Source organism: Scyliorhinus torazame, chromosome 5 (assembly GCF_047496885.1).
Source record: "Scyliorhinus torazame isolate Kashiwa2021f chromosome 5, sScyTor2.1, whole genome shotgun sequence".
In the NCBI taxonomy this organism is placed as follows: Eukaryota; Metazoa; Chordata; class Chondrichthyes; order Carcharhiniformes; family Scyliorhinidae; genus Scyliorhinus; species Scyliorhinus torazame.
Window position 1 is genome coordinate 86,052,063 of NC_092711.1, and position 72,089 is coordinate 86,124,151.

General features: G+C 46.8%; 1 protein-coding gene, 2 long non-coding RNA genes, 1 other non-coding gene and 1 pseudogene across 5 annotated transcripts; 4 read left to right on the forward strand and 1 right to left on the reverse strand.

Moving 5' to 3' along the window:
• The window catches only part of LOC140418782 (sodium/potassium-transporting ATPase subunit beta-1-like), a 1,955-nt pseudogene extending 1,830 nt beyond the window's left edge, over positions 1-125 (forward strand).
• A 2,754-nt stretch (positions 126-2,879) lies between these two features.
• On the forward strand, positions 2,880-57,800 carry LOC140418785 (uncharacterized). The gene is made up of 3 exons (XM_072502406.1): positions 2,880-3,744; positions 4,617-5,750; positions 54,732-57,800. Exons 2-3 carry the CDS (start codon positions 4,726-4,728, stop codon positions 55,372-55,374), a joined length of 1,668 nt encoding a protein of 555 aa, XP_072358507.1. The 5' UTR covers positions 2,880-3,744; positions 4,617-4,725; the 3' UTR covers positions 55,375-57,800.
• LOC140418786 (uncharacterized) lies at positions 10,886-21,219 on the reverse strand. Of its 2 annotated transcripts, none has more exons than XR_011945325.1 (3): positions 21,041-21,219; positions 17,483-17,589; positions 10,886-14,038 (listed from the first exon to the last, which is right to left on the reverse strand). It is a non-coding gene; the product is annotated as an uncharacterized lncRNA (long non-coding RNA). The 2 variants fall into 2 exon arrangements; XR_011945324.1 differs by having other exon boundaries at positions 21,049-21,214.
• trnak-cuu (transfer RNA lysine (anticodon CUU)) lies at positions 19,863-19,935 on the forward strand. Its single transcript has one exon. It is a non-coding gene; the product is annotated as a tRNA-Lys (tRNA).
• On the forward strand, positions 32,777-38,635 carry LOC140418790 (uncharacterized). The gene is made up of 3 exons (XR_011945332.1): positions 32,777-32,845; positions 36,588-36,703; positions 38,388-38,635. It is a non-coding gene; the product is annotated as an uncharacterized lncRNA (long non-coding RNA).
• Positions 57,801-72,089: the final 14,289 nt, after the last annotated feature.

Here is a 72,089-nt window from a genome sequence, read left to right on the forward strand (position 1 = left end):
ATTTTAAACCAATGCAGTAGGATGGTGTTCATGGTGTGCAATGTAACATCTGTAAACTTGTTGGGAGATCAATACTCCACCCCATTTAAAACATCAACAAATAAAACTCATGAACCTAAAAAAAAGAGTTATTGACTCAAGGAGAATATCACAGATGGTGCTTTTAAAATGGGACGTTGTAACTCTGAAAATCAGTGACATCTGAAAGTATTTAACTGTAGCCAATTATAGCATTTGTTAACATCAGCAGATATTGTCAGACCATCAATCCTGGATTTGATTAACAGCAGCACAAAGAGCAAAATCCAATCCCTGCAGGCACTTGACAACTTGCTGATGTCTCAGCTCATATCATGACTGAGTGAATCCCTTCCCACAGAGTCGATGTTGATCTCGGCCCTTTGTGAACCTTCTCCTTAGTGTGACTTCGTTGGTGTCTTAACAGGCTGGATGACTGAGTGAAGGTAGCAAAGTTAAGGAGAAACTATTTCTCCCAAAGGGCTGACTCTGTGGACTTCATTGCCCCAGAGTGCGGTGAATTCTGGGACAGTGAGTAAATTTCAAGAGGAGTTAGACAGATTTTTAATTGTACGAAGTCTTACAACACCAGGTTAAAGTCCAACAGGTTTGTTTCGATGTCACTAGCTTTCGGAGCGCTGCTCCTTCCTCAGGTGAATGAAGAGACCTCTTCATTCACCTGAGGAAGGAGCAGCGCTCCGAAAGCTAGTGACATCGAAACAAACCTGTTGGACTTTAACCTGGTGTTGTAAGACTTCGTACTGTGCTCACCCCAGTCCAACGCCGGCATCTCCACATCATGATTTTTAATTGGTAATGGGTTGAAGGGTTATGGCGAATGGGAAGGATGGTGGACATACGGCCAGGATAAGGTCAGATATGATTGAATGGCGGAGCAGATTCAATTGGCCAAATGGCCTAATTCTGCTCCTATATCTTATGAACTTATCGACACAACCACACCTCACTTCCCTTGGAACAACATGAAGTGTCTACTGCTTTCCAGATCCCTTCCTTTCAACTCACATTTCAATTCGACTGCTTTGCATTATTCTCAACTCCAGAGAGAACAGACTCATCCCACAGAACCTCTCCTCCAAGGACAACTGCCTGATCTCAGGAATCAATCCAGTGAAACGTAGCTCCTCACTGGCAGTGAGCGAATAGAGAGAAGAAAGAGCAGAAAGGGGAAAAGTGATAGGGACACAGATAGGCAGAATATAAGAGTGAAGGAGACTGAGCCAAATATAGAAACAAAGAGAGACAGAATGGGGTAGACATTAAAAGCAGCAGATACATTTCACCATTCCATATGATTGCTAACTTAGATTAACAGACAGAAAGAAGGAAAAAATACTTAGATTTAAACAGTGCCAGCAGAGAGTCAGGAAAAAGAGAGGAGCTGGTGTAGCCACGTAAAATGGCTAACCGGAAAGGCTGCTGGGAAAAGCAGGTAACAAGACAGAAACGGACAGCTGCAGACAGAATAGCATATTCGGCTCTGGGGAAGTTGGCCCAGATCGATACTCAGGGCTATTAACAGCCCATTCACACAGACATCTGCAGTGTAATCAGCTATCCCCAGGAACAATTGCAACATATTAGCAATTGAATACCGGGCCAGACCTGTCGGCGCCTGCAGTGGCCCAAACAAAGGCAGGTCAACGACCACCCACCGATCGGGGAATCGCCTCGCAATTGGACGTATCGACCCCAGTGATTGGGAACAGGTCCAATCACTTGGGACTCAGGGTCAAGGGCCGCCCCGGGAGGCGGGAAGCCCCTGGGCCCTATAAGGTGAGGGGCCAAGTTCAGATCTCTCTCTCTCTCCCTTCTACGCCTGCTCGAGACCTTCGCAAGAACAGCAACCGGCAACTGTAAGTTTGAATCCAGCGATCGCTATCCGGTAAAGACTCCTAGCCATCGACCTGGAGCAGCCTTTTGAATCCCGCAGGCCAGATCCGATTGGATAAGCCATTCGTTTCCCTGACTTGGTGGGCTCTTCCTAAAGTTAAGTATTGGCCAGTAGTGATAGGTTTATTATATAGATAGTAGTATTATTGTGTAAACATTACTTGTTGTATATAATAAATGACCATTGATTTCAATCGTACTAAGCGGTGTGCTGACTTATTAATCATAACTTGAAATTGAACCACGTGGTGGTATCAGAAAGATACCTGGCGACTCGTGAGCAAAGGTGACGTAATCAGAGCTAATAAACTAAGGCTAAAAAGAGCAACACTGGGGAAGAAAGAACAAATGATCTTATGATGGGATTGATAAATGGAGTGATTAAATGACAAAGAGGATGATGGTACAGGGCAATATTGTAATAATGAGAGAAGTAAAAAAACTAATAGACCAAGAAAAGAAACAAAAGAAAGGTCCGATTTAAAATTATAAGAGACGAACCACTATCAACATCTAATATCTGAAAGATTGAATGATGGTCAAGATCGGAAATTGTTGAAATGAATGTGCCTGATCAACAGATGAGTTCTCTGACCTACCATTCAGCTTCATTGGAACAGTGCAGGACATCCAGGGTACAGAGGTCAGACTAGGAGTGGAGCAGAGAATTCAAATGAATGCTCAGAATCACATTCATGGACTGAATGGTGATGTTCCACAAAGCAGTCACAAAATCTGAATTTAGTTTCAGAATAATGCAAAGCAGTCGAATTGAAAAGTGAGTTGAAAGGAAGGGATCTGGAAAACAGTAGACACTTCATGTTGTTCCAAGGGAAGTGAGGTCTGGTTGTGTCGATAAGTTCATAAGATATAGGAGCAGAATTAGGCCATTTGGCCAATCGAATCTGCTCCGCCATTCAATCATGTCTGATCTTATCCTGGCCGTAATTCCACTGTCCTAAACTGTGTGAAGATCACATAGTGAGCAGCAAGTGAACATAACTAAATTGCAAGAAGCACAAGTATGTCCCGCGTCATCTGGAAAGTGTATTTTGGGATTTGAAATCCCTCTCTGGGCTGGAAACTCATGTGTAAATCTCACTGTAAAAAGATTGTTCACCAGTTGAAAGTGGAAAAGAGTTCACTCGGTCATGTCATTTACTGACTTGGCCACACAGTCACACTGGAGAGAGACCATTCAGATACATAATGTGTATGAGAGGGATTTACTCAGTTTCCCTACTCATTAACACTCCAGCTTTAAAGGTTCGAAAGGCTCTGATCCACAATTGCTGAATTCTTAATGGCAAGACAGAGTTTAAATATTCGGTGTATGGGGAAAATTCACTTGTTCACCCCACCTGCTGAGGCGCCAGTGAGTACATATCGAACTATTGGGGTTTATTCTGCAGTTAATTACACTGAGGACAGGACTATGCTTCCTGAGAAATTGGTTGATGCATCAATTAGTTCAATAATTTTACATGTTAACCCTATAACTGCGATCATAATCAGACATGAAATACAATTTTCGTCAAACAATATCACCTTTCAATGGCCGGGGTGGTACCCAGCATTCCTGGCGAAAGAGAATATGTCCTATCATCACAATAGCAGATGTGTGCACATGCGCAGCGGATGTTGGTGAATAGAGCATGCGCCGTGCGTGTTCAGCCTGATCATGCGCAGTTTGGGTGCTGGAGCTGCAGGGACGCGGCGGAGTGGATGCACAGGCTTCAGAAACACCCAGTGGAGGAGGCCTCAAACCCAGAACAAGAAGCTCCCCGTCCCCAATTTGCACCGACCCCGGTGGTAATTGCAGAACCTCTGTAACTGGGGAGATGGGGGTAATTCCAGTGGATCAGAGACCCAGGCCAATGGTCTGGGGACAGGGGCTCAAATCCCACCCTGGAGTTGGGGAAGTTTAAATTAAATTAATAAAGGGGGAGGAATCTGGAACATAAATCCACTTTCAGTAGGAATGACCATTACAGCTATCATCAATTGTAAACTGATGGAAACCTGCTGTCCTTCCCTAGTCTTGCCTACAGGAGATTCAGACTCTCAACAGCCCTCTGACAAGGGTAATAAGGGGTCAGAAACAAATCCAATGAAACCCACATCCCATAAAATAACAAAGGAAAAATTGATGGACTTGGGTTAATGACAGTCATCTTCCTCGGGGGGCAGGACATGTGCAGGGTCATCACTGTCCCTGAGCAGTGGCACAATGGTTAGCACCGCAGTCTCACAGCACTGGGAACACGGGTTTGATTCCGACTTTGGGTGACTGCGGGGAGTTTGCACATTCTCCCCTTGTCTGTGTGTCAGGCTTGCCTCCTGGTGCTCTGGTTTAGTCCCACAGTCCAAAGGTGTGCAGGTTCGGTGGATTGGCATCCCTCAGTTGCCCCTTCATGTCTAAAGGTCCGGTGGTGTTATGGGAATAGCGTGAGGGAGTGGGTCCTGTCGGGTGTTCTTTCGGAGCGTCAATACAGACTCTGGGCTGAATGGCCTCCTGCACTGTAGGGATTCTATGAAATATATATGTAAATGTTCTGAATTGCTATCCTGGACTGACAGCAATGGATTTTGGAACTCCTTTTATAGGGTGTAACACCGCAAACTCAAACCAAAAAAAATATTTGTCTCTGTTGAATTTTTAACCTTCGACATTGTGTTCACAGGATGTTGGAAAAGCAGGAGATGAAGGCAGGAAACTCAAACCAAACATCACATCAGGATCTGACGCGATTGCCTAAATTATTGTAATCTGAATATCATTTAATCTTGAACATGGAAGGAGAAAACAATGGAGAGAAACCGTCCACGTGTTCTGTGTGTGGACGAGGATTCAGCCGATCATCTGGCCTCTTGAGACATAAATGCAAACATGCTGGGGAGAAACCATGGAAATGTGGGGACTGTGGGAAGAGGTTCAGATACCCGTCTGAGCTGAAAACTCATCAACACAATCACAGTGGAGAGACACCGTTCACCTGCTCCGACTGTGGGAAGGGATTCACCACCTCATCCATCTTGCTGACACACCAGCGAGTTCACACTGGGGAGAGACCATTCACCTGCACCAAGTGTGGGAAGGGGTTCATCTGTTCATCCCACCTATTGAAACACCAATGGGTTCACACTGGGGAGAGACCGTTTAGCTGCCAGGAGTGTGGGAAAGGATTTACTACCTCATCCATCCTGCTGACACACCAACGGGTTCACACTGGAGAGAAACCATTCACATGCTCCGAGTGTGGGAAGGGATTCCCTACCTCGTCTAGCCTGCTGAAACACCAGCGAGTTCACACAGGGGAGAGGCCATTCACCTGTTCGGATTGTGGAAAGGGGTTCACTGATTCATCCGACCTGCTGAAACACCAGCGAATTCATAACGGGGAGAGGCCATTCATCTGCTCTGTGTGTGGGAAGGGATTTACTCAGTCAAAGACCCTGCAAAAACACCAGCGAGGTCACACCGGGGAGAGACCGTTCACCTGCTCTGAGTGTGGGCAAGGATTCACTCAGTCATTCATCTTGTTGAAACACCAGCGTGTTCACACTGGGGAGAGGCCATTCATCTGCTCCAGTTGTGGGAAGGGATTTACTGATTCTTCCACCCTGCTGAGACATCAGCGAGTTCACACTGGGGAAAGGCCATTCACTTGCTCCAAGTGTGGGAAAAGATTCACTCAGTCATCCAACCTGCAGAAACACCAGCGAGTTCACACTGGGGAGAGGCCATTCACTTGCTCCAAATGTGGGATGGGATTCACTCCGTCATCTCACCTGCTGAAACACCAGCGGGTTCACCAGTGACTGCAGTGATTGGATTTTGATGTTAATCACATCCAGGACCAAATCTTTTTATTGGCATCTGTTTCTGCTGAGGTTAATAGACCCCAGCACAGTTGTAGGACATGTTATCGATAAAAGTTAAAAAAAACAACTTTGTGTTGAGCAGTTTGGTGAATGTTTTTACTGTCCCTAACACAAATTAATTCCTTTTGAATGCTCTCCCCCTCCCCAGTCTCCTCCATCTTCATCACTAACAACAAGTGTGAGGGGCTCTTGGAGCTTCTTTGTAACTAAAATTGTGACAATCCGATCTGCTGCCTCTGCTGCTTCCCTCCCTCCCACTAGCCCACCGGGACAAACTGACTCTTAATTTCCCCCTTGCCTGAGTCCTGAACACCCATCTTCCTCCATCCAGCCCCCACACACACAGCAGTGAGTTCATACTGCAGAGAGAGGGTTTAAATGCTGAGACTGTGACAGGAGCTGTAAAACCCACATTCACTGATGGTTCACCAGTGCAGTCACTCTGGTTCCACTCTATTCATCTGCTCTCAGTGTAGGAAGAGGTTCAGCCGATTGTCCATCCTGCATCAGCACCAGTGAGTTCACACCGGGGAGAGGTCATTCAGTCCAAAGATGTGTGGGTGAGGTGGATTGGACATGCTAAATTGCCTTAGTGTCCAAAAAGGTTAAGTGGGGTTACTGGGTTAAGTGGGGTTACTGGGTTACGGGGATAGGATGGAGGTGTGGGCTTGGGTAGGGTGCTCTTTCCAAGGGCCGGTGCAGACTCAATTGGCCGAATGGCCTCCTTAGCACTGTAAATTCTATGATTCTATGACCTGCTCCATGTGTGGGGAGGGATTCACTGAGTCATTCAACCTGTTAACACACCAGTGGGTTCATACCGTCGGAAGCTATTTTAAATGTGTTTTAAAATTTCTCTGGAGCTGATGTCCTATCAGCATGTTCACACTGACCATTCAGGATCTCACTGTGGGTTCAGGTGATCATGTGGACTCAGTGTCCGCCAGCACAAGTTAATGAAAAGGATCCAAAGTGACACGAATACAGAAATTACAAAGTTATCTCACATACAATTTATAACAAGTGTGCATAAAATCAGTGCATAAAGGTGTCAGTGTGTAAATGTTGAGAGAGCAAAATATATTATAAAATACAGCATGACATATGCAAATAAAACATATTTGTAAGTAATATGAGTTAAACTGACGAAAGAACTATGAAAACTGATTGGAGAACTTAAATTGTTTAAGTTCACAAACCAAAGGTGGTTACATAGTGTGACAGAAAGTGACTGCTTCTTTCCAGAAACTGCAAGTTAAAGGTTAAACAAATTTAAGACACAAGGCTGAAGGTTTGAAATCTCACAGTTTTCTTCAGTCAAACTGATGTATAACTGTTAATTTTCAATGGCAGGAGAGTTAACGGTTCCAGACCTTTGCTCATCCAACCTTTATGGGATTCACAGCAGTTGCCCTGTAATTAAACCATTAAAGTGTAACTTTGTCCTGGCCTCGGGCCATGGGATGTATTTAACTTGTCCAGTTTGGCAGGAAGAATCGAAAAAACAACATTCTTGTGATCTTATGAGACAAAATCCCATCTTCACACTGAGGATACCCTCCATTGTCCCGTGTGACACTATCACTGTGCTAAATGGGGTAGATTCAGAACACATCTCGATAAAAACAGGGTATCCAAGAGGTGCTGTGGCCATCAGCAGCCTAATATTCAATTACAATCAAACCTCATAGAACATAGAACATTACAGCGCAGTACAGGCCCTTTGGCCCTCGATATTGCGCCGACCTGTGAAATCACTCTAAAGCCCATCTACACTATTCCCTTATCGTCCATATGTCGATCCAATGACCACTTGAATGCCCTTAGTGTTGGAGAGTCCACTACTGTTGCAGGCAGGGCATTCCACACCCTTACTACTCTCTGAGTAAAGAATCTTATCTCTGACATCAGTCCGATATCTATCTCCCCTCAATTTAAAGCTATGTCCCCTTGTGCTAGACATCACCATCTGAGGAAAAAGGCTCTCACTGTCCACCCTAACTAATCCTCTGATCGTCTTGTATGCCTCAATTAAGTCACCTCTTAACCTTCTCTCTAACAAAAACAACATCAAGTTCCTCAGCCTTTCCTTATAAGATCTTCCCTCCATACCAGGCAACATTTTGGTAAATCTCCTCTGCACCCTTTCCAATGCTTCCACATCCTTCCTATAATGCGGCGACCAGAATTGTACGTAAACCTCCAAATGCGGCCGCACCAGAGTTTTGTACAGCTGCAACATGACCTCATGGCTCTGAAACTCAATCCCTCGACTAATAAAAGCTAACACACCGTACACCTTCTTAACAACCCTCTCAACCTGGGTGGAAACTTTCAGGGATCTAAGTACATGGACAGCGAGATCTCTCTGCTCATCCACACTACCAAGAATCTTACCATTAGTCCAGTACTCTGTCTTCCTGTTATTCCTTCCAAAATGAATCACCTCACACTTTTCTGCATTAAACTCCATTTGCCACCTCTCAGCCAGCGCTGCAGCTTATCTATGTCTCTCTGTAACTTCTAACATCCTTCCGCACTGTCCACAACTCCACTGACTTTAGTGTCATCTGCAAATTTACTCACCAATCCTTCTACGCCCTCCTCCAGGTCATTTATAAAAATGACAAACAGCAGTGGCCCCAAAACAGATCCTTGTGGTACACTACTAGTAACTGGACTCCAGTCTGAACATTTCCCATCAACCTTGTCTTCCAGCTAGCCAATTTCTGATCCAAACTGCTAAATCACCCTGAATCCCATGCCTCTGTATTTTCTGCAGTAGCCTACCGTGGGGAACCTTATCAAACGCTTTACTGAAATCCATATACACCACATCAACTGCTTTACCCTCATCCACCTGTTTGATCACCTTCTCAAAGAACTCAATAAGGTTTGTGAGGCACAACCTACCCTTCACAAAATCGTGTTGACTATCTCTAATCAAATTATTCCTTTCCAGATGATTATACATCCTATCTCTTATAAACCTTTCCAAGACTTCACCCACAACAGAAGTAAGGCTCACTGGTCAATAGTTACCAGGGTTGTCTCTACACCCCTTCTTGAACAAGAGGACAACATTTGCTATAGGCCGGCATAATCCCTCACTCTACTGCTGGGAACACACAAAGCAAGTGTGGAGTACAAGGAAAGTAGAAAGAAACTTAAGCAAGGAGTCTGGAGGGCTAAAAGGGGTCACAAAAAGTCATTGGCCAGCAGGATTAAGGAAAATCCCAAGTCTTCTTAATTTTAATAATCTTCATTGTCACAAGTAGGCTTATATTAACACTGCAATGAAGTTACTGTGAAAAGCCTCTAGCCGCCACATTCCAGTGCCTGAGGGAGAATTCAGAGTGTCCAAATTACATAACATCATGCCTTTAGGGACTTGTGGGAGGAAACCGGAGCATCCGGAGGAAACCCACGCAGACACAGGGAGAAATTGCAGACTCTCCAGAGTGTCCCAAGCCCAGAATCGAACCTGGGACCCTGGCGCTGTGAAGCCATAGTGCTAACCACTATGCTACCGTGCTGCCCATATATAAAGAGCAAGGGGTTAGCCAGGGAGAAGGTTGACCCACTCCAGGACAGGGGAGGGAATCTATGTGTGGAGCCAGAGGAAATGGACAAGGTATTAAATGAGTACTTTGCATCAGTGCTCACCAAAGAGAAGAACTTGGTGGATGATGAGTCTGGGGAAGGATGTGTAAATAGTTTGCATCATGCTAAGATTAAAAAGGAGGTACTGGGGGTCTTGAAAAATATGATGGTCGACACATCCCCAGGACCTAATGGGATATATCCCAGAATACTGTGAGGCAAGGGAGGAAATTGCTGGGGCCTTGAGATAAATCTTTGTATCCTTACTAGCTACAGGGGAGGTCCAGAGGATTGGAGAATAGCCAATGTTGTTCCTTTGTTTAAGATGGGTAGCAAAGATAATCCATGTAATTACAGGCCGGTGAGCCTTACATCAGTGGTAGGGAAATTATTGGAGGGGATTCTTTGAGACACAATTTACTCCCACTTGGAAATAAGTGGACATATTAGTGAGAGGCAACATGGTTTTGTGAAGCGGAGGTCGTGTCTCACGAACTTAGTGAGTTTTCGAGGAAGTGACAAAGATGATTGATGAGGGTAGGGCAGTGGATGTTGTCTACATGGACCTCAGTAAGGGCTTTTACAAGGTAGGTCCCTCATGGCAGACTGGTACAGAAGATGAAGTTACACAGGATCAGAGTTGAGCTGACAAGATGGATACAGAAATGGCCGGTACAGCAATTGAACCCGTGCTGCTGGCCTTGTTCTACATTACAGACCAGCTGTCTAACCCACTGAGCTAAACCTGCCCTAATCTTTTATTGTCACAAGTATGATGTTATTGTGAAAAGCCCCTCGTCGCCAGAGTCCGGCGCCTTTTCGGGTAAGTCGGTACTGGAATTGAACCCACGCTGCTGCTGGCCTTGTTCTGCATTACAAACCTGCTGTCTAGTCCACTGAGCTAGACCAGCTCATAAACCCTGGTGTCCTGGCAAATATTTATCTCTCAATCAACATTGCCAAAATCCGATCATCTGCTCATTGCCACATTGCGGTGTGTGGCAACTTGCTTTGTTGAAATTGGCTGCTGCATTTCCGACATCAGTGATCACACTTCAGAAGCTCTTTGGGACATGTTGTGGTAATGAAAGGCACTACAGAACTGAAAGTTTTAAATTGAAGATTAATGCTTTCTGATCCTAAATTTATTTCAGCGATCCCCAACTTCCCATTTAATAAATTTGCTTTGGTTTGGACAAGAATTGTTTTTTTTTAATTTAGAGTACCCAATTCATTTTTTCCAATTAAGGGGCAATTTAGCGTGGCCAATCCACCTACGCTGCACAACTTTGGGTTGTGGGGGTGAAACCCACGCAAACACGGGGTGAATGTGCAAACGCCACATGGACAGTGACCCAGAGCCGGGATCGAACCTGGGACCTCAGCACCGTGAGGCAGTGCTAACCACTGTGCCGCCTTTGGAGAAGAATTTTAACCAATTAAAGAAAAGGCAGAATTCTCTGGATCGTCAATTAAAAGTTTATTAAAAGAAAAAGTTTACTGAACAACTTGAAGACAGTAACGTTCGCAACTTCAAGGCGGTGATCAGTCTGTAGAAGCGTAACCCTCCCTGGGTTCATCTTTGACAGTAATTTCCTTGGAACTCGGCCTCGAGTCTTCAGTACTTGGCCAGCAAGGAAGACCTTCGGAACATCGACCTTTATCCCCAAAGTGACCATTACCTCATGTCAGAGTTGGGCCTGTTGTAACATGACCATTGGTCAATTGGGCACTAGTTTAATTTACTTGAATCTCCAATTCCTGACACCACCTTAGACAGGAATACAATTGAACTGTTTCATACAGTTCCTTTATCTGATTCTGTACAATTCCTTTTTCATTCAGTTTCAAATGTTGAGGCTAATCAGGGCTGGAAGGAGACACCAATAGTTGTGGGGGTGAAACCCACGCAGACATGGGGAGAATGACAGAGACCCAGGGCCGGGATTCGAACCCGGGTCCTCAGTGCCGTAGTCCCAGTGCTAACCACTGCGTCGCTGTGCTGCCTGCCCTGGGTGTAATTGAGAACAGAAACAATAACAGCAGAATCCAATCCCTGTAATCAGTTGTGAACTTGTTGGTGTCTTAGAAAGTGCAATGAATTACAAAATCCCTTTGCACATTGAGGGCAGGTGAATGGCCTCTCCCCAGGATGAACTCCCTGGTGTGACTGCAGACGGCATACCCGAGTGAATCACACAAATCGTCATAAACGGGTGTGAGATAATTGGGATTATGGAGACACGGCTGCAGGGTGACCAGGGATAGGAACTGAATATATTCAGTATTTAGGAAGGACAGACAAAAAGGAAGAGCAGTGGAGTGGCAGTGCTGGTTCAAGAGGAAATTAATCATGGCGCTGAGGTCCCAGGTTCGATCCCAGCTCTGGGTCACTGTCCGTGTGGAGTTTGCACATCCTCCCCATGTTTGCGTGGGCTTCGCCCCCACAACCCAAAGATGTGCAGGGTAGGTGGATTGGCCACGCTAAACTGCCTCTTAATTCAGAAAAAAATGAATTGGGTACTCTAAATTAAAACAAAAAATGAATTAGGAGAAGGGAATGTGCAACAAAACCTGGGTATCCTCGTACACCAGTAACTGAAGGTAAGCAGGCAGCTACAGCAGGTGGTAAAGGAGGCAAATGGTATGCTAGCCTTCATTGCGAGCGGATTAGAGTACAGAAGCGGGGATAGATAGTTTTTTGAAGAATAAAGGGATTAAGGGTTATGGTGTTCGGGCCGGAAAGTGGAGCTGAGTCCACAAAAGACCAGCCATGATCTCATTGAATGGCGGAGCAGGCTCGAGGGGCCAGATGGCCTACTCCTGCTCCTAGTTCTTATGTTCTTATATCTTGCTGTCATTATACAGGGCCTTGGCGAGGCCATACCTGGAATATTGTGTGCAGTTTTGATTTCTGTATCTGAGGAAGGATGTTCTTGCTCTAGAGGGAGTGCAGCAAAGGTTTTCCAAGCCGATTCCTGGGATGGTGGGACTGACATATGAGAGCTGAATCAGTTAGGTTTATTATATTCATTGGAGTTCAGAAGAATGAGGGGGGATCTCATAGAAACCTATAAAATTCTAATAGGACTTGACAGGGTAGATGTGGGAAAGACTTTCCCGATGGTGGGAATGTACGGAACCAGAGGTCGCAGTCTGAGGATACGGTGTTGATCATTTAGACAGAGATAAGGAGTAATTTCTTCAACCAGAGAGTGGTGAGCCTGTGGAATTTCTTACCACAGGAAATAGTTGAGGCCAATACATTCTATGTTTTCAAGAAGCAGTTAGATATAGCATTTAGGGTGTAGGGGATCAAAGGATATGGAGGAGAAAGCGGGATTAGGCTATTGAGTTAGATGATAAGCCATGATCATAATGACTGGCAGAGCAGGTGCTAAGGGCAAAATGGTCTCTTCCTGCTCCTACTTTCTATGTTTCTATGTAATCCCTTCTCACACTAAGAGCAGGTGAATGGCCTCTCCCCAGTGTGAACTCGCTGGTGTGTCTGCAGTCTGGATAACCGAGTGAATCCTTTCCCACAGAGGGAGCAGGTGAATGGCTTCTCCCCAGTGTGAACTCGCTGATGTTTCCGCAGGGTGGATGCATCAATGAATCCCTTCCCACACTGAGAGCAGGTGAATGGCCTCTCCCCAGTGTGAACTCGCTGGTGTGTCTGCAGGCTGGATAACCAAATGAATCCCTTGCCACACTGAGAGCAGGTGAATGGTCTCTCCCCAGTGTGAATCCGCTGATGTTTCCGCAGGGCGGATGAATCACTGAACCCCTTCCCACACTGAGAGCAGGTGAATGGTCTCTCCCCGGTGTGAATTCGCTGATGTGTCTGCAGATTGAATAACCCTGTGAATCCCTTCCCACATTGAGGGCAGGTGAACGGCCTCTCCCCAGTGTGAACTCGCTGATGTGACTGCAGATTGGATAACCCTGTGAATCCCTTCCCACACTGAGGGCAGGTGAATGGCCTCTCCCCAGTATGAGCTTGCTGGTGTCTCTGCAGACTGGATAACCAAGTGAATCCCTTCTCACACTGAGAGCAGGTGAATGGTGTCTCTCCAGTGTGAATTCGCTCGTGCTTCCGTAGGGTGGATAACTGAGTGAATCCCTTCTCACACTCAGAGCAGATGAATGGCCTCTCCCCAGTGTGATTGCGTTGATGAATCTCCAGCTCAGATGGGAATCTGTATTCTTTCCCACAGTCCCCACATTTCCACGGTTTCTCCATGTTTTGGGTCTCCTCGTGTCTCTCCAGATTGGAAAATCAGTGGAAGCCTTGTCTCCACACAGAACTTTGTGCACGGTCTCTCCTCACTGTGAATGGTGTGATGTTGTTTCACGCTGTGTATCTGGTTGAAGCTCTTTCCACAATCAGTTCACTGGAACACTCTCACTCGGGTGTGTGTTGTGTGCGTCTGGGTGCTTTTCCAGTCACACTCACGTTAAAAATCTTTTGAAGCCGACAGATTGGATGAACATTTCTCCTTCTCGCCGATGATATTCAGAGCCCGATGATATTCAGGTCAGAAGGAATCGAGTGAGTTTGTCACATCGAGGTGTGATGTTTGAGATTTCTGTCTATAATTCCTCCTCTTCCAATAACCTTTAAAAATGATTTACAAAAGTCATCAGTGAGCACAGGATAGAAATTCAGAACAGACAATTCTCGTTCCTATGGAACTTGATTTTCTCTCTCGTTCTCCAAAAGCTGTAAATCTCCATCCCACACACTGTCCCTCCATTCTGACTCTGCTGTATCTAATATTCACCCTCCCAATTCTCCTGAAGGTGCTGACTCATGTTGACTGACAGATCCAAGCTCAGCTCACTGCTTCCTCACCAGAACGCAGAGATTAGAATGGGAGCAAGAGTAGGCCATTCGGCCCACCGAATCTGCTCAACCATTCAATGCGATCCTTGGCCGATCTACTTCAGCACCATTTTCCCACACGATCCCCATATCCCTCGATATCTTCAGTATCTAGAAACCCGTCAATATTTGTCTTGAACATACCAGATGACTGAGGCTCCACATTCCTGTGGGGTAGAGAATTTCAAAGCTTCACCACATCCTTGAGTGAAGAGATCTCTCATCTCAGCTTTCTCTCTATTTTCCTCCCTGTTCCCCATAACCCTTAACTCCATTGTCAATAGAATATCTGTCAAACTTGTGCTTCAATATATTCAATGACCCCCAGATACAACTGGTCCCTGTGGAAGAGAAATCCAAAGACTAACAACCCTCTGAAGGAAGAGATGACTGGAAATCTATAACGTAGCTACAGTCTGATATTACAACACGAGATATAATTAAACATTTACTTTATTACAGAACCGTAAATAATATATCTAATTTGTACCATGTAACAACACTAGACATATCTCTGTCCATTATTCATTTAATTGCCCTGAAATGTCAGTCATCTCCTGGGGAATCCACCCCTTTCATTGTGAACGTTAGGAAAGAGACAATCCTTTTTTGAAATAAATTGAGTAACCAATTATTGTTTTTCCAATTATGGTGCAATTTTGCATGGCCAATCTACCTACCCTGCACATCTTTGGGTTGTGGGGGTGAGACCCACGCAGACATGGGGCGAATGTGCGAACTCCACAAGGACAGTGACCCGAGGCCTAGATCAAAGCCGGGTCCTCGGTGCTGTGAGGCAGCAGTGCTAACCACTGTGCCACCAGAAACCATTCTTTTAGTCAGACAAATAAATGTACCAACCTGTTAAGGAGATGGGTGGGAGGAGTTGGATACACTTTGTGGAGCCGTGAACCTTCATGTATTTTTTTCCCCAATTAAGTGTCAATCTAACCTCGGCTAACCACTGAGCCACCGTGCCTGCCCCTAATGATGACTTTTATAAACTCCTTTTACAGGGTATTACAAGGGGAGGATTTACAGATGGAAACTCAAATCGAACTTCACTTCAAGATTTAACAGAGTTGGGTAGCACGGTGACCTAGTGGTTCGCACAGCTACCTCACGGGGCAGGTCCCCGGTTCGATCCCGGCTCTGGGTCACTGTCCGTGTGGAGTTTGCACATTCTCCCCGTGTCTGCGTGAGTTTCGCCCCCACAACCCAAAAATGTGCAGAGTCGGTGGAATGGCCCTTAATTGGAAAAAATAAATTGGGCACTCTAAATTTTAAAAAATTGTTTTTGTAAAGGTTTAACAGAGTCACTCCATTCATCAGGACCTGAATATCATTGGCCTGTGAATGTGGAAGAAGAAATGTTTGTCTGCTCTGTCTGAAGGAAAAGGTTTTCAAGATTAGCGTGACTGAAAAAAAACCGATACACACTCGACTCGAGTGAGTGTTCCAGTGAACTGACTGTGGAAAGAGCTTTAACCAGTTACACAGTCTGAAAAAACATCACACCATTCACAGTGGGGAGAGATCATACACATGCTCTCTGTGGGGACAGACATAAACTGATTGTCAAATTTGAAGAGGGACCAGGACACCAGCAGCATCCTGAAACCATGGAAATGTGGGGACTGTGGGAAGGCATTCAGATCCCCATGAGAGCTGGAGATTCATCACCGTAGTCACACCGGCGACAGAGCACTCACCTGTTCTGAGTGTGGGAAGGGATTCACTCAGTTATCCGAGTGAGGATTTTCCAGGATTTGGGAGCCGAGCTAGTGAGGAAGCGAGCGGCCTTTAATAAAGGTTCAGCTGCTCCATGTAAGAAAGGAGTTTGATTCGGGGTGGTATACCCGGCAAAGCTGCGGGTTACAAATTAGTCCAAAGACTTCCATTTCGAGACACCAGAGGAGGCGAACATGGTAAAGCATGGACTGGGGTCCAATTATCTCTGTTGGACAAGATCTATGTTTCCTGTGGGGTGGGATGGGTGTTGTATCCTCTGTATAGTTTTGATATTTTCTGATAAAATCTGTTTTTCTGTTTGGGGTGAAGGGAGATTTTCTTTATGAAGCACAATGTAGACATATAGGGGGTGGGGAGGGAGATGGGTTAGCTATCTGAGGACTAAAGAACTGTTTTTGTTTTACTCTGAGAGTGTATGGGTGCATATATGGCGCCCACCTTGGGGGTTCTTGGCCTGCACATTTTGAAGATTTACTGGATAGTCCCTCATGGCTGATTGTGTGATTGGGGGGGGGGAACCCCTGATTCAGCTGGTCATCTCGAACGTAAGGGGATTGAGTGGACCAGTGAAGAGGTGGAGGGCTTTCGCTCACCTAAAGAATCAAAATGTTGGTGTGGTGTTCTTGCAGGAGACTCACTTGCGGGTTAGAGATCAGACCAGACTGTGGAGGGGTGAGCCAAGTGTTTCACTCGGGCTTTGACAAAGGGTTCGAGGTGCTGCAATTCTTTTTTAAAATAAATTTAGAATACCCAATTCATTTTTTCAAATTAAGGGGCAATTTAGCATGGCCAATTCACCTACCCTGCACATCTTTGGGTTGTGGGGGTGAAACTCATGCAAACACGGGGAGAATGTGCAAACCCCACACAGGCAGTGACCCAGGGCCGGGATCGAACCTGGGACCTCGGCGCCGTGATGCAGCAGTGCTACCCAGGGCATCACTGTGCTTCCCGTCAGGTGCTGCAATTCTAATCGATAAACAGGTCCCTCTTTTGGTCACTAACATCATTGTGGACACTAATGGGAGATATGTGGTGGTCACTATGTCGTTGGGTGCTGGTGAATGGCAAGCCCCTAACTGGGACGGTGTGTCATTTGAAAAAAAATTGTTGGGATCCATCCCAGACCTGGATACACAACAATTGATTCTTGGAGCAAACATCAATTGCATACTGGATCCTAAAATGGACTGGTCCAAGCCCATTCAACTGCTACAAAAACAGGAAAAAGGAATGAAACCGGACAGATCACAGGGCAGTGACCCGGGCACCGGAAATGACAACGGTGAACCCAGCAAAAGATAAAGAAAAGCTGTTCATTAGCAGATTGTAAAAGGATTATGGGGCACAGATTTAAGATTGGGTACAAGATCTACATGGGAGATGTTACACAGTGAGTGATAATGATCTGAATTCAATGCTTACACACAAAGGTCGATAATCTCCAGGTCCTGATAAATCGTATGTTGCTGTCAGAATTTGAAGTGAGGATTGGTTGTAAGTTTCTGGTCTGCGAATCCCTTTCTAAGTCTCTGTGAAAGAAGTTTACAAAGGCATCACTGTCAGTCCAGAAATACAATTCAGGAAAGATAAATATTTCTCCCGGTTTGTATTTGCTGTGTGTAAATCCTCCCCGACTAGCCCCCTTTAAAGGAGTTTCCAAAATTAATCACTGTCAGTCCAGGACAGAAATTCACAACATTCTCCACTCCTGTTCCCTGGTCCAGGATGACCGCTGATGCGCCCCCTCTGCACACAGTCCCTCTTGTCATCAGCAGTCCCTTGATTTGAGGGTGTTGTCTACTCAGGGTTGGGAGTTTCTGCCCTGGGTCTCCATGTGGCTGAACAGAGCCGCAGAGCTTTGGACACATGGGACAGGATGTCCAATGAATCTTGTATTTACAGTGCAGAAGGAGGCCATTCGGCCCATCGAGTCTGCACCGGTCCTTGGAAAGAGCACCCCATTTCAAGCCACACTTCCAATCGATCCCCTCAACCCAGTAACCCCACCCAAACCCTTTTGACACGAAGGTCAATTTAGCATGGCCACTCCACCTAACCTGCACACTTTGGACTGTGGGAGGAAACCGGAGCACCCGGAGGAAACCCACGCAGACAGCGAAATCTGGAGCAGGATTGGCTTCCTTTTCTTTCCATCGCTGCCACCGCTTTGCCCCATCAATAAGACATTGAGACTCAAGGACTCATCCAGTTTAATGGACAAGTTGTCTCCATTCTGAACAATGGGGAACAAGCTCCTCCCACTCATTGAAACATCGCCCCTACAAAGATGACAAACGCGCATGCGCCCTGATGCACATCCAATAAAGATGACGGCCATTAACCCGAGCCGAACATGAGGAGCTGCAGCTCCGCTCGGTACAAACTGGGTACCGGAAACTCTTTTCCTTTTTTAAAAAAAAACTTTTTATTGGCATTTCTCATATTTATAAACAACCGTGAACTCTCTTCCGAAGTTTGCGGCTTACAACAGCTTTACACGATGTTTCCGCCCACCCCCACGATCTCTCGCTCCCTCCATATTGTTAATCGCCTCTCACGATTTCGGATCTGAAGACACAGCCCTTCTGCATCTCCATTACCCACACTGCGCATGCTTCAATCACAGCGGGCCCCACCCCTCATTCATTCCGATTGGTTGGAGGACTAGCCGCTCTCGGTCGGTCCTCCAATCCTGCCCCTCCACCTCCTATTGGTCTGGAGCTGCCGTCAATCACCCAGGCATTATGACGGTTACAGATGGTGAGAGCGGCCACAGGCTCAGACTGTGCGCTGATTGTCCAATAATAACAGTGAGAGTCTCAGTAGGACAATTAGACAATAATAGTGGAGATGGGGCCCAGAGGATAAACAGCAAAGGATTCACTCACTTTGAGTGTAACAAACACTGTCTGTTCCAATAATAAGAGTCAGGCTGCAGTGTGTGAGTGAACACATCATTGGATCCAATGTAGAATCATAGAATCCCCCCAGTGCAGAAGGAGGCCATTCGGCCCATCGAGTCCATAGCAACCCTCTGAAAGAGCACCCTACCTTGGCAAATTCCCCACCCTTTCCCCGTAACACCTCCCAGGGACAATTTAGCACAGCCAATCCACCTAATCTGCACATTCTTGGACTGTGGGAGGAAACCAGAGCACCCGGAAAGGAAATCTACGCAGACGCAGGAAAACTCCGCAGAGACAGTGACCCAAGGTCGGAATTAATCATAGAATCTACAGTGCAGAAGGAGACCATTCGGCCCATTAAGTCTGTACCTGCGTTACCTGATCTGGCCAACTCACTGAAATGTGGTTAATTCTGAATTGCCCAGCAAGCCACTCAGTTTAAGGACAATTAGGAATGGGCAACCAAGCTGGTTTGCCCGTGACACTCACATCCCATAAAAAAGAGAAAATAAAAGGGCTGTTGCCTGTGCCGGTTTCAAAGCAATCAGTACTGGCCCTTCACTCCTGGTTTACATCATTGATTTGAAAGTAAATGTAGGAACATGAATAAGAAGTTTACATGTGACACAAAAATGATTAAACATTGGTGATAGTGAGGAAGAAAGCTGGAGGGAAAACAAGGCAAAGGATTACATGATAAATGGCAGGACAGGACTAGTTAGGCCAGAGCTAGATTCCTGTACAGGAAGATTGCACTAGAGAAAGTACAGAGGGGATTTACGAACATCAGCCAGAAATTGACAATGTTTGCTCTGAGGAAAGTTTGGATAAACTGGGGCTGTTTTCTTTGCAACAGAAAGGACTGAGGGGAGACCAAAATGAAATTGTGAAAAGCAGCCTGGCTAGCTCAGTCGGCAGAGCATGGGAGTCTTAATCCCAGGACCGTGGGTTCAAGACCCACGTTGGGCGCTTCAGCTTCTGTAATCTGAGAACATAGAGCTGGACTGTTTTATGGGCGGCACGGTAGCACAGTGGTTAGCACTGCTGCTTCACAGCACCAGGGTCCCAGGGTTCAATTCCCACTTGGGACACTGTCTGCGTAGAGTCAACAGGTTCTCCCAGTGTCTGTATGGGTTTCCTCCCACATGTCCCGAAAGACATGCTTGTTAGGTGAATTGGACATTCCGAATTCTCCCTCTGCGTACCCGAATAGGTGCCTGAATGTGATTACGGGGATTTTCACAGTAACTTCATTGCAGTGTTAATGTAAGCCTACTTGTGACAATAGTAAAGATTATTCTAAATGTATAAAATTCTGGCGTTTCATGGTGGCACAGTGGTTGTGCGCCTGCGTGTTGGGGACACGGATTCGATCCTGGCCCTGGGTCACAGTCTGTAAGGAGTTTGCACATTCTCCCGTTTTCTGTGTGGGTTTCACCCCCACAACCCAAATATGTGCACGTTAGATGGCTTGGCAAAATTAAATTGCCCCTTAATTGGAGAAAAATATAAATTTATATATTTTTTAAATTCAGAGGGATTTAAATAGATTGGAAAGGAGGGTCCTATTCCCTTTGGTTGAGGGATACATATAAAAGGGGGCAGAGATTTAGGGAAGGACTAGGAGGTTTAGAGGGTGGTGAGGATCTGTGACATGCTGCCTGAAATGATGGCAGAAACCCTCATAACATTTAAAAAGTATTCAGATAGACATTCGAATTGATGTAACTTAAAAAGCTACAGACCACAATCTGGAAATTGGGATTCGGCTGAATACCTACTTTGTAGCCACGATGAGCTGAATGAAATGCAACAGAAACAACAAACTTTAACAAAATCCCGGATAGTAACTCTCACTACGAACAAGGTCAGCAGTTTGCCCAGTTTAACTGCCAAGTATGCTAATGCGGTAATTTTGAAATGTATCTGCATACATAAGAGTACAACAGCAAATTATTTAACTTCCCCAATGTGATCGGTGTAATTAGTCTCAAATTTAACCCGGAATGGTCATTTACATTTTCCCAGTCACTCTGATATCTGAAATCTTTGCCCTCAGACAGAACAGACAAACCATTTTACCGCCCAATGATTTTCAGGTCCTGATAAATCGAGTAACTCAGTCAGAGGATGATGTGATGTTTGGTTTGACGTTCCCATCACTAAATCCTCGTATTTCGAAAGGAGTTTCCAAAGGAATTTCACAAGATTCTCTCTTCCGGCTTCCGGTTCAACGACGGCCGCACATGCGCCCTGCTGCACCTGAGAAAGATGGCGGCCGCGCAGGTGTCCTGCTGCATATCGCCTCCTAAACAGATGACAGCCGTTAACAGAGGCCAATCAGGGAGAAAGACACCGAGGCGGCCGCCCCATTCGGTGCAAACACCGAACTGTATCAAAGGTGCCGGAACCAATTTATCACCCTGAGAAACGTAATGGAATAATGGCGGCTAAGACTACCCGGAATGCCAGGCGCGGATGAATACGCCCTATCTCCATCACAGGAGGCGCAGGCGTCCGATTGTCCCGCCCCCGGAAGTCGCCTCTCTGTACGGAGCATGCGCGGTGCTGCTCCTGGCTGAGCGTAGCCGCAGTGAGACTGAATGCGGCTCCCAGAGGCTGAATGAGAGCCTCCGCGAGCGGGGACAATGGGGAGAACCCAAACCCCCCAATAAGACCCATTGATTTTAGTGTCAGTCTGCAGACAGGAGCTGGAGAACTGAACCCAGGCAGAGGAGGACATAGAACATTACAGCGCAGTACAGGTCCTACGGCCCTCGATGTTGCGCCGACCTGTGAAACCACTCTAAAGCCCATCTATACTATTTGGCTATCTTCCATATGTCGATCCAATGACCATTTGAATGCCCTTAGTGTTCGCGAGTCCAGTACTGTTGCAGGCAGGGCATTCCACACCCTTACTACTCTCTGAGTAAAGAACATCTGTCTTATATCTATCTCCCCTCAATTTAAAGCTATGTCCCCTCGTGCTAGACATCACCATCCGAGGAAAAAGGCTCTCACTGTCCACCCTATCCAATCATCTGATCATCTTGTATGCCTCAATTAAGTCACCTCTTGACCTTCTCTCTAACGAAAACAGCCTCAAGTCCCTCAGCCTTTCCTCATAAGATCTTCCCTCCATACCAGGCAACATTCTGGTAAATCTCCTCTGCACCCTTTCCAATGCTTCCACATCCTTCCTATAATGCAGCGACCAGAATTGCCCGCAAGACTCCAAATGCGGCCGCACCAGAGTTTTGTACAGCTGCAACATGACCTCATGGCTCCGAAACTCAATCCCTCTACCAATAAACGCTAACACACCGTATGCCTTCTTACCAACCCTCTCAACCTAGGTGGCAACTTTCAGGGATCTATGTACATGGACACCGCGATCTCTCTGCTCATCCACACTGCCAAGAATCTTACCATTAACCCAGTACTCTGTCTTCCTGTTATTCCTTCCAAAATGAATCACCTCACACTTTTCTGCATTAAACTCCATTTCCCACCTCTCAGCCCAGCGCTGCAGCTTATCTATGTCCCTCTGTAACTTGTAACATCCTTCCGCACTGTCCACAACTCCACCGACTTTAGTGTCATCTGCAAATTTACTCACCCATCCTTCTACGCCCTCCTCCAGGTCATTTATAAAAATGACAAACAGCAGTGGCCCCAAAGCAGATCCTTGTGGTACACCACTAGTAACTGGACTCCAGTCTGAACATTTCCCATCAACCACCACTCTTTGACTTCTTCCAGCTAGCCAATTTCTGATCCAAACTGCTAAATCACCCTGAATCCCATGCCTCCGTATTTTCTGCAGTAGCCTACCGTGGGGAACCTTATCAAATGCTTTACTGAAATCCATATACACCACATCAAATGCTTTACCCTCATCCACCTGTTTGGTCACCTTCTCAAAGAACTCAATAAGGTTTGTGAGGCACGACCTACTCTTCACCAAACCGTGTTGACTATCTCTAATCAATTTATTCCTTTCCAGATGATTATACATCCTATCTCTTATAAACCTTTCCAAGATTTTGCCCACAACAGAAGTAAGGCTCACTGGTCTATAATTACCGGGTTTGTCTCTACTCCCCTTCTTGAACAAAGGGACAACATTTGCTATCCTCCAGTCTTCTGGCACTATTCCTGTAGACAAAGATGACTTAAAGATCAAAGCCAAAGGCTCAGCAATCTCCTCCCTAGCTTCCCAGAGAATCCTAGGATAAATCCCATCCGGCCCAGGGGACTTATCTATTTTCACACTTTCCAGAATTGCTAACACCTCCTCCTTATGAACCTCAAGCCCTTCTAGTCGAGTAGCCTGAATCTCAGTATTCTCCTCGACAACATTGTCTTTTTCCTGTGAGAATACCGATGAAAAAATTTAATTTAGCACCTCTCCTATCTCCTCGGACTCCAAGCACAACTTCCCACGACTGGCCTTGACTGGCCCTACTCTTACCCTAGTCATTCGTTTATTCCTGACATATCTATAAAAGGTTTTAGGGTTATCCTTGATCCTACCTGCCAAAGACTTCTCATGTCCCCTCCTGGCTCTTCTTAGCTCTCTCTTTAGGTCCTTTCTAGCTAACTTGTAACTCTCGAGCGCCCTAACTGAACCTTCATGTCTCATCTTTACATAAGCCTCCTTCTTCCTCTTGACAAGTGTTTTGACTGAGTTAGTAAACCATGGTTCCCTTGCTCGACCACTTCCTCCCTGCCTGACAGGTACATACTTATCAAGGACACGCAGTAGCTGTTCCTTGAACAAGCTCCACATTTCCATTGTGCCCATCCCCTGAGAGTTTTCCTCTCCATCCGATGCATCCTAAGTCATGCCTCATTGCATCATAATTGCCTTTCCCCCAGATATAACTCTTGCCCTGCAGTATATACCTATCCCTTTCCATCACTAAAGTAAACGTAATCGAATTGTGGTCACTATCACCAAAGTGCTCATCTACCTCCAAATCTAACACCTGTCCTGGTTCATTACCCAGTACCAAATCCAATATGGCCTCACCTCTCGTTGGCCTATCTACATACTGTGTCAGGAAACCCTCCTGCACACATTGGACAAAAACGGACCCATCTAATGTACTCGAACTATAGCGTTTCCAGTCAATATTTGGAAAGTTAAAGTCCCCCATAACAACTACCCTGTTGCTTTCGCTCCTATCGAGAATCATCTTTGCAATCCTTTCCTCTACATCTCTGGAACTTTTCGGAGGCCTAGAGAAAACCCCTAACAGGGTAACCTCTCCTTTCCTGTTTCTAACCTCAGCCCATACTACCTCAGTAGACGAGTCCTCATCAAACGTCCTTTCTGCCACCGTAATACTGTCCTTGACTAACAGTGCCACCCCTCCACCTCTGTTACCACCTTCCCTGAGCTTACTGAAATATCTAAACCCCGGCACCTGCAACAACCATTCCTGTCCCTGCTCTATCCATGTCTCCGAAATGGCCACAACATCGAAGTCCCAGGTACCAACCCATGCTGCAAGTTCACCCACCTTATGCCGGATACTCCTGGCATTGAAGAAGACACACTTTAAACCACCTTCCTGCCTGCCGGTACACTCCTGCAACTTTGAAACCTTACTCATGACCTCACTACTCTCAACCCCCTGTATACTGGAGCTACAATTCAGGTTCCCAAGCCCCTGCTGAACTAGTTGAAACCCTCCCGAAGGGCATTAGCAAATCCCCCCCCCCCAGGATATTGGTACCCCTCTGGTCCAGGTGTAGACCATCCCATTTGTAGAGGTCCTACCGACCCCAGAATGAGCCCCAATTATCCAGAAATCTGAAACCCTCCATCCTGCACCATCCCTGTAGCCACGTGTTCAACTCCTCTCTCCCCCTATTCCTCGTCTCGCTATCAAGTGGCACGGGTAACAACCCAGAGATAATAACTCTGTTTGTCCTAGATCTAAGTTTCCACCCTAGCTCCCTGAATTCCTGCCTTACATCCCCATCCCTTTTCCTACCTATGTCGTTGGTACCTATGTGGACCACGAATTGGGGCTGCTCCCCCTCCCCCTTAAGGATCCCGAAAACACGATCCGAGACATCACGCACCCTGGCACCTGGGAGGCAACACACCAACCGCGAGTCTCTCTCGTTCCCACTGAATCCCCTATCTATCCCCCTAACTATGGAGTCTCCAATGACTAATGCTCTACTCCTCTCCCCCCTTCCCTTCTGAGCAACAGAGACAGACTCTGTGCCAGAGACCTGTACCCCATGGCTTACCCCTGGTAAGTCCCCCCCCCCACCAACAGTATCCAAAGCGGTATACTTGTTACTAAGGGGAACGACCACAGGGGTTCCCTGTACTGACTGCTTCCTCCCAGCCCCTTTCACCATCACCCATCTATCTTTATTCTTCGGAGTAACTACATCCCTGAAGCTTCTATCGATGATGACCTCTGCCTCCAGAATGATCCGAAGTTCATCAAGCTCGATCTCCATATCTCTAACGCGGTTCCTGAGGAGCTGGAGATGGGTGCACTTCCCACAGATGAAATCAGCACGGACACTGTCGGCGTCCCTCACCTCAAACATTCTGCAGGAGGAACATTGTACTACCTTCACTGTCATCCCCTCCAGAAAAAAAAAAGAAAAAGAATGAAAGAGCTTACTTCTTATTCACTCCCCTTCTCAGCAGGCACTCACTCAGCAACCTCTGCGCCCCGCACGATAACACCTGAGGGAAAATAAAAGAAAAACTACTTACCAGTCACCAGCCAATCCTTTACCTGCAGGATGTGACGTCACGGTTCAACTGCTTTCTACTTCTACCTCGACTAGAGGTAGAAGTCTTGATCTTTACAGCGGTTGCTTTTTTTTTTGTTAGAAAAGAGGGTAGGGAGGGAAACACTGAAGAAGTCTTTCAGGTTTAAGTGTCACTTGACAACAACTCCTCCACAGATCACCTTCAAGTTAGGGTGAGGGAGGCAGAAAACTGGGAGTGGAGGAAATAAATGGTGCAGATGGTGAGATGGGTTTGGATTTCAGCCCAGGGAGGAGGGAGAGTGTGTGGGACGGGGATTTACAGCTTTGGGGGAACAAGAGAGGGAAAAATGTTCCAGATAAACTAGAATTGTCTGTTCAGAATTTCTACCCTGGATTGACAGTGATGACTTTTGTAAACTCCTTTTACAGGATATTCGAAGTGGAGGATTGGCCGACAGAAAATTCAAACCAAACATCACATCGAAATCTGACAGTCACTCAATTCATTAAGAGCTCAATATCTTCAGTCTTTGAATTTGGAAGGAGAAGTGTGACTGCAAAAGCACCGAGACCCACCCCCAATGAGAGTTTTCCAGTCCGCTGACTGTGGAGAGAGTTTTAACCAGTTACACAGCCTCAAAAAAAGTATTACATCATTCACTGCAGGGAGAAATTAAACACTTGTTTGTGTGTGGACAAAACTTCAACCGGGAGAGACAGAAAGACCCCTCACCATGGAGAAACTGTGGAAATGTGCGGACTGTGGGAAGGGATTCAGTTACCCATCACAACTGGAAGTTCATCGTCGCAGTCACACTGGGGAGAGACCGTTCATCTGCTCCATTTGTGGGAAGGGATTCACCCATTCATACAAACGTCTGACACACCAGCGAGTTAACACTGAGGAAAGGTCATTCACCTGCCCTGTTTGTGGGAAGGGATTCACCAACTTGTTCATACTGATAAGAGACCATTTATATGTCCTGACTGTGAGAAGAGTTTTAAATGTAAAAACGATCTGCTGACACATCAACGTATTGATACTGGGGAGAGACCGTTCTCCTGCTCCCTGTGTGGGAAAGGATTCATTCAGTCATCCCACCTGCAGACACATCAACTTGTTCACTCTGATAACAAATGTTTTAACTGTCCTGACTGTGAGAAGAGCTTTAAAAGCAAAAAGAATTTACTAACACACCAATCTGCTCACACTGGGGAGAGACCATTCACCTGCTCTGTGTATGGGAAAGAATTCAGCTGTCCACATGCCCTACTGAACCACAAGAGAATTCACACTGGGGAGAGACCATTCACTTGCTCTGACTGTGGGAAAGGATTCATTAATTCATCCAACCTTCTGATACACCAGCAACTTCATACAGGGGATAGACCGTTCACCTGCTCTGAATGTGGGAAGGGATTCACACGTTCATACAACCTTCTGACACATCAGCAGGTTCACAGTGAGGAGAGGCCGTTCACTTGCTCAGTGTGTGGGAAGGGATTCACTCGTTCATCCAACCTATTGAATCACCAGAGAGTTCATACTGGGGAAAGCCCATTCACCTGCTCTGTGTGTGGAAAGGGGTTTACTCACTCATCCCACCTGCTAACACACCAGCGAGTTCACAAGCGACTACAAGGTTTAGATTATACCCTGATTGATGCTGTTAATCATGTCCAGGACTGAATAATGTTCACTCTGACTGTCTTAATCTGCTGATGATGTTTATTATTCTGAATAAATGTGTTTGAAACGTTGTTACAGACTTTTGTCTTTCCCACCTGAGTGCTGAACATCACCTGTCTGGAGCTCAGAAAGGACAATCTGGGGGAGGATCACATGGCAGGAACAAAACTTCAGCCTCGACACAGTCTTTCAGGGTCACACTGAGAGGGACAAATGACACTTTGGTCTTTCTCATCTCTCTTCACTGTCAGCAAAATACCCGTGTGGGTTAACCCTGAGGCGTGTAAGAAATGTGTCCCAATCACTCTCTTCCATATCTCAGGGCTCCTAGACACAGTCCAGAAGCACCTTTACAACTGTGTTTAGAGTCAGGAAGAACAATGGTGAATGCTGGAAACGTGCTGTCAAATCTGAGATTGGTGTAAAACTGGGATGTTCCTGATTGAATGTAAAGCAGCTGGTTTATGTTTCCAGACTGAAAATGTGTTTGTGTGACAGTCACAATGAATTGAATAGAAACCTACTTCAAATAGATTGGTTGAAGTCTGCATTAAAATAGCAGCTGGAGCAGCTCACGGGACCCTGGTAACTGCTGGGACAATTAGACAACAGTTTGATTCCCAGATAAAGAAGGAGCTGCGGCTTGTGTCCAAGGATTCCCAGTTTTCATAGAATCATAGAATTTACAGTGCAGAAGGAGGGCATTCAGCCCATCGAGTCTGCATCGACTCTTGGAAAGAGCACCCGACTTAAGCCCACACCTCTACCCCATCCCCGTAACCCAGCAACCCCAGTGCACCTTTTTGGACACTGAGGGCAATTTAAGGTTAGGCCAATCAACCTAACCTGCACATCTTTGGACTTGTATGCTTCCCACATTCTGCCCTTTTAAATGAGTCTCACTCCTACCAGCCTTTAACAATCATAAACATACCAGAGAAAAGGGCGACGCTGTGCCTGCCCCTTTAACTGGGAGCTGAACAGTGTCAGAGCCCCGACTGTCCCTTTAAGAATGAGTGATGTGTTCAGCTGAAGATTCCTGTTGGCTGTTTTCTGAGTGGTCTCCTTATTCTGATCATTCTCAGTGATCCTCGTGTCATCTCTGTTCTTTCTCAGATTCTCACTTAACCTCTCTCCGCGCTCACACTCACTCATTTCACATACCTCCCACCTCTCTCTATCTTTCTCCATGACACTCACTCCTTTAACCTTTCTATTTCAGAGAGCACCTAAACTTACTTAATTTCTCTCTCTGAAGAAGCACCGAACACACTGAACCTCTCCTCCAACATCTCATTTATGGAGACTCAATCCTTTCTCTCTCTATCTCCCACTTTCTCTCTCTCTGATTGGCCCTGACTAACTTTAAAACTCCTATTTTCTAATAACCCTCTTTGAGGAAAATTTAATTTTGTATAATGTCCCCTCATTTCTCCCAGTAATAATCCTCAGTCCATTTTCCTGTTCAGTGAATATGTTAAAAATCTAAATAACCTCCTATTTTAATGTTTAACATCAGAATGGAGGTGAATGTAATGCTGAGACTGGCAGCAATATGTGTGGGTGTTCTTGATACGGTCAGTGAGTTCACCCTCAAAGGCAGGAAGACTGTTCACGGTGATAACATGAAACTGACGCCTGCTGTTTCATTCTCAGGAAACACAACTTCCTGTTTCTCTGCTGCTGGTTCCAAACCGCACACCTCGCTTCTGAGCAGAAAATAAATCCAGGGACCACAATCTGGTGAGAACATCTGTCAGTGCAGCCTACATCTGTCCACAGAGTCAGGGCAGAGTCACACAGATCACGTTGTGGTGTCATTTACAAATGAGCCGGTTATTTCTGTTCAGAGTCTCCATTCCCGGACAGAAGCGGCTGTGACTGTGAATCAGTCACTGAGTTTCCTCTGCTCTCTGTAGCTGGGAACTGATAACCTGCTCCCTTATATTTTATATCATTCTTTCCGTGTTACTTGTTTCCTCTATTTCTCAGCTTTAATCTCTCGCCACCTCATCGTTCTGTTTTTTAAAATCTCAGTTCTTCTCTCAGTCTTTCTTTCTCCTTTCCTCTATATTTCTCTCCTATTCCTTTGTAATTGAGGTGTTCAAAATCATGAAGTGTTTGTGATAGGTTGAAGGAGGAAAAAGAGGGAGAGAACCAGTAAATGTTGGAAAATCTCAGCAGTTCTGGCAGCATCGGTACTGACAGAAACAGAGTTAACGTTTCAAGTCCTTGTGACTCAGAGCAGGAGAAACAGGGATTGTCCCTCTGAGATCAGGGAAAGTGAAGGAGAGATTTAATAGAGGTGTTTAAAATGAGGAAGGATTTGTGATAGTATCGATGGGGAGAAACTGTTTCCCAAGAGGGTTTGTAACCAGAGGACACAGAGATTTAAGATATTTGACAACAGAACCCAAGGGGGTGATGAGGAGAATTGTTTTTACACAGTGATGTGATGTGATCTGGAATTGACACTGACAGGCTGCTGGAAGCAGATTTACAGTAACTTTCAAAGGGAGTACACTTGTAGAGTGTAAATTGGCAGTGTTATCGTGAATCAGATGAATTCGACAGTTCACTCATAGAATCTCTACAGTGCAAAAGGAGGCCATTCGGCCCATTGAGTTTGCACTATACCGAGGCCCAATCCCCCATCCTATCCCTGTAACCACACCTAACCCACACATTTTTGGACACTGAGGGGAAGCTGATCATGGCCAATCTACCTAAGCTGCAAATCTTTGAATGTTGGTAGGAAACCCATGCAGACACTGGGAGAAAGTGCAAACTCCACACAGACAGTCACCCAAGGCCAGAATTGAACCAGGGTCCATGGTGCTGTGAGGTAGCAATGATGCCCTTTGCGACAGTCTGAATTTTCCTCTCCTGATGTTTTAACATTTGATCTTTTCAATCACAATGTGTCTCAAAGAGAAGATTGAAACTTTGGTTTTAGCTGTCAGATATATTTCCTGTGTGACTGAGTAAATCGAGAACCACTGGAATGATTTCAGTTCCTCGACAGATGCACCTCAGATACCAGGAATCTCTGGAGTTCCCCATGTCCTCATTGCTCTCACCTTGGGTAGAACAGCTCTGAATCAGGTGGAGTCAGTCACATTTGCCTCTGTCATGATGTTTCCATTCCTATTTTATCACACGTCTCCCAGTGACACTGACTATAACACAGAAACATCAAATTATCATTGCTATCTTGCATCTTGTGGACCAGGACCAGTGGCCCTGACTTCAGTTGTAATGAAGTGCTTAGAGAGGTTGATCATGAAGCGCATCACCTCCATACTCCCAGAATGCCTTGATCCACTGCAATTCGCATACCGCTGCAACCGGTCCACATCAGACACCATTACCCTGGCCCTACACTCATCCCTAGAGCATCTCGAAAACAAGGACTCCTACATTAGACTCCTATTTATTGACTACAGCTCCGACTTCAACACCATAATCCCAGCCAAGCTCATATCAAAGCTCCAAAACCTAGGACTTGGCTCCCCACTCTGCAACTGGATCCTCGATTTTATGACCAACAGACCACAATCAGGAAGAATGAACAACAACACCTCCTCCACAATAGTCTTCAACACTGGCGCCCCGCAAGGCTGCATACGTAGCCCCCTACTCTACTCCCTGTACACACACGACTGCGTGGCAAAACTTGGTTCCAACTCCACCTACAAGTTTGCTGACGATACGACCATAGTGGGCCGGATCTCGAATAACGATGAGTCCGAATACAGGAGGGAGATAGAGAACCTAGTGGAGTGGTGTAGCGACAACAATCTCTCCCTCAATGCCAGCAAAACTAAAGAGCTGGTAATTGACTTCAGGAAGCAAAGTCCTGTACACAACCCTGTCAGCATGAACAGGGCCGAGGTGGAGATGGTTAGCAGTTTCAAATTCCTAGGGGCGCACATCTCCAAAAATCTGTCCTGGTCCACCCACGTCGACGCTACCACCAAGAAAGCACAACAGCGCCTATACTTCCTCAGGAAACTAAGGAAATTCGGCATGTCCACATTGACTCTTACCAACTTTTACAGATGCACCATAGAAAGCATCCTATCGGGTTGCATCACAGCCTGGTATGGCAACTGCTCGGCCCAGGACCGCAAGAAACTTCAGAGAGTCGTGAACACCGCCCAGTCCATCACACAAACCTGCCTCCCATCCATTCACTCCATCTACACCTCACGCTGCCTGGGGAAAGCGGGCAGTATAATCAAAGATCCCTCCCACCCGGCTTACTCACTCTTCCAACTTCTTCCATCGGGCAGGAGATACAGAAGTCTGAGAACATGCACAAACAGACACAAAAACAGCTTCTTCCCCACTGTTACCAGACTCCTAAATGACCCTCTAATGGTCTGACTTCATTAGCACTACACCCTGTATGCTTCATCCGATACCAGTGCTTATGTAGTTACATTGTATATGTTGCGTTGCCCTATTATGTATTTTCTTTTATTCCCTTTTCTTCTCATGTACTTAATGATCTGTTGAGCTGCTCGCAGAAAAATACTTTTCCCTGTACCTCGGTACACGTGACAATAAACAAATCCAATCCAATCCAATCCAATCTTGCCCTCCTATTATTGTCTAATGATAACAGTGACAGAGTAACACACACCAGAATTAGAATGACAGGCAGGTTATTGTCTAATAATAACAGCAACAGAGTAACACACACCAGCATTGGAATAAGGCATTCCCGTACCAGCCTCCCCGAACAGGTGCCGGAATGTGGCGACTAGGGGCTTTTCACAGTAACTGCATTTGAAGCCTGCTTGTGACAATAAGCGATTTTCATTTCAGGCAGGTTATTGTCTAATAATAACAGTGACAGAGTTATTATCTGGGACCCTGGATCTGGGAAGCAACAGTGCTACCCACTGTGCTACCATGCTGCCCTAGATTGGCCCAGATAGGGTGATATTTCATAGGGTCGGTGCAGATTCGATGGGCCGAACGGCCTCCTTCTGCACTGTACGGAGTCTTATGATTCTACATTGGATCCAATGATATGTTCACACACACTGTAGTCTGACTTATTACTGGAAAGATACTGTGTTTGTCACTCTCAAGGTGAGTGAATCCTTTGCTGTTTCTCCTCTGGGCCCATCTCCACTATTATTGTCTGATTGTCTCACTGAGACTCTCACTGTTATTATTGGACAATCAGCGAGTCAGACTGAGCCTGTGGCCACTCTCACCATCTGGAACCGTCACAATGCCTGGGTGATTGACGGCAGCTCCGAACCAATAGGAAGAGGCAGGGCGGGACTGGAGGACGACCGGGAACGGCTGGTCCTCCAACCAATAGGAGTGAATGAGGGGCGGGGCCCGCTGTCATTGAAGCATGCGCAGTGTGGGTAATGGCGACGGAGAAGAGCTGTGTCTTCAAATCCGAAATTGGTAAGGGGCGTTGAACAAAATGGAGGGAGCGAGAGATCGCGGGAATGGGCGGAAACATTGTGTAAAGCTGTTATAAACTGCAATCGTCGGAAAAGAGCTTCCGGGACCCAGTTTGTACCGAACGGGGTTGCAGCTTCTCATGTTCTGCTCGGTTTAACGGCCGCCATTTTTATTGGATGTGCATCAGGGCGCATGCGCGTTTGTCATCTTTGTCGGGGGCGATGTTTCAATGAGTGAATGAAATGAAAATCGCTTATTGTCACAAGTAGGCTTCAAATGAAGTTACTGCGAAAAGCCCCTAATCGCCACATTCCGGTACCTGTCCGGGGAGGCTGGTACGGGAATTGAACCGTGCTGCTGGCCTGCCTGGGTCTGCTTTCAAACCAGCGATTTAGCCCTGTGCTAAACCAGCCCCTGGGAGGAGCTTGTTCCCCATTGTTCAGAATGGAGACAGCTTGTCCATCAAACTGAATCTCACTGTCTTATTGATGATGGAAAGAAAAGGAAGCAAATCCTGCTCTCCGGATTTCACTGTTTTATTAGACATTCTGTCCCATGTGTCCAAAGCTCAGTGGCTCTGTTCAGCCACATGAAGACCCAGGGTAGAAATCCACAACCCTGAGTAGACGTCACCCACAAATTGAGGGACTGCTGATGACAACGAGGGTCAGAGTCAGTGTGCAGCGGGGGGCATGAGCGGTCATCCTGGACCAGGGAGCAGGTGGGGAGAATGTAGTGAATTTCTATCCTGGACTGACAGTGATTAATTTTGGAAACTCCTTTTACAGGGCATGAAATAGAACATAGAATTTACAGTGCAGAAGGAGGCCATTCGGCACATCGAGTCTGCACCGGCTCTTGGAAAGAGCACCCTACCCAAGGTCCACACCTCCACCCTCTCCCCAGAACCCAGTAACCCCACCCAACACGAAGGGCAATTTTGGACACTGTGGGCAATTTAGCATGGCCAATCCACCTAACCCGCACATCTTTGGACTGTGGGAGGAAACCGGAGCACCCGGAGGAAACCCACGCACACATGGGTTGAACGTGCAGACTCCGCACAGACAGTGACCCAAGCTGGGAATCGAACCTGGGACCCTAGAGCTGTGAAGCAGTTGTGCTATCCACAATGCTACCGTGCTGTCACATGAAGTAGTGGTAGCATTAGTAGGGGAGGATTTACACACAGCAAATTCAAACCAGGAGAATTTTTTATCTTTCCTGAATTTCATTTCTGGACTGACAGTGATACCTTTGTAAGCTTCTTTCACAGGGGCTTAGAAAAGGATTCGCAGATAGGGAACTCACAACCAATCCTCACATCAAATTCTGAGAGAACCATTCGGGTATCAGGATCTGGAGATTATCGACCTTTTTTCCTTTGTTTGTAAGCATTGAGTTCCATATCATTATCACTCACTGTATAAAATGTCTACTTCCTATCTCGCCTGTTGCTCTTTGTCACAATCTTAAATCTGTGTCACGTAATCCTTTTACAATCTACTGATGGGAACAGTTTTTAAAAACCTTTTGCTGGGTTTGCCGTTGTCATTTCTGGTGCCTGGGTCGATGCCGGGTGTTCTGTCTGGTTTCATTCCTTTTTCATGTTTTTGTTGTGGTTGAATCAGCTTGGACCAGTCCATTTAGGATCCAGAGCACAATTGAAGTCTCCTCCAAGAATCAATTGATCTGTATCCAGGTCTGGGATGGATTCTAACAATTTTTTTTACAAGTGTTTCTCTGAGATCCCCTCATTAAAAAGAAAGATAGAGAAGCAGAATTGGGCCATTCAGCCCATCGAGTTTGCTCTGCCATTCGATCATGGCTGATATGTTTCTCATCCCCATTCATCTTGTATTGTAGCTCTCTTGAAATGAATGCGAACATTGCATTTGCCTTTCTAACTGCCAACTTTCCTTTATTTGTTCTTGGGATGTGGGTGTTGCCTTGGCCCAATGTTACTAATCGTAATCAGTTCACAACGCATAATATATATCAAAAATATCCATTTCTATCCAGGTTTATTACCCAACATGTGTAGCAGCTGAGAATGTGCTCGATCCACATGACAGAAGCTCCTCGCACATGCACAGAGTCCGGCTGTGACTGGAGCATGCGGCGTTCGGGCTGTGATCGGCGCATGCGCAGTTCAGGTTGTCGTTGATGGTGTGAGGAGCGGGAAAGAAACAATTGAGCGACTTTCAGGATTGGAGCCGGTGGTGTCCGGGAGCAGTAGAAGCTGCGGAGTGAGCCGGGAGGCTTCATAAATACCCCGTGGGGGCTTCAACTCCCGAGCAAAATGTTAACGGTCCCGTCTTAAACAGCACCGAACAGAGTGAGAGCTGAGCGGTGACAGGCCGGGTTTACCGGCCGCCATCTTTACAGAGTACAATGCGCCGCAGGGTAGGGGCTGGTTCAGCACAGTGGGCTAAGACAGTTGGCTTGTAATGTAGAACAAGACCAGCAGCACGGGTTCAATTCCCGTTCCAGCCTCCCCGAACAGGCGCCGGAATGTGGTGACTAGGGGCTTTTCACAGTAACTTCATTGATGCCTACTTGTGACAATACGTGATTATTATTATTATGTACTGCGAGTCTGGACCGGATGCCAACTCTCCCGGATTGACTGACTGGAGTCTCCGGGATTTTATTTTAATAATTTGTGGGAGTCACTGGCTGGGCCAACATTTATTGCCCATCCCTAATTTCCCTTAAACCGAGTGGCTTGCTCGGCCATCTCGGAGGGCATTTAAAGAGTCGACCATATTGCTGTGGTTTGGAATCGTGTCGGCCAGGCCAGGTAAGGATGGCATTTTTTTTCCTATTCATTCACAGGATGTGGGTGTCGCTGGCTGGGCCAGCATTCACTGCCCATCCCTAATTGCCCTTGAACTGAGAGCATCTCAGAGAGCATTTTAAGGGTCAACCAGCTGACTGTGGATCTGGAATCACATGTGGGCCAGACCAGGTAAGGATAGAAGATTTCCTTCACTGAAGGACATCAGTGAACGAGATGGGTCTTTGCAACAATCGACAATGGTTTCATAGTCATCAGTAGACTTTCAATGAATTCAAATTTTACCTTCTGTATTGGTGAGATTCATACCTGGGTGTCTGGAAAACCATTGGGACAGTCAAAAATATTTTTGTGACACTGGAACATGATTAGGACAGTAAAAATATTAAATTTTGGTCTCTGGAAAATCATTAGGACAGTAAAAAGGATTTTTAAACATTTCTCTTCAGCGGATATAAAAATATTGAAAATGGGATGAAAGTTGTTTGGCTGACAGTCAATCACTGTCCTTTTTTTAAATAAATTTTGAGTGCCCAATTCATTTTTTCCAATTAAGGGGCAATATAGCATGGCCAATCCACCTAACCTGCACATCTTTGGGTTGTGGGGGTGAAACCCACGCAAACACGGGGAGAACGTGCAAACTCCACACGGACAGTGACCCAGAGCCGGGATCGAACCATGAGACAGCAGTGTGAACCACTGCACCACTGTGCTGCCCAAGTCAAACAGTGTCCTGTAAGGTAATGAGTTCTTTTGCTTCCCAATTGGCCGAGGAAGGCAGTGTGTCACAAGGATGGATTTGTTAACAGATTGAAGGCTGGAGGATGGGGGCAGGTCATGTGATCAAACCTCCAGAAATACATTTAATCAAAGTTGACGAGGAGGGAATGTTGTGAAGTTCTATCCTAAACTGACAGTGAGTTTTCTGTAAATTTACAGAATACTGGAAGTGGAGGTTTAACAGACGGGAAACACAAACCAAACGTCACATCACGATCTGACCGAGTCACTCGATTCACCAGAAACTGAATTTCAGCAGCATCTGGGTGTGGAAGGTAAAAGGTTTGTCTGTTCTGTCTGTGAGGGAAGATTTCAGGTCTCAGTGTGACTGGAAAAGCCCCGAGATTCACAAACCCTGGTGAGACCAAACCTGGAGAACTGTGTTCAGTTCTGGGCAACAAACCTGAGGAAGGATAGAATGTCCTCGGAGGGAGTTTCGCACAGATTTACCGGAGTGATATCTGAACCCCCCAGGGTTAAATTACAAAACTAGATTACACAAAAGAGTCAGAGACATGATGGCACAGAGAATGGCATTCGGTCCATTGAGTCCATGCTAGCTCTCTGGGGCAATCCAGTCGATCCCATTCTCCTGCTCTATCCCTGTATCCTCGCAGGTTTATTTCCCTCAGATGTCTATCCAATTTCCTTTTGAAATCAAATCATTCATTGTGTCTATTTTCAAACTCCCTCATAGGCAGCAAGTTTCAGGTCATTGCCGCTCGCTGTGTAAAAACATACATCTCATATCACCTCATATCTCCTGTACCTTTTACATAAAAACTAGGAACAGGCCACGCGGCCCCCCGAGACTGCTACCCCTGATGACCTTTCACCCCCTTGCTCATCAAGAATCTATCCAGCTCTGTCTTAAAAATATTCAAGGACTCTGCTTCTGCTGCCTTTTAAGGACGTGAGTTCCAAAGTCTTACAGCCCTCAAGAGAATAAAAAATCCTCATCTCCATCTGAAATGGGTGACCCCTTATTTTGAAACAGTGATGCCCTCGTTCTAGATTCTCCCACAAGAGGAAACATCCTGACACATCCACCCTGTCAAGACCCCTCAGCATCTTATATAGTTCAATCCAGGTTTTACCCAAAACTTTAAATCTGTGTCCGGCTGCTTGTATGACCAGTAAATGGAAACAGAGTTTCTTTGTCCACCTGATGGAAATCTGGCATAATCTTGTGTACCTGAATCAAATCTCACCTCAACCTCCTTTGCTGGAGCCATTCTGGTAAATCTCCTCTGCACCTTCTCCAAGAACCTTCACATGCTTCCTGAAGAGTGGTGACCAGAGCTTCATAAAGATTCATAGAATAGAATTAGAGCCATAGAATTCCTACGGTGCAGAAGGGGGCCATTCGGCCCATCAGGTCGGCACTGATTCTCTGAATGGGCACCCTGCCTAGGCCCACAGTCCTACCCTGTCCGTGTAACCCCATAGCCCCACCTAACCTGCACATCCCTGGACACTAAGGGGCAATCTATCATGGCCAAACCACCAAACTTTCACTTCTTTAGACTGTTGGAGGAAACCTGAGCACCGGCTGGAAACCCACGGAGACACGGGGAGAAAGTGCAAACTCCACACAGACAGTCACCAAGGCCAGAATAAAACCCAGGTCCCGAGCGCTGTGAGGCAGCAGTGCTAACCACCGTGCCACCAGAAGTATAGTTTTGGTGTCAGTATTACTGTTTATGAAGCTCAAGGTCGAATTTGCTTCGCCATCTATTCTCTTTAGTATGACTTGTAGATATTCAAAATCCCTCTTCACCTCTTTCTCTCTCCTCCCAAAGAGGTCAGTTGGGTTTTTGTGACAATCCAGCAGTTTTCATGGTCACTTTTCTCCAGTGTCGGCCCCACAAATGACCAGATTCATTCAGCTCAATTTCACAACCTGCCTTTGTGTTTTTCTGGGTTTTCTCTCACTCCCTATTTTCTGTTTTAAATCAGTTTCGCAGGGTGTTCGAAGGGGCGGCTTCAAAGTCCAAAAACTCAAGCCAACCATCACATCAGGATCTGACAGAGTCCTCAATTTATCATATCCTGAATATCAGCGGATTTGGAACATGGACGGAAAAAGCATCGTTCACAGTGGGGAGAAGCCGTACACGTGTTGTGTGAGTGGAGGAGGATTCGCTCGATCATCAGGCCTCACAATCCACAAATCCAGTCACACTGAGGAGAAACCGTGGAAATGTGCGGACTGTGGGAAAGGATTCACTTCCCCATCCCAGCTGGAAATTCATCGACGCAGTCACACTGGGGAGAGACCATTCCCCTGCTCCAAATGTGGGAAGGGATTCACTCAGTCATCCACTCTGTCCGCGCACCAGCGGGTTCACACTGGGGAGAGACCATTCACCTGCTCCAAGTGTGGGAAGGATTCACTAAGTCATCCGCCCTGCTTAGTCACCAGCGAATTCACACTGGGGAGAGGCCATTCACCTGCTCAGAGTGTGGGAAAGGATTTACTATTTCAGCCCACTTGCTGAGACACCAGCGAGTTCACACTGATGAGAGACCGTGTCAATGCCCAGACTGTGGGAAGTGCTTTAAAAGTTCTGGGGATCTGATGAGCCATCAACGTGTTCACACTGACAAGAGACCGTTCAGGTGCTCTCACTGCGGGACTGGGTTCAGATGATCATGTGACCTCATTGTACATCAGCGAATTCACACTGAGGAGAGGCCATTCACCTGCGCCGAGTGTGGGAAGGGATTCACTCAGTCATCCAACTTGTCCACACACCAAGAATTCACACTGGGGAGAGACCTTTCGCCTGCGCCGAGTGTGGGAAAGGATTCACTCAGTCATCCGCTCTGTCCACACACCAGCGAGTTCACACTGGGGAGAGACCATTCACCTGCTCCAAGTGTGGGAAGGGATTCACTCAGTCATTCGCCCTGTCCACACACCAGCGAGTTCACACTGGGGTGAGACCGTTCACCTGCTCAGAGTGTGGGAAGGGATTCACCACTTCACCCAACCTGCTGAGACACCAACGAGGCCACAAGTAACCACAGTGATTGGATTTTGCTGTTCCTCACATTCAGGACTGAACCATATTCATTTGGGTCTCTTTCTGCTGGTAACAATTCCAGCCCATTTACAGGGGCTAATATTCTGGCTTCCGGTAATAAATTGACTTCCGGTGGCATTCGCGAGTGGAGCGCCTGCGATGAGGAGAAGCTCCTGTTGGTCCATGATATCGCGGTCTTTTTCGGGGGGCTCCCCGCTGTTTAAAATAAAATTAAACTTCTCCGGGGTCGGCCCTGCCTCCCTCGCCCAAGCGTCAAAGCTCCGTTTCAGGGAGCCGGAGGGTTGGAAGGGTAAGGGGGGTGGGGGGCGGGGGGGGGGGGGGGGGAGAGAGAGACTGGTCCCGGCGGGTTCGGCGGAGCGGCTGCACGTGGAGGAGGAGCGGGACAACCTGAAAGCCGGACCTGAAAATTTGAAAGGAGCAGCGGGGGCGGAGCCAAACGGAGGCCGAGGCGGCAGGCCCAAAGCCAGGGCGTGATGTAGGTGAGATGTCCCACATCGGATGTCCCGCCTAGAATGTGGTAAGAAGACTGAAGCCCGGTCCCAGGGAAATTCTGGAGGAATACAAAAAACAAGAGAAAGATGTTTTCAAGAAATTTGGTGAAAAAAACATTTTCTCCCTTTTTTTTGAAGGAAGAAAATGTTTTTGTTTTTTCTATTAAAAAAAAAAGAAAGGATTGAAGAAGGTGGAAAAAAAAGGAAAAAATAATAAGCCGTTAAAGGATGCGAAAAGCAGCGTTGAGAAAGGTTGGAAACACGGGCTCGGCATTGAATGAGAAGACGAGCAAAAGTGCTGACAAGATGGCGGATGCCGGACCGCGTGGTGGGTCAGCACTACTTACGGTGGAGAAGATGACCGAGGTGATGGTGGTGGAGCTGGAAAAGCAGTTTGTGAGGCACATGGAGGCGTTGAGGAAGGAAACGGTGGTCGCATTGAAGTCATTGGTGGAGGAGGCAATCGCCCTGGTGAGGATAGCTGTGGCAAAGACACCGGCCGAGGTGAGAGAGCAGGGCGAGATGATGAAGGAAGTGGAGGAGGCCGTGTCGCAGCACATCGACCAGCTCACCTCGATGGGGGACGAGCTGCGGAGGGTAGTGGAGGTCAACAGAGGACTCCGAGCAAAGCTTGAGGACTTGGAGAACCGCTCGAGACGGCACAATCTGAGAATTGTGGGCTTGCCCGAAGGGACAGAGGGTGCAAGGCCAACAGAGTACTTCGCTAAGAAGCTGGCGGAGTTGATGGGGGTGGGTGAGAACCCTCCCGGTACGAGCTGGACCGAGCTCATCGGTCATTAAGGCCGAAGCCCAAAGTGAATGAGCCGCCAAGAGCAGTAATTATCTGCTTCCATAAGTACTGCATGAAGGAGAAGGTGTTAAGCTGGGCGAAGGAGAAGCGCAAGGTGCAGTGGGATGCTGCTGGAGTTCGGATCTACCAGGACTTGACGGTGGAGTTGGCAAAAAGACGAGCGGCGTTCTGGCGAGTGAAAGCGGCACTGTAAAAAAAGGGGGTGCGAAGCTGAGGGTGACGTATGATGCCAAAGACTTTTATTTCGAGACAGCGGAGGCGGCTGAGGCATTCGTGCGGGCAGAAGGCTTGGGACAGACGTGAGGAGCGGAGCTGGAAGAGGGACTGGGCTGTGATTGGGGAGCTGGAAAATGTATCAATGCTATAACTTTCTTTTTACTGACGTGTATTGTAATTTAATTCTCTTCACATTGTTCCAGAGTTCAGGTTATTGGTTGGGTTGATTGGCATTCTGTGTTGCGACGGTTATATCTTAGTTTAGTGAATTGTGTGGGTTGGATTGTTGTTCTTGCTTTTTCTTTCTCTGGGACTGGGTAGGAGGGGACGGTATTTCTTGGCGGGGAGCCACTCGCGCTAGCTAATTAAAGTCAGCTAGTGAACGGAGGTGAGGTGCGAGGAGGGCTGCCGACATTGGAGCCTGGTTAGCAGGTTTCGATGGGCCTACGAGGCAAGCGAAGGGGGGATAGTGGGGCGGGGGGGGGGGGGGGGGGGGGGGGGAGGGGGTTGATGCTGACAGATGTTTTTTCAAGAGGAAATGTTGGGGGGATTTGGGAGGGGGGGAAGGGGTTTGATGTTAATGGATAGGGGCGGGTCAGGCTCAAGGGGCAGGACCCGGTGGTATGATGATGGTGGATAAGCAGGGTGGGGTGGAGTGAGAGACCCCCCAGTTGGGATAGTCATATGGAATGTGAGGGGGTTAGAAGGTCCGGTCAAGAGGTCAAGGGTGCTTGCGCATCTTAAAAGTTTGAAAGCAATGTAAAAGATGTAGCAATGCTGCAGAAGACTCACTTGAGGGTGAAGGAGCAGGTGAGACTTAAAAAGGGCTGGGTTAGTCAGGTGTTTCACTCTGGATTTGATGGAAGGGCTCGAGGGGTAGCGGTGCTGGTCAGCAAAAGAGTACGCTTCCAGATGGAGAAGGTGGTGGCAGATCAGGGGGGTAGAGTTGTGATTGTGACAGGGACACTGGAGAGGAGGTTTGTGGTGCTGTTCAGTGTATATGGCCCCAATTGGGACGATGTGGGATTCGCAAAGAAGGTGCTTGGGGCCATCCCCGACTTGGACACACACAAACTGTTGGTGGGGGGGACTGGAACTTGGTGCAGGAGCCTAGGTTGGACAGGTCACAGCCGCGCTTGCTGGTCCCATCAGGGGGGGTGGGGGGGCAAAGGCGCTGGCTGGGCTAATGGTGGAAATGGGAGGGGTGGACCCTTGGAGGTTTCTGCACCCGAGGGAATGGGAGTACTCGTTTTTCTCAGCAGTCCATAAGGTCTCGCAGATCGACTTTTTCGTGGTGGGAAAGGCTTTGCTAGCTGGGGTAAGGGGTTGGAATACTCGACAATTGCAGTGTCAGATCACGCTCCACATTGGATGAATATGGTACTGGAGAAGGGGGCAGCGCAGAGACCGGGGTGGAAATTAGATGTGGGACTTCTGGGGAACGAAGTGTTCTGTGACAAAATTGAAAAGGTAATTAAGGAATATGTAAGTTTCAACTGTCCGGGTGAGGTGTCGAAGGCAGTTGTCTGGGAGGCTCTAAAGGCGATGGTGAGGGGGGAGGTGATTTTGTTTAAGGCCAGGGTGGACAAAGAGGAGATGTTGGAGCGGCAGAGGGTAATAGATGAGATGTTGGAGGTAGATAGGAGTTATGCCGAAGATGGGGACTAAGCAAAGCTGGAAAAGAGGAAGGAACTACAGGCGAGCTTTGACCAACTATCTACCAGGAAGGTGGTGCGCCAGCTGAGACGAGCAAGGGATGCAGTTTATGAACATATGTTAGCAGGTCAGCTCCGGAGAGAAGCAGCGGCAAGGGAAATAGTTCAAGTGAGGGTTAGGGCGGGGAAGTTGGTGGTAGCTCTGCAACTGATTAACAAGGTTTTTGAGGAATTTTATGAGGGGTTGTCCAGGTCAGAGCCACCTGGGGGAGACCGTGAGATGCAGGAATTTCTAGATGGGTTGGAGTACCCGAGGTTAGGGGAGGGGGACAGGACTACATGAGAGGGAGTGATAGTGGAGCAGGAGATAAAGGATGCGATTGGGAGGATGCAGTCGGGGAAGGTGGCAGGGCCGGATGGGTTTCCGATGGAATATTATAAAAAATTTAAGGATAGGCTGGTACCCCTGATGGTGGGGATGTTTGAAGAGGCGAGAGGGAAGGGGGTGTTGCCACAAAACCTTGTGGCTGGCATCGATTTCACTGTTGCTAAAAAAAGATAAGGATCCGATGGAGTGTGGGTCGTATAGGCTCGTATCGCTTCTGAATGTGGATGCAAAAGTATTGGCGAAGGTACTGGCAGGTAGGCTGGGGGAGTGCCTCTCGAAGGTGGTATGTGAAGATCAGACGGGGCTCGTGATAGGGAAGCAGCTCTTTTCAAACGTTAGAAGTGTATTGAACGTCGTTATGGTACCGGCAGAGGGGAAGGAAACAGAGGTGGTTGTGGCATTGGACGCTGAGAAAGTGTTTGACCAAGTAGAATGGGGGTACTTGATGGCAGTTCTGCACCGATTTGGAATTGGACCAAAATTTGTGGACTGGGTAAAGCTACTATATAAGGAACCGAGGGCGAGTGTCCGCACAAACAACATCAGCTCGAGATACTTTTCTCTCCACCGTGGGACTAGGCAGGGATGTCCTATGTCCCCCCTGCTGTTTGCACTTGCGATTGAGCCGTTGGTCATCACATTAAGAGGTTTGGGGGTACGGAAAGGAATAGTGCGGGGGGTGGGGTGAATAGAGCATAGGGTGTCCTTATATGCCGATGACTTGCTGTTACATGTGTCGGAACCGAGTGTGTCAATAGGGAGAATATTGGAGCTGCTTCGGGGGTTTGGGTCTTTCTCGTGGTCTAAACTAAATCGAGACAAGAGTGAGTATTTTGTGGTGTCTTGGCGGTGGGTGGGGGCCGGTGTGTCGGGGCTGCCATTCCGTAGGGCAGGGACTCACTTTAGATACCTGGGGGTGCAGGTTGCCCGGGAGTGGGGGGGAGGGGGGCTCCGCAGGTACAACATTTCTATTTGGTGGGGAGAGTGAAAGCTGATCTGGCAAGGTGGGATGGTCTCTCTGTCACTGGCGGGTTGGGTACAGCCGGTTAAAATGAACGTATTGCAGCGATTTCTGTTTATTTTCCAATGCCTGCCGATTTTCCTACCAAAGGCTTTTTTCAGAGAGATTGAGGGAAGGATTACTTCATTTATAATGGAGGGAAGGTGGCCAGAGTTAGAAAGGTGCTTCTACAGAGGGGAAGGCAGGCGGGGGGTTTGGGCCTTCCGAACCTGATGTATTACTACTGGGCAGCGAATGTGGAGGAGGTGCGGAGCTGGGTCAGAGGGATTGATTCCCAGTGGGTCAGAATGGAGGAGAGTTTGTGCAGGGGGACGGGATTGAAAGCAATAGCAACAGCGCCGCTCCCGGTAGCTCCGGGAAAATACTCCGGGAGTCCGGTAATAATAGCTTCATTGTAAATCTGGAGGCAGTTTTGCCAACACTTCGGGTTGGGGCACGGTCAAGGGAAATGCCGATTCCGGGGAACCACAGATTTGAGCCAGCGAAGTGGGATGGAAATTTTCAGAAATGGGAGGAGAAGGGGATTAAGACGCTAAAAGATTTGTTTCTTAGGAGTCGGTTTGCAGGATTGAAGGAGCTGGAAGCGAAGTATGGGCTGGAGCAGGGGGAAATGTTTAAATACATGCAGGTTCGAGATTTTGCCAGAAAGGAGATACAGAGCCTCCAGGTGGAGCTGGCCTCCACATTGCTGGAGGAGGTAGTGTCAGCGATGTAAGGAGCTATTTTGGAAGAGGAGAAGGCACCACTGGAAGGGATCAAAGCAAAGTGGGAGGAAGAGTTGGGAGAGGATATGGAGGAGGGGTTCTGGTGTGAGGTGCTCCGGAGAGTGAATGCCTCCACCTCGTGCACGAGGTTGGGGCTGATGCAGCTGAAGGTGGTATACAGAGCACACCTCACAAGGGCGATTCTTTGAAGGAGTAGAAGATGTGTGGGAACGTTGTGGAGGAGATGTGGAGGGGGATCACATTCATATGTTTTGGCCATGTCCAAAGCTAGAGGATTACTGGAAGGAGGTTTTTAGGATAATTTCTAAAATGGTGCACGTGAAACTGGACCCGGGTCCCCGGGAGGCCATATTCGGGGTGACGGACCAGCCAGGGTTGCAAACGGGTGCGGAGGCAGATGTTGTAGCCTTCGCCTTGTTGATCGCCCAAAGGCGGATCCTGATAGGTTGGAGAGCAACCATTCCACCCTGTGCCTTGGCGTGGTGGGGAGACCTGTTGGAATTCTTGACTCTTGAGAAGGTTCAGTTTGAACTGAGGGAAAGGATGGAGGGGTTCTACAATTCATGGGCATTATTCATTATGCACTTTCAAGAACTGGATAACATCGAACATTAGTTGGGGCGGGTTGGGGGGAGGGGGCTGTGTGTTAATGGTGACTATGGGTGATCCCTCATTCCTTTTTGTCATTTGTTTGTGTGAACATGGTTTGGTGGGAGGATGGGATTGTTGTTATTGATATGGGGATTTACATATTTGTTACTGATTATTGTTTATTGGTGGGTGTGAATTTGGGAGAAAATGTGAAAAAGGAGGAGAATAAAAACAAATATGTATAAAAAAAAAAAACAGTGCCAGTTACTGTGAAAACCCCCGAGTCGCCACATTCCGGTGCCTGTTTGGGTACACAGAGGGAGAATTCAGAAAGTCCATATTACCTAACCGCACGTTTCGGGACTTGTGGGAGGAAACCGGAGCACCCGGAGGAAAACCGACGCAGACACAGGGAGAACGTGCAGACTCCACACAGACAGTGACCCAAGCTGGGAATCGAACCTGGGACCCTGGAGCTGTGAAGCAACAGTGCTATCCACTGTGCTACCATGCCGCCCATCCCACCCAGCGACAATGCACTGTTTTATCCAGACCCAAGAGTAGATTCAAGATGTCACGTTCGGCACAAGGATACTAGATATTACAGACTGTAAGATCCACAAACTCTGCCAAGATGGCTGCAACTTAACATGTTATTGTGGATAAACTGTGGGTAATATTCGATTCTGTGACCAATATTTAGTTAAACACGGACCTGAATAAGGAAACTTTGCAGCCACCTGTGAAGTTTAAATGTCTCGTTGTGTCAGGATGAACCAGCATTTCAGGAGCGTGAAATCTCTGGACTGTTGGTCTCCAAGTGCCGTATTGAACACAGGAGAATGAGCTCGAATTGGGGCAGAGATAAGTGTGAGTGAGCATCGTAAACTGCTATTGTATCGGGGTGTTCTGGGTCTGAGTTTTAACCCTGCAGTTAATTGTCAGGGATACAGTATAATAAACCCTGAACAAAGCAAATGTGTGTGTGAGAAGCATCTGAAGCACCAGGAACCTGCTGAACCAGCAGAGCTGAATGTTTTCCAGTGCAGCCACAGAACTGTACTTATTCCAGCTTCCAAGTCCACCTGAGAACCAACCTCCTGGCGATTCATCTACAGAAAGCTTCAGAGCCTCGTGAGAATTATTCGTTTCTAAAAATGCTTCACTCCAACTAAAGGATTAGTTCAAGAAGAAGACAACAGACCTGCAGCGATATAAAGATTACAGTCTACATTCCATTTCCATCATTACAGCTTCAACTTGATCTGTACCTAATTTCTGTGTATGTGTCAGTCAGTGTGAAAGAGATGAGGAGCTGAGATGTTCAAACATCCAGGGAAATAGTGTGATAATAAATAAACTTTATTCCTTTAAAAATCACCAGTCAGTCTGCTGCTGAAATGTATTTTAAATAAAGAAATATCACACTGAGGGTAAGAAAATATCACATAAACATCCTGATAATGAACTGGAAAGGACCACTAAATGTAATCAAACGCTGTATAACCCCCATCAGGTAGCTAGATAGAGGCTGCAGCCTCTCACACTGAATGTCTACGTGATCCATAGGCACCTCCAGGCCACAAACATCAGCTTCAGCCTGGGAGTGGGTGAAACATTTAAAAAACCTGTTGGTGTTTAATTGTTCGCCGGGCACTAGGACCCGGCTGGGAACAGAAACCTTCAGGCCCCGCCCACTAGCTTGAGCATCACCAAGACGCCAGCGCATGCGCCCTGCTTCCCCAAGATGGCGGCTGTGAACCAGGGCCTGGTCCCGGGACAGAGCTGACCGGCGGTGATGTGACCTGAGGATCACCACACCTCAGGCAAGGGGCCAGGTTGGGAAGGCGGTGCCTTCAGGAATAACTGGGAAGGTGATGTTTGGTCAGTTGCTGCAGTCTGTGTAGTGAAGGTGCTGTCACAGTGGTGTGAGGTCAGGAAGTACAGGATTATCACCCAGCAATGATCAATTAAGGGGAATGTAAATTCAGCTCAGGCTGCTTTCAGATTGGAAAGGAGCTAAGGTGTGTCCTCAGAGCTGGTGAATGTTGGGGCTTTGGCACTTTCTCTATAAATTCATTCCCTCCCTCCCTCTACCACCTCTATCTTTAAAGTCGTAGAATTTTACAGCACGGAAAGGGCCCCTTCGGCCAATTCACAATAATCTTTATTATTGTCACAAGAAGGCTTACATTAACACTGCAATGAAGTTACTATTAAAATCCCTGAGTTGCCACACTCCGACACCAGTTCGGATGCACTGAGGAATAATTCAGAATGTCCAATTCACCTAAGAAGCTCGTCTTTCGGTACTTGTGGGAGGAAACCCACGCAGACATGGGCAGAATGTGCAGACTCCGCACAGACAGTGACCCAAGCCAGGAATCGAACCCAGGTCACTGGTGCTGTGAAGCAGCAGTGCTAACCACTATACTACTGTGCCGCCCATAAGATTATTAGATTACTAGGTCTGCATGAATTGTGTCCTAGGATGCTGTGGGAGGCCAGGGAGGAGATTTCAGGGGCTCTGACCCAAACTTTTAATTTCTGGCCACGAGGGGAGTTGCCAGGTGACTTGAGAACAGCTAATGTGGTCCTATTATTTAAGAAAGGTTGTTGAGATAAGCCAGGGAACTGCAGTCCAGTGAGTCTTACATCAGTGGTAGGGAAACTATTGGAGAACGTTCTGATGGACTCTATTTCCACTTGGAGAGGTTTGATCAGGAATAGTCAGCATGACTTTGTCAGAGGGAGGTCATGCCTAACAAATTTGATTGCATTTTTTGAGCATGTGACCAGGTGTGGAGATGGGGGTTGTGCAGTTGATGTAGTTTACATGGATTTCAATAAAGCTTTGGAAAAGATCCCACATGGAAGACTTGCGGATAACTCAAAGATTGGCCAGATGGTTAACAGTGAGGTTGAGTGTCTTGGGTTACAGAAAGATATCGACGGAATGGGCAGAAAAGTGGCAAATGGAACTGGAACCCTAAAAAGTGAGGTGACACACTTTGGAAGGGGTAATGTGACAAGGAAGTATTCAATGAACAGCATGACACTGGGAAGTTCTGAGCAACAAAGGGACCTTGGTGTGTTTGTCCAGAGATCTCTGAACGTGGAAGGGCAGGTTAATAGGTTGGTGAAAAAGACATATGGGACATTACTGTTCGCATTTCTGGTTGCTACATTATAAGAACTAGAACTAGAAGCAGGAGTAGGCCATCTGGCCCCTCGAGCCTGCTCCACCATTCAATGAGATCATGGCTGATCTTTCATGGACTCCGCTCCACTTTCCGGCCCGAACACCATAACCCTTAATCCCTTTATTCTTCAAAAAACTATCTATCTTTATCTTAAAAGCATTTAATGAAGGAGCCTCTACTGCTCCACTGGGTAAGGAATTCCATAGACTCACAACCCTTTGGGTGAAGAAGTTCCTCCTAAACTCAGTCCTAAATCTACTTCCCCTTATTTTGAGGCTATGCCCCCTAGTTCTGCTTTCACCCGCCAGTGGAAACAACCTGCCCGCATCCATCCTATCTATTCCCTTCATAATTTTATATGTTTCTATAAGAGCCCCCCTCATCCTTCTAAATTCCAACGAGTACAGTCCCAGTCTACTCAACCTCTCCTCGTAATCCAACCCCTTCAGCTCTGGGATTAACCTAGTGAATCTCCTCTGCACACCCTCCAGTGCCAGTGCGTCCTTTCTCAAGTAAGGAGACCAAAACTGAACACAATACTCCAGGTGTGGCCTCACTAACACCTTATACAATTGCAGCATAACCTCCCTAGTCTTAAACTCCATCCGTCTAGCAATGAAGGACAAAATTCCATTTGCCTTCTTAATCACCTGTTACACCTGTAAACCAACTTTTTGCGACTCATGCACTAGCACGCCCAGGTCTCTCTGCACAGCAGCATGTTTTAATATTTTATCATTTAAATAATAATCCCTTTTGCTGTTATTCCTACCAAAATGGATAACCTCACATTTGTCAACATTGTATTCCATCTGCCAGACCCTAGCCCATTCACTTAGCCTATCCAAATCCCTATACAGACTTCCGGTATCCTCTGCACTTTTTGCTTTCCCACTTATCTTAGTGTCGTCTGCAAACTTGGACACATTGCCCTTGGTCCCCAACTCCAAATCATCTATGTAAATTGTGAACAGTTGTGGGCCCAACACTGATCCCTGAGGGACACCACTAGCTACTGATTGCCAACCAGAGAAACACCCATAATCCCCACTCTTTGCTTTCTATTAATTAACCAATCCTCTATCCATGCTACTACTTTCCCTTTAATGCCATGCATCTTTATCTTATGCAGCAAATGTTTGTGTGGCACCTTGTTAAAGGCTTTCTGGAAATCCAGATATACCACATCCATTGGCTCCCCGTTATCTACCGCACTGGTAATGTCCTCAAAAAATTCCACTAAATTAGTTAGGCACGACCTGCCCTTTATGAACCCATGCTGCGTCTGCCCAATGGGACAATTATAGGAAGGATATGATTGGAGACGGTGCAGAGGAGATTCACCAGGATGTTGCACGGGATGGAACATTTATGAAGAGAGGTAAGATAGAACAAACAAAGAACAAAGAAAGTTACAGCACAGGAACAGGCCCTTCGTCCTTCTCAAACCTGCACTGACCATGCTGCCCGTCTAATCTAAAACTTTCTACTCTTCTGGGGTCCCCCATCCTATTCATCTATTTGTCAAGGCATCCCTTAAATGCCACTTATACCTGCTTCCACCACCACCTCTGGCAGTGAGTTCCAGGCACGCACTACCCTCTGTGTAAAAGAATTTCCCTCGTACATCTCCTCTAAACTTTGCCCCTCTCACCTGAAACCTGTGTCTCCAAGTAATTGACTCTTCCACCCTGGAAAAATGTTTCTGACCATCCTCTCTGTCCATGCCCCTCATAATTTTGTCGACTTCTGTCAGGTCACCCCTCAACCTCCGTCGTTCCAGTGAGATCAAACCAAGTTTAGACCATAAGACATAGGAGTGGAAGTAAGGCCAGTCGGCCCATCGAGTCCACTCCACCATTCAGTCATGGCTGATTTCAACTCCGTTGACCCGCTCTCTCTCCATAGCCCTTAATTCCTCGAGAAATCAAGAATTTATCAACTTCTGTCTTAAAGACACTCAACGTCCCGGCCTCCACTGCCCTCTGTGGCAATGAATTCCATATACCCACCACTCTCTGGCTGAAGAAATTTTCTCCAACTTTCTGAAAGAAAGTTTCTCCAACCTCTCCGCACAGCTAATGCCCTCCATACAAGGCAACATCCTGGTAAATCTTTTCTGTACTCTCTCCAAAGCCTCCACGTCCTTCTGTTAGTGTGGCGACCAGAATTGAACACTATATTCCAAGTGTGGCCTAACTAAGGTTCTGTAAAGCTGCAACATGACTTTTCAATTTTTAAACTCAATGCCCCGGCTGATGAAGGCAAGCATGCCGTATGACTTCTTGACTACCTTCTCCACTTGCGATGCCATACTCTTAATGGTTCTGCCATTTGCTATATATTTCCCCACTGTATTAGACCTTCCAGAATGCATTACCTCACATTTGGCTGGATTAAACTCCATCTGCCATCTCTCTGCCCAAGTCTCTGACCGATTTCTATCCTGCTGCATCCTCAGATGGTCTACATCACTATCCGCAATTCCACTAACCTTTGTGTTGTCTGCAAACTTACCAATCAAACCAGTTACATTTTCCTCCAAATCACTTATATATACTACAAACAGCACAGGTCACAGCAGTGATCCCCACGAAACACCACTAGTCACAGCCTTCCACTGCTACCCTCAGTCTTCTATGACCGAGCCAATTCTGTAACTATCTTACCAGTTCAGCTCTGATCCTGTGTGACTTCACCTTCTGTACCAGTCTGCCAAGGGGCTTACTAACTTCATCAATCATCTTCATCACTTCCTCAAAAAACTCTATCAAGTTAGTGAGACACTACCTCCTCTTCACAAAACCGTGCTGCCTATCACTAATACGTCCACTTGCTTCGAAATGGCAGCAAATCCTGTCTCGAAGAATCCTCTCCAATAATTTCCCTACCACTGACGTAAAGTTCACCGGCTTGTAATTTTCTGGATTATCCTGCATTTTCCTTTTAATTTTCTGGTTTATCCTCAGGCTTGGGTTGTTTTCATTGGAGCCGAGAAGGGGGCCGGTCTGTGTGTATGTGTGTGTGTGTGTGTGTGTGGGGGGGGGGGGGGGGGGTTGTGGGGTGGGGGTGGGGGGGTTGTGGGGGAGGGGGTTGTGGGTGTGGGGGAGGGGGGGGGCGTTGGGGGGGTTGGGGGGTTGATCGAGGTGTACAAGATTATTAGGGGCTTGGACAGGGTGGAAAGGGAGCAGCTGTTCCCCTCAGTTGACGATCAGTCACGAGGGACACAAGTTCAAGATGAGGGGAGAAGGTTTAGGGGGGTTTTGAGGAAAAATCTTGTTACCCAGAGGGTGGTGACGGTTTGGAACCCACTGCCTGGGAGGGTGGTAGAAGCGGGTTGCCTCACATCCTTTAAACACTTGGCACGTCATAACATTCAAGGCTATGGACCAAGTGCCGGCAAATGGGAATAGGTAGGTCAGGTGCTTTTCACGTGTCGGTGGCCATTCAGACTCAATGGGCCGAAGGGCCTCTTCACTGTTGCTGATGATACAAAGTTCGGTGGCATCGCAGACAGACTAGATGATGGCATAAAATTGCAAGAAGATATTGACAGACTCGGTGAATGGGCAAATTTGTGGCAAATGGAATTCAAAGTAAACAAGTGTGAGGTTATACATTTTGGACCAAAAAAGAATGGAACAGAGCACTTTCTAAATGGAAAGAGGTTCGGTCCAGTGGATGTCCAAGCTGCAAACCATTCCTCCAGATCCTTGCCCTTCATGGATTTAATGAAGGCCAAGGCAATAGTTGGATTATTGAAAGACTTGACGGAGTTGTTGGATACCATTTTTCGGGTTGCAGGATAAAGCATAACGTAATTCACTCCCCACAGCCTTGAGCTGCCTTTGACCTTCATCAAAGTCTCAAAGCTACGTTTGTGTTGCTGCCGAAAAGTCCTGAATACTCCCTCCCTCCTGGGGCCAGGTGCCATCTCACCGTACCCGTCTCCAGGACCTTCTTTCAAGTTGTGTAAGCGAATGATTACAGGCTTGGGATGAAAACTATCCCTCAGCCTCAGAGACAGGATACGATGAACCCTTTCTAATTTGGAACACTCAGGCTTCAAATCCAGCTGAGAAAACGTGGCAGTCGGTCCTTAAAGAACCTAACGGGAGCCTTACCCTCCACACTAAATGGACAGAAAATAACAGAATTTATGTGTGGCATGGTAGCACAGTGGTTAGAACAGTTGCTTCACAGCACCAGGATCCCAGGTTCGATTCCCGGCTTGGGTCACTATCTGTGCGGAGTCTGCACATTCTCTCCTGGCTGCGTGGGTTTACTCCGGGCTCTCCAGTTTCCTCCCACAGTCCAAAGATGTGCAGGTTAGGTGGATTGGCCGTGATAAATTGCCCTTAGTGTCCAAATAAAAGGTTAGGTGGGGATACTGGGTTCCAGGGATGGGGTGGATGTATGGGCTTGGCTGGGGTGCTGTTTCCAAGGTGCAGACTTGATGGGCCAAGTGGCCTTCTACATTGTAAATGCTATGATGACCATCTGACAGGCCAACGACCCGGATGTTTTTTCTCCGCCTCCGTCGAGGAGGCATCTTGCTGAACGTGCAGGATTCTCTCCTCCGGATCATCGAGCTTCTTCATGGTGTTTTGCAGCTGGGCCTCATGAGCTCACAGATATTGAGTCAGCACACTGAGCCTCTGGTCAGTCACACGAATAATGTCGGCAGTCATAATTTTCGCCGCCTCCCAGAGCCCTGGAGAGCGCGGGATCGAGAGACATCCTGAGGGTCAGGCCGCCATGTTGAATAGGCGGCTCCATTCCCGCTGAATCCACCTGCGCTGTTTCATCAAGGCATTTCTTCACTTTCTTTTTAGAAAATATTTTATTGAGACATTTATAATTTTAACATTTAAATATTTATACTGTGGAGTGAGAATGGAGTCATCTTTCATGTATAAATATTTCCCACTTTCTCTGTCTGTTAGCTTTGACAAAGAGTCATCTGGACTTCAAATGTTAACTCTTTTCTCTCCCTACAGATACTGCCAGACCTGCTCAGATTTTCCAGCATTTTTTCTTTGGTTGCAGCTCATATTTGTTGTGACCTCCTGGACAGGAAGATGTGAGCATGGATCTGTCAATCAGCCTGATTCAGCATCTTCAGGAGAATAGGGAGGGTGAATAGCGCCGTAGTGTGGCGACTAGGGGATTTTCACAGTAACTTTGTTGCAGTGTTAATGTAAGCCGACTTCTGACACTAATGAAGATTATTATTATTAGATACAGCAGAATAGGAATTGAGGGCGAGAGGCAGCATGGTGGCACAGTGGTTAGCACTGCTGCCTCACAGTGCCAAGGTCCCAGGTTCGATCCCGGCTCTGGGTCACTGTCCATGTGGAGTTTGCACATTCTCCCTGTGTTTGTGTGGTTTTTGCCCCCACAACCCAAAGATGTGCAGGTTAGTTGGATTGACCATGCTAAATTGCCCCCCAAAATTGAAAAAAATGAATTGGGTACTTGAAATTTTTTTTAAAAAGAGAATGGAGGGAGTGTGTGGGATGAAGATTTGCAGCTTTCGGGGAATAAGACAGAGGAAAAAATATGACATAGAAACTAGAATTGTCTGTTCTGAGTTTCTATCCTGTACTGACAGTGATGAATTTTGTAAATTATTTTTACAGGTTATTAGACGAGGAGGAATTACAGCCAGAAATCTCAAACATCACGTCTCAATCTGATAGTCACTCCCTTCCTTGGAACCAGAATATCCTCAGACTATGAATGTGGAATGAAAAATCTTTGCCCAAACTGTCAACTAAAGATTTCAAACGTCTGTGTGACTGGAACAGCACCGAGACCCACAGAACACACACCCAAATGAGAGTGTTCCAGTGAACTGACTGTGGAAACATCAGTGTGACTGGAAAAGCACCGAGACCCACACAACACACACCCGAGTGAGAGTGTTCCAGTGAACTGACTGTGGAAGGAGCTTTAACCAGTTACACTGCCTGAAAAACACCACAATATTCAGAGCGGGGAGGGACCGGACCCGTGTTGATCTGAGGCTTCAACAGATTGTCCAACCTGGAGAGACGTGAGGGGACCCAAACCATGGAGAAACCGTGGAAATGTGGGGACTGTGGGAAGGGATACAGATTCCCATATGAGCTGGAGACTCATCGACGCAGTCACACTGGGGAGAGGCCGTTCACCTGCTCAAAGTGTGAGAAAGGATTTACCAAGTTATCCAACTTGCAGACACACCAGCGGGTTCACACTGGGCAGAGGCCATTCACCTGCTCTCAGTGTGGGAAAGGATTTTGTAATTTGTCCCACCTATTGAGACACCAGCGAATTCACACCGGGGAGAGGCCATTTACTTGCTCCCAATGTGGGAAAGGGTTCCGTGATTCGTCCCACCTATTGAGCCACCAGCAAGGTCACACTGAGGAGAGACCATTTAATTGCTCTCAGTGTGGGAAAGGATTTACTCAATTATCTCACCTGCGGATACACCAGCGAGTTCACACTGGGGAGAGGCCATTCACCTGCTCTCAGTGTGGGAAGGGATTCACTCAGTTATCCAACCTGCAGACACACCAACAAATTCACACTGGGGAGAGACCGTTTACATGCTCTCAGTGTGGGAAGGGATTCACTCCTTTATCCACCCTGCGGAGACATCAGCGAGTTCACACTGGGGAGAGGCCATTCGCCTGCTCTCAGTGTGGGAAAGGATTTGCTCAATTATCCAACCTGAGGAGACACCAGCGAGTTCACACTGGGGAGAGGCCATCCACCTCTCAATGTGAGACGGGATTCCATGTTTAATCGCACCTGCTGTGACACCAACAATTTCACAATTGATTACAGGGGTTGGATTCTGCTGTTATTGTTTCTGCTCTACATCCAGGACTGCATTTTGTTCATTCTGACAGGTGGTCAGTGGGGATGGTCGGAGGGTTTCTTTCTGCTGGACAGGCCGGTCTCACCACTTTGCCTCCACTGGGCTGATTCTCTTTGAGCCTTGTTGCTAATACCTGGCTTCAAATTACACAAGGATCACAGAGTGAAAGAGTGTTTGGAAGTGTGAAGACATTTAGTTTCCATTTCTGTTTGGAACCCCCAAAGCATGCCACGTTGCCATGGAGATGGGCCCTGGTGGTTACATGGTTCTTTTGTCTAATTTATCAGGGTGTTCCTCACAGAGGAAAACTATCAGGGTGTGAGGGGCAAGTTGTCCAAGGTGGACTGGGCAACTGATTGGTACAGGGAATACCTAATGTTTAAGGAATTATTACATATTTATCAGGGGGTCTGTTAGCTCAGTTGGCTGGACAACTGTTTGTGATGCAGAGCATGGTCAACAGTGAGGATTTAACTCCCGTACTGGCTGAGTTTATTCAACCAGGTCCCTCACCTGAGGAGCGCTGACCCTCCGGTTAAATCACCTCCAGTCAGCTCTCTCTCTGTCAAAGGTGAGAGCAGCCTATGGTCCTCTGGGATTTTTGTGACTTTTATTTCACATGTACAACAAATTTAAGGAACAAAAATCCAACAGGAAACGTGATGTAACTGTGGCGAACAAGAAAAGTTAAAGATTCCATGGGATCCGTTAGAATTCAGCAAAGGAGGACCAAGAAACTGATGAGAGCAAACTGGTGAGACACATAAAAACCGACTGGAAAAGCTTCTCCAGGAATGGGAAAAGGAAAAGATTAGCAAAGATCAATGTGGGTCCATTCCAGGCAGAGACAGGGGAGTTTATAATGGGGAATGAGGAAATGGCAGAGAAACTAAACAATATGTGTCTGTCTTCACAGAGGAAGATACAGAAATTGTCCCCAAAACACCAAGAACCAAGGGACTGGCAGAGAACCAAGGGCAGCACGGTAGCATAGTGGTTAGCACAATTGCTTCACAGCTCCAGTGTCCCAGGTTCGATTCCAGCTTGGGTCACTGTCTGTGTGGAGTCTGCACATCCTCCCGGTGTGTGCGTGGGTTTCCTCCGGGTACTCCGGTTCCCTCCCGCAGTCCAAAGATGTGCAGGTTAGGTGGATTGGCTATGGTAAATTGCCCTTCGTGTCCAAAATTGCCCTTAGTGTTCTGTGGGGTTACTGGGTTATGGGGATAGGGTGGAGGTGTTGACCTTTGGTCGGGTGCTCTTTCCAAGAGCCGGTGCAGACTCGATGGGCCAAATGGCCTCCTCCTGCACTGTAAATTCTATGATTAGTATTGGTGAAAAAGTAGCACTGGAGAAATTAATGGGGTTGAAAGTGAATAAAACTCCAAAAGCTGATGATCCACAACCCAGAGTGTTGAATGAGGTGGCTGTAGAGATCTCTATTCCTCATTCTAAATTCTCCTGACTCTATCTGTAACAGATAAACCTTTGTTTGAGCCAAACGTTTGCTTTTTACGTAGCCACAGAAGAGTTTACAGTCCATTTTTATGTATTTTGCTAGTTCACATTCTATTCTATTCTCCCTTTGTTTCTCAGTGTCTTGGTTGAAGAACTGAAGTAAATCCTCGGGAATGAATCATCACTTTGGACAGGTTCTGAGACAATTAAATTTTGACTGCCAGGACAAAGTAACTATAATCGTGCAGTGTGATTTTAGATTGTGCAAAAGGGCAAAGTTCTAGTTTATAGTTTACTGTGTAGGTTTCCGAGTTAAAGTAGCTTCTAGTTTGTTTTTTTGTTGCATTAAAAGTCAGAAAACTGGAAGTCCCGTCGTGTGATCCTTTAATTTGTTGACTGGGAGCTTGAATTTTTATAAGAAGTTGCTGACCTTTATGGGGTCCTAATCCACAAGTTTTGTCTTCCTATTTGACCCTCGGGCACCTTTCTGTCTCTATTGCTCGTGTCAGTGACAGCCAGGTGATGGAGTTGAGGGCTGAATTTAGCTGAGAATAACGGGGCCTGTGTCCCAGTTGGGAAACTGCCATGGGCATCGCTAATAGAGACAGGAACGTGCTGGAGGACTGACTGGGAATTGCACATCCAACCAATCAGGGTTCAGGGGCGAGGATCACTGGGGCTGATGGTGATGTGACCCCAGGGTTCAGTGCCCACGTGTCCCAAGCTGGAAGTCACAGGAACAGGGTACAGAGGAGCCGAAGGGAAACCATTTGGGACAAGAACATTGTGAACATCCTGTTACTCTGGTTGTCTTTGATCCTCAAGTAATTTTCAGGGTTTTTTTTAAACCATGTTTCTGTTTCGTCAATAAACTTTTAACTGGATAATATTTGAATTTTTTGGACTTTTCCTGATTATTCACTTTTGGGAAAGTGGGTGAGAGGGGTTGACAGGCTCTTTAACAGAAAGTGAGTCCCTCTAAGGTAATTGGCAAAGGTGCCAGAGGGGTAGAGGAGATTTGATTTTTCTTTTGACAGTGTTTGAAAATGGGTTCAGGGAATCAATCGTGATTGACTAATTCATCAAGGTTCTCTGAGGAAGTAACAAGGGATGTCAATAAAGGGGAACCTGTAGATGTGCTTTATCTGGATTTCCAGAAGGTATTTCCCAAGGTGCCACATCAAAGGTTAAGACACAAAACTAGAGCTCATTGTGTGGGGACAACACATCAGCGTGGATAGAGGATTGGTTAGCGAGCAGGAAGTAGCCAGAAGGTATAAATGGGTCATTTCTGGGTTGGTAAGATGTGACAAGTGGAATGTCACCAAGATCAGTGCTGGGCTCCCAACCATTTACAATCTGTATGAATGTGTTGGATGACAGGATTGAATGTATGGCGGTTAAATTTTCTGATGCCTCAAAGACGGATAGGAAAGTAATTTGTGAAGTGGATTTAAGATCTCTGCAAAGGACTACAAATAGGTTAAGTGAGTGGGCAAAAACTGACAGATGGAGCCTAACTTTGGGAAATGTGGATTGTCCACATTTTCAGAAAGTGTTAAATAAAACAATATTATTTAAATGGAGAGAGATTGCAGAACTCTGCGATACAGAGGGATCGGGGTGCCCGATCCCAAGTTAATCTGCAGGTACAGCCAGTGATTAGGAAGATCGATGGAATATTATTGTTTATTGCAAAGGAAATCTAATATAAATGTAGGGATGTTGTGCTGCAGTTGTATCGAGTCAGAGAGGTTTACAGCATGAAAACAGGCCCTTCGGCCCAACTTGTCCATGCCGCCCAGTTTTTAAACTAGTCCCAATTGCCCGCATTTGGCCCATATCCCTCTACCCAGCTTTCCCACGTAACTGTCTAAATGCTTTTTAAAAGACAAAGTTGTACCCACCTCTACTACTGCCTCTGGCAGCTCGTTCCAGACTCCCACCACCCTCTGTGTGAACAAAATGCCCCTCTGTACCCTTTTATATCTCTCTCCTCTCACATTAAACCTATGCCCTCTAGTTTTAGACTCCTCTACCTTTGGGAAAAGATGTTGACTATCTACCTTATCTGTGCCCCTCATTATTTTACAGACCTCGACAAGATCACCCCGAAGCCTCCTACACTCCAGGGGAAAAAGTCCTAGTCTATCCAGCCTCCCATAACTCAAACCATCAAGTCCTGGTCGCATCCAAGTAAATCTTTTCTGCGCTCTTTCCAGTTTAATAATATCCTTTCTATAATAGGACCAGAACTGTACACAGTGCTCCAAATGTGGCCATACCAATGTCTTGTACAAGTTCAGCAAGACGTACCAACTCCTGCATTCAATGTTCTGACCAATGTAACCAAGTATGCCGAATGCCTTCTTCACCACCCTGTCCACCTGTGACTCCACTTTCAAGGAGCTATGAATCTGTACTCCGAGATCTTTGTTCTATAACTTTCCCCAACTCCTTACTACTAACTGAGTAGGTCCTGCCCCAATCTACCAAAATGCATCACCTCACGTTTAGCTAAATTAAACTCCATCTGCCATTCATCGGCCCACTGACCCAATTGATCAAGTTCCGTTGCAATCCTAGATAACCTTCTTCACTCTCACTATGCCATCAATCTTGGTGTCATCTGCAAACTTACTAACCATGTCTCCTGCATTCTCCTCCAAATTATTAATCTAAATAACAAATAATAGTGGACCCAGCACCGATTCCTGAGGCACACCGCTGGTCACAGGCCTCCAGTTTGAAAGACAACCCTCTACAACCACCTTTAGTCTTCTGTCGTCAAGCCAATTTTGTAACCAATTGGCTACCTCACCCTGGATCCCGTGAGATATAACCTTGTGCAACAACCTATCATGCGGTACCTTGACGAAAGCCTTGCTAAAGTCCATGTCAACAATGTCGACTGCTCTGCTCTCATCTACCTTCTTGGCTACCACTTTGAAAAACTCAATCAAATTTGTGAGACATGATTTTCCACTCACAATGCCATGCTGACTGTCCCTAATCAGTCCTTGCCTCTATAAATGCCTGTAGATCCTGTCTCTCAGAATACCTTCTGACAACTTACCCACCACAGACATTAGGTTCACCAGCCTGTAGTTCCCAGACTTTTCCCTCTGGCCTTTCTTAAACAAAGGCACAACATTTGCTACCCTCCAATCTTCAGGCACCTCACCTGTGGCTGTCGACGATTCAAATATCTCTGCTAGGGGACCCGCAATTTCCCCCCTAGTCTACCACAATGTCCTGGGATACATTTCATCAGTTTCCGGGGATTTATCTACCTGGATACGCTGAAAGCTTGATCTAACCCCATTCCCCCCCTCCACTTTGCAATCCCAAAACCAAATTTTAACAGTCCCAGCTCGCCATACCTTCCATTCTGTCTCTCCTAGCCTTGGCATCCAGGGATGGTTTTGCTAACCTGCCTGTGTATCTGCACCTGGCAGTGTTTGATGATAGAGTGTAACAGGAGCTTTACTCTGTATCTAACCCCGTGCTGTTCATGTCCTGGGAGTGTTTGATGGGGTCAGTGTATAAGGAGATTTCTTCTGAAGCTAACCCCATGCTGCACCTGGCCTGGGAGTGTTTGATGATGGAGTGCAACTGAAGCTTTACTCTGCATCTAACTCCGTGTTGTACCTGTCCTCGAGTGTTTGATGGTGACAGTGCAGAGGAGGATTTATGTTGTATCCAACCTTGTGCTATACCTATTGTGGGAGTGTTTGATGGGGACAGCATCAAGAGAGATTTACTCTGTATCTAACACCATTTTGTATCAGCCTTGGGGAGTGTTTCATGGGGCAATGTAGAGGGAGCTGTGCTGTAACTGATTGGAGAATGGTTCAGGCTGGCACTTGGTACTCAGATTTTCCAGTATAGACACCCTTCACTTTAACCCCCCCCCCCCCCCCCCCCCCCCCCCCACACACACACACACACACACACACAAGGCCCAGAGGGACAGTGAGAATCCTGAACATTGTTGTACAGTCTGCTCAATATTTCATAGGGCCTTTTTCCAGTCCATAGAATCCCTTCATTCCAGGAGGCCATTCGGCCCATCAAGTCTGCAGCGACCCTCTAATACGGCACCCCACTCAGGACCACTCCTCCACCCTATCCCCGTAACCCCACCTAACCTTTGGACACTCAGGGGAAATCTTTTAGAATGGCCAATCCACCTAACCTGTGCATCTTTGGACTGTGGGAGGAAACTGGAGCACCCGGAAGGAACCCACGCAGACACGGGGAGGAAGTGCAAACTCTACACAGTCACCCAAGGCCGGAATCGAACCCCCCTCCCTCTGATCTCCAGTCAGCCACTGTTCGAATGAAAAGAGCCCCAGTTTCTCAATCTCTTCTCCACCCTCTCCATGGCCTTGACATCCTTCCTGGTGTAAGGTCCCCAAAACCTGATCTAATATTCCAACTGCAGCCTCACCAATGATTTGTACAGATTTGCATGACCTCTGTCCTTTTGTATTCCACGCCCAGAATTATAAAACCTTGGATCCCATGTGTTTTTTAAACACTTTATCAACTTGTCCTCCCACATTTAAAAGTTTGTGTATCTGAAACTCTTTGGGAGATATTAACATAGCATGGCTGAAAGACATTGACATCCAATGTCTGATATAATGTGTGATATAGGAGAGAGAAGTTTAGTCTGAGTTAGAAACTCAAGCAGGCGCTTCACTGCAGATAGGTCACTGTAGAAACGCTGATAAGACATTCCTTCACTGCAGAAAGGTCACCGTGGAAACGCTGATAAGACATTCCATTCCACAGAATCGACTCATTGGAAACTCTAATCAGATTGGGGCGAGGACAGATTTTGTCTGTTATTAACCTGAACATAAACTTAAACCAGAATGCATAATGGTACAGATTAAATTCTAATGTGTGATGTTTATAGCTACAGTAATGGAATTATCAGAAATAATAGAATTAACAGGCAGGGTAGTTTAGGGAAAATGAGGAAATTACTGAAGAAACGTAACTGCTGGGAACCGAGAATGTGTCCTTGTAAATCACAGATTAGAGAAATTCCTGCTGTCTTTTCCTCACTTGCTGCATGAACTGTGTTCCATACTGGGCACCAAACCTCAGGAAAGATACATTGCACTTGGTAACTGTCCAGTACAGATTGACGATGATGAAGTGAGGCTGGTTAGCTGAGTGAATCCGTTCCCACACACAGAATATTAACGGTCACTCCTCAGTGTGAACAGGTCGATGAATCTCCAGGTCTGATTAAATCTATTCCACAATCCCCAGATTTCCAAAGCTTCTCCCAGCGAGACTACATATCGTTCGAAAGGTCAGACCATCAGCTAAAACGTCATCCACATTCCGAACACATGAACTGTTTCTCCCCCATTGAACAGGGTCTTTGAACAAAGAACAATACAGCACAGGAACTGGCCCTTCAGCCCTCCAAGCCTGTACCAGTCATGATGCCAACCTTTGCCAAAACCCTCAGCACTTCCTTGTGCCGTATCCCTCTATACCCATCCTATCCATGCGTTTGTCAAGATGCCTTTTGAACGCCGTTAATGTATCTGCTTCCACAACCTCCCCTGGCAATGCATTCCAGGCACTCACCACCCTCTACGTAAAATAACCTACCTTGCACATCTCCACTAACTTTGCCCCAGGGACCTTAAACCTATGCCCCTTGCTGACTGACCCCTCCACCCTGGGAAAGAGTGCCCGCCCATCCACTCTATCCATGCCCCTCATAACCTTGTCGACATCTATCAGGTCACCCCTCAACCTCCGTCTTTCTAAGGAAAACAGTCCGAGTCTATTCAGCCTCTCCACATCGCTAACACCCTCCAGACTCGGCAACATCCTGGTAAACCTCCTCTGCACCTTCTCCAAAGCCTCCACATCCTTCTGGTACTGTGGCGACCAGAATTATGGACAATATTCCAAATGTGGCCTTAACAAGGTTCTATACAACAGTAGCATGACTTGCCAGTTTTTATAGAGGGCAGCACGGTAGCGTTGTGAATAGCACAATTGCTTCACAGCTCCAGGGTCCCATGTTCGATTCCGGCTTGGGTCACTGTCTGTGCGGAGTCTGCACATCCTCCCCGTGTGTGCGTGAGTTTCCTCCGGGTGCTCCGGTTTCCTCCCACAGTCCAAAGATGTGCAGGTTAGGTGGATTGGCCATGATAAATTGCCCTTAGTGTCCAAAATTGCCCTTAGTGTTGGGTGGGGTTACTGGGTTATGGGGATAGGGTGCAGGTGTTGACCTTGGGTAAGGTGCTCTTTCCAAGAGCTGGTGCAGACTTGATGGGCCGAATGGCCTCCTTCTGCACTGTAAATTCTATGATAATCTATGATACTTGATGCCCCGTCCAATGAATCCAAGCATTCTGTATGCTTTCTTGAGTACCTTGTCCATTTGTGCTGCGAACCTCAAACATCTGTGCACATGCAACACACAGATCTCTCTGACTTTCTATATTCCCAGGAGTTTTGCCATTTACGGTATATTTCCCCTCACAATATAATAATATTCTCCTTAATGCTACTCCTCCACCACTTTTACATCCTTCTCTATCACTCCAGATGCATCCCTATCCTCCAACGTTCAGCTGCCAATCCGACCCTTCCTTTAAACATGTTTTTCTGTGATAGCCACAACATCGTAATTCCAAGTACCAATAAGTGCTCTAAGTTCATCTGCCTCCCCACTATACTTCTGGCGTGGAAACAAATACACTTCAAACCATTATGTTTGAGCAGACAGGATGATGTTGTTCTCTTATTTTTGTTCTCCAATTCCCCTTCAGTTATTACACCTTCTACGCTAGCGCTCTGTTTCCCAACCCCCTGCCATACTAGTTTAAATCCTCCCGAGTGACTCAAGCAAACTTCCCAGCCAGGATATTGGTGCCCCTCCAGTTGAGATGCAACACGTCCTTTTTGTACATTTCGAGGATGACATCTACTCAGAGTCATGTGTTTCTCTTGTAGTCTTTCTGTGATTGGAGAAGGTGTTTCTCGACCCGCAGATCTTTGGCAGAGATCCCTCTCTGCCACTCTCTGCCTCTTCATTGAGGCGTTGGAATTCAAATGTAATAATAATCTTTATTCTTGTCACACGTAGGCTTACATTATCACAGCAATGAAGTTACTGTGAAAATCCCCAAGTCGCCACCTGTTCGGGTGACTAATTCACCCAATGGGGAGAATGTGCAGAGTCTGCACAGACAGTGACCCAAGTGGCAATTGAACCCAGGACCCTGGGGCTCTGAAGCAACAGTGCTAACCACTGTGCTACCGTGCTGCCCTAATGATACAGTTTGAGGAGCACTTTGTCACGATAGTGACTGATTGGCAGCTATGAGACAGGAGCTGAGGAGCATAATGTGGGAACAATTGTTCTTGGGCAAATGCAGAACAGTAATGTGGTGGTTGGTTAAGGAGCACTTGCTGCGAGTGCTGAATAGTTTTGTCCCAGTGAGATGAGGAAGGAATGGTAAGGTGAAGGAGTCTTGGATGACAAGAGAAGTGGAGCTTCTAGTCAAGAGGAACAAGGAAGCTTACGTAAGGTTGAGGAAGCAAGGATCTAGCACAGCTTTAGAGGGTTACAAAGTAGCCAGGAAGCAACTCAAAAATGGACTGAGGCGAGCTAGAAGGGGGCATGAAAAAGCCCTGGCGGGAAGGATTAGGGAGAACCCCAAGGCGTTCTATACTTCTGTGAGAAGTGAGGATGATCAGAGTGAGAGTAGGGCCGATCAGGTCTAGTGGAGGGAACTTGTGCCTAGAGTCTGAGGAGATGGGGGAGGGCCTAAATGAATATATTGCTTTAGTATTCACGGGAGAGAGGGATCTTGTTGCTCATGAGAGCACTGTGAACCAGGTTAATAGACTCGAACAGGTTGACACTAAGAAGGAGAATGTGCTGGAAATTTTGAAAAGCATCAGGATAGATAAGCCCCCTGGGCCTGACGGAATATACCCAAGGTTACTACGGGAAGTGAGGGAGGAGATTGCTGCACCATTGGCAATGATCTTTGCGTTCTCGCACTCCACTGGATTGGTACCAGATGATTGGAGGGAGGCGAATGTTGTTCCCCTGTTCAAGAAAGGGAATAGGGAAATCCCTGGTAATTACAGACCCATCAGTCTTGCGTCTGTGGTGAGCAAATTATTGGAAAGGATTCTAAGAGATAGGATTTATGATTATTTAGAAAACCATCGTTTGATTAAAGATAGTCAGCATGGCTTTGATTGGTGCAGGTCATGCCTCACAAGCCTCATTGAATTCTTTGACGATGTGACGAGACACATTGATGAACGTCAGGCAGTGGATGTGGTGTAAATGGATTTCAGTAAGACATTTGATAAGGTTCCCCATGGTAGGCTCATTCAGAAAGTTACGGGGCATGGGATACAGGGAAATTTGGCTGTCTGGATACAGAATTGGTTGGCCAATAGAAGACAGCGGGTGGTAGTGGATGAAAAGTATTCCGCCTGGTGGCCGGTGACAAGTGGTGTCCTGCAGGAATCTGTTCTGGGACCTCTGCTCTTTGTGTTTTTTTATAAATGACTTGGATGAGGAAGTGGAAAGGTGGGCTAGTACGTTTGCCGATGACACAAAGGTTGGGGGAGTTGTAGATAGTGTTGAGCGACTGGGCTGAGAAGTGGCAGATGGAGTTCACCCTTGATAAATGTGAAGTGATTCATTTTGGAAGATCGAATTTGAATGCTGAATACAGAGTTCAAAGGCAGGATTCTTGGAAGTGTGGAGGAATAGAGGGATCTTGGGGTCCACGGACATAGATCCCTCAAAGATGCCACCCAGGTTGATAGGGTTGTTAAGAAGGCATATGCTGTGTTGGCTTTCATTAACAGGGGGATTGAGTTTCAGAGCCGTGAGATTTTGCTGCAGCTTTATAAAACCCTAGTTAGACCACACTTGGAATATTGTGTCCAGTTCTGGTCGCCTCATTATAGGAAGGATGTGGATGCTTTGGAGAGGATACAGAGGATATTTATCAGGATGTTGCCTGGACTAGAGGGCATGTCTTATGAAGAAACGTTGAGGGAGCTAGGGCTTTTCTCACTGGAGTGAAGAAGGAAGAGAGGTGATTTGATAGAGGTGTACAAGGTGATGAGAGGCATGGATAGAGTGGATAGCCAAAGACTTTACCCCAGGGCGGAAATGTCATCAAGGGACATACTTTTAAGGTGATTGGAGGAAGATATCGGGGAGATGTCAGAGGTAGGTTCTTTACACAGAGAGTGGTGGGTGCGTGGAATGCACTGCCAGCAGAGGTGGTGGAGACAGAGTCATTGGGGACTTTTAAGCAACTCTTGGACAGCCATATGAACAGCAGTAAATTGAAGGGGTGTACGTTAGGTTGATCTTCGATTAGGATAAATGGTCGGCACAACATCGTGGGCCGAAGGGCCTGTACTGTGTTGTACTGTTCTATGTTCTAAACTCTTCCTAGTCATTACGGTCAATGCTTATTACATAAGTGGGGAGTGAACAGGAGTGGAGTAAATTCAGAGACAGGCAAGGCAGCACCCAGTTATTAGCCTTGACCATAACACCAGCTTTTTCAGCATTGTTTCTCCAGAGTTATTAAACCACTCGAAGGAAGGAAGCACAGGTTCGGGTGCAGCCTCAGTCACCAATAGTAATTATATATAAAGTCGAGGTCTTGAAATATGTGAAGGTATGATCAATAAGTTTGCAGATCAAAAATTGTTGGTGTGGTAACTAGCGAGGAGAAAAGCCTTAAATTACAGGATGATACAGATGGACTGGATATGGGCAGAACAGTGGCAAATGGAATTTAAGCAGGAAAAGTGGCAGCTCTTGTACAGAGTCAGTAGAGACATGGTATGCCGAGTGACATCTGGTCTGGATCATTCCATAAAACATTGAACATTCACTATCACGAGCAAGAGGGAAGAAGATAGAGGAATGACTGATTCTGGGATTGAACCCAACAAGAGTTGCATCTTCTCGGGAGGATAGAGGAAGGACCCATTGAGGAAGAAAACCTTAAATTCTGCATTCTTCCACAGGAGAGCAGCATTTAATCATTCTGAGAAATGGAGAATAGCAGAATACCCATTGACAATAATTTGTTTGATTATTTTTATCAACTGGTAACCAATTTACTGTTTGTGGTGTCAATGGTGCGGCTCTTATCCAACATTCCCTGCGGATGTGAATGTGCCCGATTCACTGCACAGGAACCCAGTGCGCAGACGCATTGCTGGGTGTATCGAGCATGCGCAATGTCACTTTGCTCGGAGGTCTGCGCGTGTTGGAGCGGCTGTTTCCAGCGGTGAGGCAGAGGGAGGAATGGAGCTGGGAGTGGGGGTGGGGAGGGAGTGAAAGCTTAATAAACACCCCCTGCTGGTCACAAGGCCGGCATAAGACCCTGCAAGTCCCGTGTTTGCAGTTGCGGAGCTTTTATCCGGTGTCAGGCCCAGTTCCAAGGCCGCCATCTTTGTTTAGCGGAGCTGAGGGGCCACCTTGATGACGTAACAGATGCGGTGCTTCAGGATCCCGGTGACACTCGCTGTGATTGTTGGACAATCAGCGAGTCAGCTTGAGCCTGTGGCCGCTCTAACCATCTGAAACCGTCACAGTGCCCGGGTGATTGACGGCAGCTCCCGACCAATAGGAAGAGGAGGGGCGGGTCTGGCGGACTGAGAGGGCGGCTGGTCCTCCAAGTGAATAAAAGGCAGGACCCACTGTGATGAAAGCATGCGCAGTAGAAGGGCGCCTTCGTCAGAGCTGTTTTAACAGTATGGAGGAAAAGAGAGATCGCGGGGGTGGGCGGAAACGTTGCGAAAAACTGTTGTAAACCGCGGAAAAGAGTTTCCTGGACGCAGTTTGTACCGAGCGGAGCTGCAGCTCCTCATCAATGCCAACATTGAGGGCATTTAAAAGTTTATTGGATAAACATATGGATGATAATGGCATAGTGTAGGTTAGATGGCTTTTGTTTTGGTGCAACATCGTGGGCCGAAGGGCCTGTACTGCGCTGTATGCTCTACAGTTCTATGTTCTATGCTCTATCTTCGGCTCTGATTAATGGCCGCCATCTTTATTGGATGTGCATCAGGGCGCATGCGCGTTTGCCATCTTTGTCAGGGCGTTGTTTCAATGAGTGGGAGGAGCTTATTCCCCATTGTTCAGAATGGAGACAACCTGTCCATCAAACTGCATTAGAACATAGAACATTACAGTGCAATACAGGCCCTTCGGCCCTCGATGTTGCGCCGACCTGTTAAACCACTCTAAAGCCCATCTACACTATTCCCTTATTGTCCATATGTCTATCCAATGACCATTTGAATGTCCTTAGTGTTGGCGAGTCCACTACTGTTGCATGCAGGGCATTCCACGCCCCTACCACTCTCTTGAGTAAAGAACCTACCTCTGACATCTGTCTTATATCTATCTCCCTTTAATTTAAAGGTATGTCCCCTCGTGTTAGACATCACCATCCGAGGAAAAAGGCTCTCACTGTCCACCCTACCCAATCCTCTGATCATCTTGTATGCCTCAATTAAGTCACCTCTTAACCTTCTCTCTAACGAAAACAGCCTCAGGTCCCTCAGCCTTTCCTCATAAGATCTTCCCTCCATACCAGGCAACATTCTGGTAAATCTCCTCTGCACCCTTTCCAATGCTTCCACTTCCTTCCTATAATGCGGCAACCAGAATTGCACGTAATACTCCAAATGCGGCCGCACCAGAGTGTTGTATAGCTGCAACATGACCTCATGGCTCCTAAACTCAATCCCTCTACCAATAAAAGCTAACACACCGTACGCCTTCTTAACAACCCTCTCAACCTGGGTGGCAACTTTCAGGAATCTATGTACATGGACACTAAGATCTCTCTGCTCATCCACACTGCCAAGAATCTTACCATTAGCCCAGTACTCTTCCTGTTATTCCTTTCAAAATGAATCACATCACCCTTTTCTGCATTAAACTCCATTTGCCACCTCTCAGCCCAGCGCTGCAGCTTATCTATGTCGCTCTGTAACTTGTAACATCCTTCCGCACTGTCCACAACTCCACTGACTTTAGTGTCATCTGCAAATTTACTCACCCATCCTTCTACGCCCTCCTCCAGGTCATTTATAAAAATGACAAACAGCAGTGGCCCCAAAACAGATCCTTGTGGTACACCACTAGTAACTGGACTCCAGTCTGAACATTTCCCATCAACCACCACCCTTTGTCTTCTTCCAGCTAGCCAATTTCTGATCCAAACTGCTAAATCACCCTGAATCCCATGCCTCCGTATTTTCTGCAGTAGCCTACTGTGGGGAACCTTATCAAACGCTTTACTGAAATCCATATATACCACATCAACTGCTTTACCCTCATCCACCTGTTTGGTCACCTTCTCAAAGAACTCTATAAGGTTTGTGAGGCACGACCTACCCTTCACAAAACCGTGTTGACTTTCTCTAATCAAATTATTCCATTCCAGATGATTATACATCCTTTCTCTTATAAACCTTTCCAAGATTTTTCCCACAACAGAAGTAAGGCTCACTGGTCTATAGTTACCGGGGTTATCTCTACTCCCCTTCTTGAACAAGGGGACAACATTTGCTATCCTCCAGTCTTCTGGCACTATTCCTGTAGACAAAGATGACTTAAAGATCAAAGCCAAAGGCTCAGCAATCTCCTCCCTAGCTTCCCAGAGAATCCTCGGATAAATCCCATCCGGCCCAGGGGACTTATCTATTTTCACACTTTCCAGAATTGCTAACACCACCTCCTTATGAACCTCAAGCCCTTCTAGTCTCGTAGCCTGAATCTCAGTATTCTCCTCGACAACATTGTCTTTTTCCTGTGTGAATACTGACAAAAAATATTCATTTCGCACCTCTCCTATCTCCTCGGACTCCACGCACAACTTCCCACTACTGTCCTTGACTGGCCCTACTCTTACCCTAGTCATTCTTTTATTCCTGACATATCTATAGAAAGTCCCAATATCTTGTTGGTGGGGCAGAGTGGAGGCAGAGAGAGAAAGGAAAGGAAGCCAAGCCTGCTCTCCGGATTTCACTGTCTTGTCAGACATTATGTCCCATGTGTCCAAAGCTCTGGGGCTCTGTTCAGTGACATGAGTTCCTTTGCTGGAACTTTTCTGGTAAATCTCCTCTGCACCTTCTACAAGAACCTTCACATTCTTCCTGAAGAGTGGTCACCAGAGCTTTATAAAGATTCAGAGAATAGAATTAGAACCATAGAATTCCTACAGTGCAGAAGGAGGCCATTCGGCCCATCCCGTCTGCACTGATTCTCTGAAAGGACACTTTGCCTAGGCCCACACTCCAACCCTGTCCCTGTAACCCCATAGCCCCACCTAACCTGCACATACTGGACACTGAGGGGCAATTTATCAAGGCCAATCCACCTAACTTTCACTTCTTTGGACTGTTGGAGGGAATCTGAGCACCGGGTGAAAACCCACGCAGACACGGGGGGGAAAGTGCAAACTCCTCACAGACAGTCATCAAGGTTGGAATTGAACCCGGGTCCCTGGTGCTGCGAGGCTGCAGTGCTAACCACCGTGCCACCAGAAGCATAGTTTTTGGTATCAATATTACTGTTTATGAAGCTCAACATCGAATTTGCTTTGCCAACTATCTCTTGATATGTCTTGTAAATATACAAAATCCCTCTTCACCTCTTTCTCTTCCCAAAGAGATCAGTCGGTTTTTACAACAATTGAGCAGTTTATATGGTCACTTTTTCCCCACAAATGACCACATTCATTCAGCTCAATTTCACAACCTGCCTTTGTGTTTATGTGGGTTCTCTCTCACTCCCTATTTTCTGTTTTGAATCAGTTTCACAGGGTGTTCGAAGGGGAGGCTTCAAAGTCCAAAAACCCAAACCAAGCATCAGATCAGGATCTGACAGAGTCCTCAATTTATCATATCCTGAATATCAGCGGATTTTGAACATGGAAGGAAAAAGCATCGTTCACAGTGGGGAGAAACCATACACATGTTGTGTGTGTGGACGAGGATTCAGTCAATCATCAGGTCTCACAAACCACAAATGCAGTCAAACTGAGGAGAAACCGTGGAAATGTGCGGACTGTGGGAAAGGATTCAGTTCCCCATCCAAGCTAGAAACTCATCGACGCAGTCACACTGGGGAGAGACCATTCACCTGCTCAAAGTGTGGGAAGGGATTCACACAGTCTTTCGACCTGCGGAAACACCAGCGAGTTCACACTGGGGAAAGACCATTCACCTGCTCAAAGTGTGGGAAGAGATTCACTCAGTCATCCACTTTGTCCACACACCAGCGAATTCACACTGGGGAGAGACCATTCACCTGTTCAGAGTGTGGGAAAGGATTCAGTAAGCCATCCCACCTGCTGAGACACCAGTGAGTTCACACTGGGGAGAGACCATTCACCTGCTCCAAATGTGGGAAGGGATTCACTGAGTCATCCACTCTGTCCACACACCAGCGAGTTCACACTGATGAGAGACCATTCCAATGTCCAGGCTGCGGGAAGTGCTATAAAAGTTCTGGGGAACTGATGAGCCATCAACGTGTTCACACTGATGAGAAACCGTTCAGGTGCTCTCACTGCGGGACTGGGTTCAGGCAATCATCTAACCTCACTGTACATCAGCGGATTCACACTGGGGAGAGGCCATACACTTGCGCCAAGTGTGGGAAGGGATTCACTAAGTCATCTTCCCTGCTGAGTCACCAGCGAATTCACACTGGGGAGAGGCCATTCACCTGCTCCAAATGTGGGAAGGGATTCACTGAGTCATCCACTCTGTCCACACACCAGCGAGTTCACATTGATGAGAGACCATTCCAATGTCCAGACTGCGGGAAGTGCTATAAAAGTTCTGGGGAACTGATGAGCCATCAACGTGTTCACACTGATGAGAAACCGTTCAGGTGCTCTCACTGCGGGACTGGGTTCAGGCAATCATCTAACCTCACTGTACATCAGCGAATTCACACTGGGGAGAGGCCATACACTTGCGCCAAGTGTGGGAAGGGATTCACCACTTCATCCAACCTGCTGACACACCAGCGAGGCCACAAATAACTACAGCGATTGTATTTTGCTGTTCCTCACATTCAGGACTGAACCATGTTCATTTGGGTCTCTTTCTT

Coding starts and splice junctions, on each gene's coding strand:
- LOC140418785 (XM_072502406.1), top strand. CDS start 4,726: ATGGAAGGAGAAAACAATGGAGAGAAACCGTCCACGTGTTCTGTGTGT. Junction 5,751..54,731: donor AAACACCAGCGGGTTCACCA/GTGACTGCAGTG, acceptor TCATCGACGCAG/TCACACTGGGGAGAGGCCGT.